Genomic DNA, 72,089 nt, shown 5'->3' on the forward strand with positions numbered 1-72,089 from the left:
TGTTTGTTGTCTTTACTGCTAGACATCCAAAAAATATGATACGGCTCGTGGATATTCTAAAAACTTGATAATTTGCTAGAGGACAACGATACCATTATTTTATTATTTCCGAAACAAATGGAGAGAGAAACAGCATTAAAAAGAAAAGTTAGCCCCTCCTCCTACATGGAACTCTGGAAGTTGATCAGAACCTACCCATCGTGTCCGTGCATGAGAAAATTTACATTTGAAATGAGGCTATTTCTCAGCAAATCGAAGAGAAATTATTACAGAACAGAGCATTCTGTAATCTAAGGACATTGCTTCTCATTTGGGTTTTTCCAATGATCAGTGACTTTCTCATATACTTGGATTATCAAAGTCGAAGAATTGCATGATGTTAATTTTTTTAGATAATGGAAATGGGTTACATCTCCAGCCTCTGCCCGTAGGCACACATCCAAAAAGTCCAGAAGTGAATAGAAAAGAGGTTAAAAAAGGCGAGATGGGACAACCCCCAACTTCTGCCGATAATATGATCTACTAAAATCATGTTTTTTAAAATCATGTAGATTCTATCATGAAATTCTGTAAGTACTACGCCATGCAAACTGGAATAAAAGTTCCTTGGCTACCAATTCCAAGCGTGTAGCACCATTGCGCATAGTATCCTGTTGTTCCTGTAAAAGCATCATACATCAAGAGTGGAGCCAATTGAAACACATGAAGATAACCTGCATGATGTTAGGCATTTTTTTATGATTAAAAACATATCATTACGGCAACGCCAAATTGACCAACATAGAGCACTAGCTCCAAATAAAATCATTTTTTTTGTGGGTCTAGGCACTCCCCTTAGCTAGTTACCAAAAATATCTTTTGCATTGTGGGGAGGGGGAATATTGAAGGCAAAGAAGACACATCGCCAAGCAAAACGTGCAACATGACAGTCAAAGAAAATATGTTGGATGGTCTCTTGTGTATTACAAAAACAACATTGCTTGTTTCCCCTCCATTTTCTCTTTATGAGGTTATCTTTCGCCAAGATTACTTTTTTTGAAGAAACCACATAAATACTTTGATTTTTAGTGGTACCTTTACCTCCCATAAGATCCTCTTGTGGATTCTTACATTGGAATTGATGATCGCATTATACATGGATTTGACCGAAAAATTGCCATTTTTATGTAGCGACCAAATAAAGCAATCCTTTTCATTTGACAAGGTTATGTTAGCTAGTCGAGAAATCAAATCATTCCACTCAACTAACTTTGGTCCTATAATTGATCGTCGGAATGAAACATTCAACGGTGTTGTGCTCATAACCTCTGCCAAAGTAGAATGTCTGTTTCGAACCACATTGTACAGAGAAGGATATTGATATTTGAGTGGTTGCAAGCCCAACCATGTGTCTTTCCAAAATCTTATTTCCATCCCATTACCAGGTTTAAAAGATCCATACTGAAAAATTTGATCTTTTACTTTCATTAGGCCAGCCCAAAATTAGGATGTTCCTGGTTTGTGTGACATGTGGGAGAGGGGTTTACCTTTTAAGTACTTGTTGCGCAAAAGGTCTTGCCATAGGCCATCACCATTAAGAAGCTTGAATAGCCATTTGCTCAACAAACATCTATTCATGATATCAAGATTTAGGACACCCAGTCCACCTTGATCTTTTGGCCGGCATATATAATCCCATTTTGTTAACCTATATTTCTTTTACTGGCTATCACTGCTCCAGAAAAAGCTCGATCGGCAGTAATCCAGTCTCTGAAGTACACCTCGAGGTATTGCACGATGTTAATGAACATCAAGTTTTTGTCCTGAAGCACCGTAAGCTTCCTAAATCAACATCTTATTCTCACCTCTTCTGAATTAGCTACATGGGACCCTGCCTAATTATGCATGAATGCATTCATATGCTTCATTAGGAGTTTAGGACTATACATTGGTCTATGTATATGTCGATGTGTCCATTTCGTCAAAAGAAAAGAGATCCCAATACATTGATCATGATGTTTGGAAAGCTGGAGCTAATTAAGCAATGCATGTGACACTAGAATTCCCCATACTTTCCATGCCTAAACTCAAACCAAAATCAACATGAATTTATCGAACTTTCAATACATATAGGAAGTTAAGCGATTAATCCAATAAAAACTTCACACTCTCTTGTTATATATACTAGAACTTTAGGCGCGCTTCGCGGCGCCCTACCCGTTTGTTATTGGTAAAAAGTATCACAAGTCAGGATATGTATGCACTTATATTGGTAAATGTTGAGTACGAAAGGACTTCATTCTAGCACAGGCTGTGATATAACTTGAATTCCGATGTTACATGATGATTTGAAATAGACCCTGAATACTGTCAGATAAAAAATACCTAATAAGTTCAGAAACCACAATTATTTATAATACCCAAAAGAGCAAGAAAAGGTATAATAATGTATTGAAAAACAGTTTAATCATTCATCCTCTTTTAAAAGAGGTTAATTCAGTTCCATTACGGGGCATGAATCACAACTAAGTTGTAATGTAAAGGACTATGTTTGCAATCACTTAAGAAAATAAATATTCTTCAATCGCACATGGAGACTCAGAATTTGTATGCACCAGGTTTCTGGTTTTCATTGCCCGTAAAATTAAGTTCCTAGCAATCCTGGAAGGTGAGTAGACACTTTACTGGTGTGCACGCGCGCATGTTTAATGTGACATGGAGATTATTACAGGCAGCACACTGTGGAAATGGCAGAGTTAGGTATAATGGTAAATCACTTTTTACCCCTTTTCACTGGAAATAATGGTGTTCACTCATGAGGGAGAGGCACCCTCAAATTTCCTTACTAAACAGTTATAGGTGTAAAGAATGTTCCTACTTCCTGTCCTGCTACCAAATAGATAGCCCAGTTCTTTCGTGAACTCTGAAAAGACAATGAAATGCTTTTGCACTTGCACATAGTGGAAAAATTGGTAAACAAAAAAAAGACTGCCAGCCCTGGTTTCTTCCTCTTATCCCTTATATTAATTTAAAAGGAAAAGATTGACATCATGTTCACAAATTTCCAAAGATTTGGGTATAAAATGATACATCTTAAACTGCAATGCAACTGCTTAGCATAGTATAACATGAGAAAGCACAGCCACAAGGTTGCTTGATAGTTAAAAATCTACTTCACATATTAGGAAGAAACATGCCCCTACAGTTTTGACATACCTTAGCATCATATATGGTGGCAACTAATCCTTTTTACATGAATAAGAAAAAGGAGTCATCGGATTTGACATTTATAATAGGATTGCACTTATTACTCTCTAAAAAGGTCTGACTTATCTGCGTGCATAACAATACCTTTCGAAAAAATACATCATATCAGATGAAGAGCTATAGAAATACAATGCACAATTAAGCTGAAAGGAGCATATAGAACAAAAACACATTAACAATGTACAGCACCTACTAAACCTATTTGATTACATCAATCCACTGAATTATCAGCTAAAATCCACTTCTAGATGCTCCCTCAATCATACCAGCTTACAAAGAACATTTTTCGGACTAATCTCTGCTTCAATATCTGGTATTTGGTACATAGGCCCAAGAAAAAAAAAATCAGAGAGAATTTTCCATGTTCTGATTTGTGATTCTAACTTATGCAGTTATTAAACATAATCCAAACAAAAAGAGAATATTTTCTATGTTCTATAATTTGAGTCTTAATTCAGATTAGATTGACCTGAAATCTAAAGATGTCATGAATCTTCAGATTTTGCATTTGATTCTGTGACATTATATCAAACAGCTAGATGACACCTTAAAAAACACAATGAAGCAAAACCATCAACCATCCAAACCCTGTCCTGACTCCTGACCATCTCCTTAAAATATGTAATGGAGCAGAGCGAACCACAGTGGTTTCATGAAAATAATCAGTTGACACTTTCAGCATGCTGTCAGCTGGTTATAACACACCTACTGGGAGCAGTTATGCCAGAGCTGTTGCCTCGGCTGAAAACCATTGGAGTGAACATCTAAGCTTTGGTTGTTGGAACTATATACAAACACAACCAAAGAAAAAGATATGCAGTACAAATCAGAAATACTGTAGCATTCCTGATTAAAAAAAAAGGTAGACTATCATTTGTAAGGGAATAATGGTGTATGAAAAAGCAAAGCTAGCGAGGGAACTGGAGGCAGGAAATGGAAGATACATGCCAAGCATACATAAGTGAGTGTAGAAAGGAACGGGTTGTGGCTTAACTCACCAAAAGTGACCATGAGAAGCAAACTACAAATGGACCCTGGGCAAGGCGACAACACATGGTTCCAATATCACCAGATCTGGAATCGTTAAACAGTGGTGGTGCCGCACGGCCGACAGAGCATCAAGCTAACCAGCACCCACAGTATTGACAAACTTGAGCACCTTCTATGGCAGCAACCAATCCTTTTTATACAGATAAGACAAAATCAATTATCATATTTGATATTCATATTTATAATTAGATTGCATTTTTTCTCTTTTTTGAAAAAAGATTCCACTTATCTATTGACCAACACTTCAAAGTATCACCTAGAGTAGAAGGCAAACTGAAGAGAAAAACATAGATTTTAACAATCTTTCACCTTCTTGTACATAGAAACACAACTGTAATGTACATTAATCTGCTTTTTCATTAGCCGATGAGGACGGTAATTTTAACAGAGCTAGGAAGATGCAAAATAAATGGCTCAGCAAAAAAGAGTAAGTTGTGTCTCCTAGGCAAGAAGTTTTTTGGATTTAAATCAACAGCAACTATGAAATTGTAAGTCCCTTAAATATAATTGCATGAAAGCACATAAACCATTTCTTGCATACTTAATTAAACTCCTACTCTTAAACCCAATCCAGTCTAGAGCATACATTTTCATTTAATAAAGTTTTCCCGAATAAGTAACTTGAGTTATGTCACAAATAATGTTTTCACTATTTTCAAGTCAGGGTTATGTTTGCCAGGCAAAGTCAATAGGGACCCCCAACATCCAAAGCAACATTATACCAGCTCGGAAAAAAATCTGAGCATGTCAGGTTTTATTGGCTGATGTGCACTGAGTAACATAAGAAAACTTAATTCACCATCATTTCACATAATAAACATCTACTGAATATGCCAGTATTTTACACGGCAAATATAAGAATGCTAGAAAAAGAAAAATAATTTGATTCACCATGCAACTTTCTCCGCTTGAACTTTTACAGCCATGGTTACTCAAGCTGTCGATCCACCCCCAAGAAGGGTCATCATGCTGGAACAAAAGTAGTCCATGCATAACAATAACTTTTCAGAGAATAAATCATTTCATAGGATGAACCATAGAAACACAAAGCACATTCAACCTAAAAAGAGCAGGTGTGTAGGTGCTCGACGGCATGGCACACAATGACGCAACCTCAAACTGGCCTAAATTATAAAGTGGTTATGAACATTCAGATTTTGCATTTGATTCTGTAGAGAACTACAACAAATAGATAGATGGCACCTAAAAATCGGATTTAAATATGCAAATATAACCAGCTTATTCACTACTTAGAATCCCATGTTATAGCTGAATCTAATAGTTACAGAGGTTCGCAGGCAGTGATCAAGAAATATATGGGGGTATCAATTTTAATTAAAAAACATTTGCAGTTCTACAGGAAAAGATTTGCCATCTATATATGTACCAAGATTTCAAGTTCTACCAAGAAAAATGCAGAGTCCCTAAGCAGCGCATGTAGGTGTATGAATCTTGGTAGATATTTGCACGGGCCATACCATTAATCTCTGACCTCCAACCATTATATATATATAGATATATAGATGGCAAGCGGCTAAGATTGTGGCAATAAGTCAAAAGCAGCTCATGACCATGGACAAGCAAGAATAGAGGAAAGGTTTGCACTCATCTGAGAAAAAACATGGCTGGCAGGTGGTAGACACAGAACGGGAAGCAGATCAGTCATGCATAGATCCAACATGAAGGGGATTTCTTCTTCTTTTTTTCCCTTGCACACATCAGAACGACTTCCCCAATGGGTCAAGGGGTGAGGCAACAGATTGACCTCCTTACTATCGAACTCCATCACCGTGCCGCGGATCTAGTGCCACGCCGTCCGCTCCCTCTGCTTGCTGGGAGGAGAGCGGTGGGGGAGTGCCAGGAGATGGGGGAGAACAGGGGAGAGCTCGAGGGGGAGGCTGTCGTCGGCGAAACTCCATCACCGCACCCAAATCCAATCCTGCACCATCGAGTCCCCCAGTCCCCTTGCTCCACTGGGAGGAGAGTGATGGAGGGAGCACCAGGAGAAGGGGAGGATAGGGGAGAGCGCGAGGAGCAAGTTGTCGTTGGCGAGGAGAAGCCGGGGAGGGAAGGCAAGGCGGCGGCGGCGCAAGAGCGGGGAAAGGAAGAGAAGGGGTGGGTGAACAGTGGTGGCTAGGGTTTGAGGGGAATGGAGGGGATAGGGATGTTCTGTTTTGCAGAAAACACCCTTACTTTCCTTTTTTCAGAGCGCGGTCCTATATTTGGAATTTCGTCTCCTTCACGTAGGATATACCAAGACATTGAGGGCTTTTACAAAAGAATACAAAATACAGAAACATACAGTGAGGGACTTAAGAATGATTATCAAGTTAATCAAGGACTTTTTTGCAAGATTGCCAGCTCCAGCGCCCAGCGTGGACATCACGGGAAGCGAACACGCCAGCCGAAAAACCGCAGAATCGCTGTGGTGCGAGCATTCTATGGTCCTCTTTAATATCTCCGATATACTGCACTCTTGTATATTCCCACTGGAAAGAGCTGAAATTTATATGGCTAATATTTATGAGAAATTTTCTTCTATTCTGCTGTTTCTATATGTACAAAAGTACTATGATTTTATTATATTAATTAAGTATTTTAGCACAAACAGCGTCTTGGAGTGCAGATCCATATCAATTTATGCGATTATATTGTAAACTGACATAACATTTCTTATTAAAAAGACACAACCTCATAACATCACCATACTGTTTAAGACTTGAGTCTAAAAGCATGTAACTTCACTTAATTGCATCAACCGGTTTTCCCAGGGGTTGGAGAGCTGCTCCCCATGCTCGAAATATATTTGCATGCTAGCAATTTACAGAATATGAAATAAGATATGACCAGGTCAGAAATCAACCTAAGCAAGCACAAGACGCCACTAGCACATAGGGGTGAAAACGGTACGGAAACTTTCCGGATTCCGGACTTATTTCCAAAACGGAATCTGTTGGTTGGAATTTTTTCGGAAATGGAAACGAATTCGGAAATATTTTCTCAGAAACAGAATCGAAAATGATAAGGGCAGTTTTGTCGGAACGTGGAATCAGTCGGAAACTTTCTGGAAATTTTCTCGGAATACCCTGGATTTTTTTTAGCACTGAATAGTGAATACCATGGTGTTTGGCTTTTTTATTTAAAAAAAAATATTTGTTATGCAAATCTACCACGGTGTTTGGCTTTTATTTTTTTAAAAAAAATATTTGTTATGCAAATTTGAAGTTACATAAGAATATATTTTTTCTGCATTGGGATTTATCAACAACATTACTCTCTTAAATATAGATAATTTATTCCATAGATTTGTGTTTTGTGATGTACTGTTGAGACTTAACAATTGGACTTATATGATTGTGTTTTATAATAAATTGTTGACCGTTGAGACTTGAGAATTGAATTTATCAGTTTGATGGGTTTTTGTATTCTAATAAATTTTCGTTACCGTATTCGCGCCGGTTCGTTTTCACTCTGTTTTCGGTTTCGATAATATTCGATTCCGTTTTTGTATCCAGCGTTTCCGATTCCGAAAAAAAATTGAAACGAAAACGATAAAGATGGTTTCCGTACCGTTTTCACCCCTACTAGCACACATGTTGCACAATGGAACCAACTCCTAAATCCAATAAAGCGGCGGTTGGGTTCCTAATATACTTGAGGGCAACACCTTGGTCTCCATGTGCAGGAAACTTTTTTTCATGAAATGGTTTTCCCAATCCGATGTTATAAAACTGTAAGAGCGAATAAATAGTAATATATTGCCGCCTTGATATAGTTTCTATCCTTGAAGCCCAAACATATATATCATTGGTAGCACTATGCTTTTGTAGGGTTGCATTTCATGGTATCCTCTGAAAGAAATAAATGAGACAACTATAATTGAGTAGTTAATACAAATATATGTATGCAGTTATTTCATATTGCTACTATCTATAGAGCATAACGGAGTAATAATAATTTACGTTAATCAATTTAAGCTAATGCACAACAAGAAAAAAAAAGTTTCCAATTGTACAGCATTCACTATTTTACGGGGTGTACGACATTGCATCCTGTTGAGCCTAATGTTCAACTCACAAAGACTAGGGTGACAAGGTATCATGGGTAATCAAAAGTTATCAAGGTAGGATATAATGAAAATTAGGTTACGCTACCCATCATTAGTTCGTAAATAAAATAATGCATGTATTCAAAACAAAACAATTGATAAAAATGGGATCAATATGTTCAAAGAGTGCACTTGCGTTGATCCCAGTCTTGCACGACATCTTCTGAAACAAACTGCTCTTCTGCTCCAATGTCTATACGATCGCAAACGAAAAACAAATAAACAAAAGAAAAATCTAACTAAAGAACATAAAATGAAACAACAAATTAAACCAGGACGTAGAGCTCGATTTTAGAGGACTTAAGGTGGAAGAATGGATTGAATCAGAGTTCGAATGGAAAATTTATAGCCTTCAGAAGTTTGAATTCAGAGAAAATCTGAGGGTAAAAGAAAAAAGTAATATTCCGGGAATATTCTTTGGATACTTAATTTCGGGGATTGAATTTTTTCTGACAAGAAAATATGTGTGGGGCCCACTGACAGTGTTATGGAGTATGGTGGACTCGGTGTATGTGGACTCAGCTGATGCGTATGGACATGAGGTGATACAGGGCAATGATGTGGCGCTGACAGGGATGGATCTAGGGTTAAATAGATCCAATGGTTGAGATTGAATCAAGGGTTTGGATGGCTGTGATTATTTGGGGATTTTTTGTCGCGGGACCCACAGATCAGCTACACAACGGAGGAGGAAGAGCAGCCATGGCTCCATGGGCACGCTCCGGCACAACGGCATTGACAACATCGTTCTGTGGCGACGGCGCACCGAGGCACTGGCTAGCTGCGGTGTCGGTAGGAGGAGGCAGAGGCGAAGTCGGTGGCACGGCGACAGTGGAAATAGCAGGAAAAAAGGGGAGGAAAAGGGGCGACGACCGGCGGTATCTATAGAGGGAGAGGTTAGTGTTAGGGCGATGCATAACACCAATTTAAGGAAGGACGACACCGGTTCTCCTTGCGCGGCTTGTGGAAGTTCAGCGGCGGCTATGCCTCAGCGTAGGGCGTGGGCTGAGTCGGTCCCCATCGACGGCAGCGTGGGCCAGCGACGCGGATGAAAGGAGAGGCCAGGCTGAGGGTGACTCGTGGGCTCCGGGATTGGCTTCCTGGGCCTGTGTAACGCCCTGAAAATCGCTCTAAGTTTAAATTGTGCTTTAATGCATTTCTAGAAATTTAAAAAGCCTAAAAGAGCCTCCAACAATTAAAATTCACCAAGATTTATGTCAAGTTGGCTAGTGGGTATTTTTAATAAGTTCCCCATGCTTCAAAATGTGTAACCAATTTTTACTTGAATTTTCAGAGCATCCTAAATAATTTTAAGGCAACAAAAACAATTAAAGGAATTTTATAAAAAGGAAAAGCTAAAAGAAAACCCCTTCCTCCTCTTGGGCTGCTTCCAGCCCATCTCTCCCTCTCTTGGCCCAGCCCAAGGTGAACTTATTCCCCCCTCCCCCTCCCTCTCCTTGGGCCAGCCCAGCTCATTCCTTCTCCCTCGGACTAAGTCCATCATTCCTCCTTCGCGCGCCCAGTCAGAGACAGGTGTGCTCCCTCTCGATGACAGGTGGGTCCCACCCGTCATCCCTAACCTCCAGCCATCCTCTCTCTCTCCGGCCGAATTCCTACCGACGGCAACCTCAGATTCGCCTCCTCCACTCGCCGTTTCATCAAATTAATTGAGGGGAATTAATTTCCACCTCATCCTGTCCAATTCCCCCATAATTTCACACTCGATCCCGCATTATTTGCGGTGGATTTTGATGGTGTTCATCAATGGTGAGCTCCACCATGGCCGGCGTCGATCTCCCTCCCCGGCACCCTTATCCCTCCCCTCTGGCCTATAAAAGGGACCCTCGACTCCCTCCTCCCTCCCCACACACCGCCGCTCTGTCCCTCCTCTCTTCGCGGCCGCCGCGCCGCTCTCTTCTTGTGCCGCCGCCGTCACAGCTCCGGTCGCCCCTCGCCGGTGGTCCGGACCTCGTCGGAGCCCGGCGTCGCCACCATCCGCTTCTTCGCTTCCTCCTCTTCCCCGTCCACCCCTCCGTCGAGCACGAGGACCGCGGGAACGACGACGACGCCGACAACCCGAAGTTCCTCGTCGTTTCTCCCTCGCCGCCAGCAACACCGTCGACCTCTCGCCGCCGTGTCTGCTCGGTGAGAACCGTCACCTCCTCCTCTTTTCGTTTTTCCCTTTCCTGTAGTCCGTCGCACCGCCGCCGCGCCGTTGGCCGTCGCCGGCGAGCCGCCTGGCTCGGTTGCTGTCGTGCCTGTGCGTCGGTGTGCCGTGAGCCGCCCTCGGTGTGCTCGGCTCACGGTGGATCGAGCGGCTGGCAAGTGGGACCCGCTCGTGGACCGGTCCGCGTGCGCTCTCTCTCAATAATTCAAGTTTTCCTTTAGAAAAATAATTCACAAAATTGTAAATTTCCATTTAAATAACAACTAAACTTCAAATGGCCATATCTTGACCGTTTGAACTCAGAATCGACCCGTTCAAATCTCTAGTTTCCCCTTAAAAATGAGTAGAACCCATTTATGTGCTTTGTCGCTTCTGTTCATGTGGTTTTTATTAGCCTTTTTATATTTCTTCGTGTTGGTCGTGTAGATCCCGCTGTTCCGGAAGATCAGCTCTTCATCGCCGTTGACGCCGAAGACTTTGTGAGCGAAGGCAAGTCATATCTACCTTGAACATGTTGAATCCCATATTGTGAAAATTATGTGGTTTTACTTATATTGCATTGCTTTATAGATTATACCGTTCATTATTAATATTGTTTTATTAGTTATTCCTATGCTCTTTGTTATGGCCATGATGTTGATTTGATATCCATGATCATTGTGAACCCTAGTAAAATTATAACTTGACTAGTCTAGTATCCTACATGATGGACTAACTAGTTGTTTTAGGTAAATGCTTAGTCATGCTTAGTTCCAACCTACTCCCTCCGTTTCACAATGTATGTCTTTCTAGCATTGCCCACATACATATAGATGTTAATGAATCTACACACATACATATGTCTAAATTCATTAACATCTAAATAAACGTGGGCAATGCTAGAAAGTCTTACATTGTGAAACGGAGGAAGTAGAACTTTTGGATAAACTAGACTATGGTGGTTAACAACTAAAACTGGATTAGTTATGGACTATTGACTGGTTTGTCAATAGATGGGTGATAAAATGCTTTGTACAACTAAAACATATTTTTGGGCTGGGCTTGGGGTGCAAGCAGGTTATTTTGGTAGTCACACCCCGGCTAATATAAGGACCGGTCTTCGGGCCTCTGTTGCAAGGCATCTTCGTGCAACCACAAGTCTAGTGGGTAAGGCCTGACTAGAAGTTTAGATCTTCTCAAAACAAAGACCATTGGTTGGAAGCGTGTGGGGCCTGGATTAAGGCCAATTTTCACTCGGTGCAAGGGGGGACCTGTCTCGTCCTGGGGGATCCGGCATCCTTTACCTTGTCGGGGACCGGCGGGCGGCGAAACCTCAGCGGGTTCTCCTGTTTTGGGTAGACCTAGATGGATAGTCTTGTCACGACCTCTATTCGAGTACTGTGATAGTACCCGGTGCGTGGTAACGTGTGTTGAGGTTGTGTCTTGTGGGTAAAGTTGTACACCTCTGATCAGAGTTAAAAATTATTCGAATAGCCGCGCCCTCGGTTATGGGCAAGCTGAGCAATGTACCCAAAGTTAGTTTTGTTTTATAAAACCTTGGGAGGGTGAAATCATGATGGTGTAGTCATGTGGAGATTAGCCTGGGTTAAGACAGGTTCGCAGGCTCATGCGACCTTGATGATATGAAAATATTGGCTTAGAACAGGATCGTGTTTTAGAATGAGCTTTAACCTGATTAAAATGTTTAAACTATGGCTTTATGCAAAATAAACCCTATTAGGCCATTTCCTTGTTTACCCTATGCATTATTGTTGCATTTCCGGTGTGACTTGCTGAGTACGGTGGTGGTACTCAGTCTTGCTCACAAAAATAATCCAGAGGATGGACCTGAGGAAGATGAAGGCTTGGATCTCTAGTTCGCTCCGCCATCAAGTGCCTGTTCTGTAGTCTTCCGCTGTTTTATTTGTTTATCTTTGAGTGTGAGGGCCTAAGTCGCCCATGTAATAAAGTACTTGCTTTACATTTCCGCAAGTGTGGCTTGTAATAATCAACAATGTCTATGTGTACCTCGCCTTCTGGGACGAGGATTAATGCACTGAGCGTTTGGAAATGGTGTATATTTCCGGGCGTGACAAGTTGGTATCAGAGCCACCTTGACCGTAGGATGAGCAAGTGGTCTAAGCCTTAGGATGATATTTTTTTTTTAGAAAATAGTTCTTTAATTGTGGAAACTTTTTTTATTCTATCTTCACCCTCTCTTGCTTTGCAAAATTGTTTACTAATTCTTTGTTCTGTTTTTTTGAAAAATAGATGACCAGCCTTGGCCCCTACAATGGCGTCTCACTTAAGGGGTTAGTTCTGCAGCTTCGCCACTTGATCGTTGAGCTGGGCTACACCGAAGAAGTCCAGTTTGTTGGTACCACTGTGCCAGACGAAGGAGAAAAAGAGTTGGCATCCCCCCGATGGTCAGTCAAGGCCACCTTGCTCTCCACCAACCCTAGCTTGGAATCATTGGAGCTAACGGGAGGGACTGACACCTTCATCGACGCATGCCAAGAAGTGGTGCTTCTGGGCATTGGCAGGCTGCTTCAACGACACTGGACACGTCTGCAACACACTCCATTCCGCTATCATCCTACTCGCAGTTTGGCGGAGGACTATGCCACCTTCAGGGATGCCGAGCACGAGAACGACACCACGATCGATCACCTGGCCAAGATGGTGCAGGCGTATGATGATGCTCGTGTCGACTACTACAAGATGGCGAAGAGAGGTTTTATTCAAGCTTCTAGTAGGATTCTACGGCTAAGGAGGAAGAACCTGTGTGTGAAGTTGGAGATGGCTAGCCTGAAGCGGGAATTGCGTAACCTCGAGCTCGGACATGGTCAGGTTGGAGAAGGAAGCTCTGTTGTGGGGTCTAAGCGTTGCCGTGTTGGACCGTCCTTGAAGATCACGACACGCAAGCGAGATGGCCTTCCTCCGATGGTGCACGATGCTCAAGCGTCAGCCAGGGTGATTGTCCAGAACTACTTGGAGCGAAGGGGATTGACTGTGGCTCTTGCCAATGAAGATGACTCCAACGACAACTCCTATGACGGTGATGATGAGTCAGAGCCGACAGTGGACGACAACGCAACAAAGGACGAGTAGACGCGTAGTCTTAGTACGCGTCTATTTTTATCATTTATCTTCTACTTGAGTTTGTTGCCTTGTGTGCTTTTTGGTATGGACTATATCGACCCGTTGTGATATAGCTGTACCTTTGTGGTGCTTAAGCAACTTGAACTCTATGTAACCAACATCACATCAATAAAATTTAAATAAGTTGGTTTAATAGCTCGTGTTCTTGTCCTAATATCTCCCTTCTTTCTTTTCCTCTCATCTTGGTTACTACAGATGGTAAACACAAGGAGTATTGCTACTAACAATGCTCGTGCTGGGAACTCAGCTCAGAATCAGAATCAGAACAAGAACCAGAACCAGAATCAGAACCAAGGCCACGCACCACCACCGCCACCTCCACCAATCCATGATCACCCCAACTTAGCACAAGTGCTCGCCAATCAAAACCATCTCATCGCAGCTTTGCTCCACCAAATGCAAAACCCGCAAGCACCTGCTGCTCAAGCTCCCATACACGCTCCACCACAATCAAAGCTGTCGGAATTTCTCCAAGTCCGGCCTCCCACTATTTCAAACACAACCAACCCCGTCGAAGCAAATGACTGGCTGCACGCGGTTAACAAGAAGTTGGACCTTATCTAGTGTACTGATGAGGAGAAAGTCGCTTTTGCCGCTCACCAACTGCATGGCACTGCTTCCGAGTGGTGGGACCACTTCCAGGCCACCCAACCAGCTGGACAAGTTATTACTTGGGCTCGTTTCTCTATTGCTTTTCGCAGAGCTCACGTACCTGCTGGAGTTTTAGCCCTGAGGAAGAAAGAATTCCGTGAACTCAAGCAAGATGGCAGGACCGTCACTGAATTTTTGCACGAGTTCAATAGGTTGGCCCGCTATGCTCCCGAGGACGTTCGCACCGATGAAGAGAAGCAAGAGAAATATCTTGAAGGGTTGAATGATGAATTGTCAATCCATCTCATCTCTGGTGACTACGAAGACTTCCAAAAACTAGTCGACAAGGCGATCCGCTTGGAGGACAAGCACCGAAGATGGAAAGCAAGAAGCGCAAGTTGGCTAATGCGAGTCAATTCGTGTTGTCTGATAGTGTGTAGGTAACTTATGGTCAGTCTTGGTTAATGGTGAGGATCGAGACTATGCTCAGGGAGGAGCAGATGTCCAGTGCGGTTGGGATACCATGTGAGAAAGCGACTAGAGTTAGGATTTTTGGAGGTCAACTTCGGTCAACGTGGGATCGGGACTAGACAAGGGAGCAGTTGAGGTGCAAACGGTCAGTGATAATGGGTGACGAAGTTGGATATGAGATGGCACATAGTGGATGGACACCGTGTGGGAGAGATCTTTGCAACGGGCTTCACGAGGTGTTTCTACATTAAGCGTTGGTGTTCGTGAAGGAAAACGGAAGGAAAACTGTTGAGGATTATATGGTTTCTACAGTGCTTGATGTACTGTAGCGATGGTACTGTATCATGCAGCATATGCATAGAGGATTATCTGCAGCTGCGGTATATGGAAGAGATATTTACAATTTGGAAATTGTAGATTGGTTTGGAAATTCAGCAATAGAGTCCTATTGGGAATATGAGTTGTATTTCTACTTTGAGTAGGAGGTTTTCGGTATAAATAGAGAGGAAGGCTATGCCTTGAGGGTAAGCCAAGTTTGAGAGATTAGATAGGGTTTCGTGAAAACTTGCGAGGGGTGCTGTGGCTGCACTTTATAAACAATACTTGAGCAATAAAGATCATATTTAATCATCAAGGCATCGACGATCTATTCTAGTTTCGTAAGTTTTGCGTTTATGTTTGATTTTGGCATTAACTTGTGATTGTTCGTTTTGCTACGATTTTGTTCAATTTAGTCCATCGAAAACCTTTCTAATACTTCATTGATCAGATCTGGAAAGTTTCATTCGTTGGTTCGTGCTTGATTCGAATTTGCTTAAGTTTTATGTTTAGTTCAGATTTGCTGAAATTCCGAGACAGCTGACTTTCGAGGGTGTTTTCTCTTAAACCGTTTTTTAGTTTACATATCCCTCCGGTGGAGTTGTTTCTTGGTTTGTCTAGTTTATTTTGTCAACTTTTCAACTTGATCCAACGGTTGGCATAAGAGAAATTGACATTTGACATTAAGAGACCGGCCATGCCTCGGTTGGACCGACCCTAACAGGTCAGATAGACCGCCAGATCTATCAAGATTAGATTATTTGACTTCCACTGACTTAATCGTTCATCCCCCTCTTGTAGCCTTGGTTACTTGTGTTCTCTTCTACACATTAATGGTTAGAGATGCTTACATTATGTTGATACACAACTTATTTCGTGTCAGATAAGCATCGATACCAATATTAACCGGACATTATCTGGATGTTCTTATAATAACTAAAAAAAGTATGGCTGCTAAAATCGTATTATGATGATTGTAAATTGTATTGCAAGTTTGTGTTAAATAAAACATGCAAAATGAAAATAGCATGGACTCTTTATTTGTCATTTTCCAAAAATTAATATTTGTTGAATTCAAAGTTAATACTATGATGCTGTAATTATCGTCAATTTTTAATTTAGTGTTGTATTAATTTAATTTGGAAAGTAGAATTTAGCAAGTTATGATCCAGGGCTTCCTTCAATCTCCTTTTTAGGGCAGTTAGTCTCGTATACTGAGAATCGATGTATATTAGGCAAAAACATTGGGTTTATGGTTTTCATTTTTTTATTGCTTATGAAGTTTGTCAGGTCAACAATCTTCTGTCCTTCAGCGTTGGGAGTTTCTATTTTCTCCAACGGTTTCTTCAAGCTATTTTGGACTTAATTACACTTGGAACAACATCCTACAAATGCAAGCAAAGTTGATCTGGTTAGGTATAAAAGTCATCTTCTGTCCAAGAACTGAAGGAAATGATCGCGGCACGGAAATTCCCAAATGTAATTCTTGTGTAAATTGCAAGCCAACTTTATATGTGCTTCTGTGCTTCCTGAAATCCACTAACAGATTTGAGATAAAATTTTACGAACTAGTCGAGGTTTTCATGCAATCTTCGCTGTAAAATAGAGTTATACTAGTATTCTTCTTATATGTTTGAGGCAAACCAATTTACTGCAATATAGTGAGAAAATATGGACCCATCGAACATAGCGGTGTTAATCTTTCTTGTTTTTCTCCAATTGATGTTGTGGAGGTGGTAGAATAGTCTAAATTGACACAATCTAAATTATGCACGATCAATGATGTAAATTCTTTTTTCCATCGGAATATTGTACTGTTTCTCTAGTTCTTTTAGCTGAGTATTGTGGCTTTACTAAAATTTAATTATATAATTGATGACCTGCAATAAATATGTGGAGATTTTGGACCAAAGGGGCTTTAATAGGAGCCTCAAATTACGTAGCTAGCTTCACTGTTCTCTCCACTCAACTGCAATAAATGGATAAACATTCCAACAAAAGTAGAGTTGATAAAAATACGGTTTGCGAGTAATCTAGTGTTCTCTTTCTTAACAAGATAACTATGTATGCTTTTTAACAGATGCAAGCTGGGATGGTGAGCGAGCATGAAGGCGGCTCCCTTGTTTACAAGTTTATTAGTGAAGGGGGAAATCATCCATTCTGTGGCGGATATGGCCCATCCGATGGCAGCTATCGTCAATCCTTGGAACTCTTTGAATGTAGCGAAAATCATTTCTGTAGCTGTAAATTGAATTCCTTTTGCGCATATGAAAGAGGATTAACTCAAACATATATGATGAACTGGGGATGAACATATCTTTGGTGTGAACTCATTATCATCTAGCGAGTAATATCTATTAGCTATTGCTAGCTCATGCCTGCAAGGAAATTTCTAAAGACGGACACGATTAAAGGTTGAAGATATGCTCGCCAGCTACACATTAACCGGGCATTTTTTTTCAGGAAAGCATTAACTTACATTTATTCATTTGATATTTTTGGATTTGCAAAATAATTCCTTTCCACATCATGGCGATTGTTGCAAATATGATCTCCCACTATAAACCCACCATATTCCCCTTTCCTTGATTTCACATCAATCTAACCATCTCTCCTCAATCTACAGGTGCATTCTAGCTAGAAAGTAGTGAACTGCGAAGGCCATGGCTTGCAAGAAGGTGAAGCTTCAGCGGATCGTCATTGATGTGAAGCAGCGGGTGACATTCATGAAGAGTCTCAAGGGCTTGACGAAGAAGGTTAGTGAGTTCGCAACACTATTCCTCATGGTGTACGGTGAGGTTGAGGTGCAAGCAACGAAGGTTTGGCCGTCGGTGTGGGAGGCGACCAGAGTTCTCGAGCACTTCAAGGCCATGCCGCATCTGGTTAGATCCAAGAAGATGACAGACCTAGAGGGCATCCTCAACGAGCAGGTCGACAAGCTCAAAGAGCAGTTGCACAAGGTGGGACGTGATGCTGATGAAAGCGAGACCAAGCTACTCCTCATTGAAGCCATCAATGGCCACCGCCCGAGCCTCGAGGGTCTCACCATCGAGCAAATTACCAGCCTCGGATGGATGGCAAATGCACACCTCAAGATTGTCAACGACCGCCTCAAGAAGCTCCGTGAGGAAGGCCTCATACCTGCATCCGTGTCATTGTCGAGCACGGAAGTACCAATCCAGAGGGAGGGATTGCTGGTGGATGTTGCAAGGGGCATTGGCTCAATGGGGTACAATCGGTTCGGAGGTAGCAGCGGAAGCGGCACTGCTAGATCCAATGGTGACATGGCTTAGCCTTTCAACAGTGTTGCAGGATTCTCACAGGCCAATCAGGAATTTTCATTTGCCACCCAAGTAATGCGAGACTCATTATCACTTGCCTGCCTGGACAACATGGCAAAGGTGGACTTTTTCTGAGATAATATTTTGCCAGAGAAAGCATGGTCAACTATCGATTTTGGAGGGTGTCAATCACTCCTTTATTTACATCCCAATATATCATTCCTTTCTATTTTGTATCCCATCATCCCATTTCCCTTTTTAATAATAATTTCGCTTTTCCCTTTTTTAGATCCCTACAAGCTAGTCTTGGTTCATGTATTTGTTGCATCTGATTACCAGCTTAATGCTTATAAACGATGAAATTCCTATCTAGAAAATGAGCAACTAGAAAAACAAGATCTGAGTGGATAAATTAAAAAAAAGATCTATGTTCAACACAAGAAAAATCTTAAGTGCGAGGAAAATGATTTTTTTGTCGATTCAGCCTACAATACCATATGAAATAGTTGAAACATGAAACTTAGTAAAACTTTAATTTTCCCACAGGATCTTATGCCAGAAGATGAATCTTTTCCCGTGATATTTGTTGTCCTAACGAGGCAGACACGTTTTTCCTATCTTTTTTTGCATCGTGCTGGTTTTAGGTGACCAACCACATGTAAGCTATATTTGGAATGCAACCACCCATAACAGACATGATTAAAGCATTTATGTGGTGCAAGTGCCTCATATTGCCGATACATTTTTGTGTTTTTAATGAAAGAACATACAGTTTGTTGGGACAAAATATTATCTCAGCGAACATGGCAAGTGCTCCCTCCATGGGAGACAAGGAGAGAGCTCAACCTTGATCGAAGACCTGTAGGGACGAGGCGGGAGCTTGAGGAAGGAAAATGTGGTAGTGTGGAGCGGTTGAGAATGGGTTTGCCCCACCTTTTGCCCATTTGGGGGTTTAGGCTTTTTTTGAGGTGCTTTGCAGCCATATAGTTTTGGGGAATTTTAGTCATTGCACATGTACATTTGGTGTCATGTTACACAATTTATATAATTCTAAAAATATTACCTAGGAATGAAATAATCCCCAACACACTTAATCCTTGAATTCCATGCTGCTTGGGCCATATTATATTGATTCCTTCCAATTAGCATTCTCCATTGTCTTCTCTGTTTTTATTTTTTAAAAAATAGATCTCATATACCGGGCAAAGTTTTTTATTTTCCGGATGTACCATGGATAGTCAATATGCCTTGGTTACTTGTGTTCTATCCTACACATTAATGGTTGGAGATGCTTACATTATGTTGATTCACAACTTATTTTGTGTCAGCTAAGTACCCATACCAATATTAACTGGACATTATCTTGATGATCTTATAATAACTAAAAAAAGTATGGCTGCTAAAATCGTATTATGATGATCGTAAATTGTATTTCAAGTTTGTGTTAAATAAAACATGCAAAATAAAAATAGCATGGACCCTTTAATTGTCATTTACCAAAAATTAATATTTGTAGAATTCAAAGTTAATACTATGATGCCGTAATTATCGTCAATTTTTAATTTAGTGTTGTATTAATTTAATTTGGAAAGTAGAATTTAGCAAGTTATGATCCAGGGCTTTCTTCAATATCCTTTTTAGGGCAGTTAGTCTCGTATACTGAGGGCAACCGACGACATGATTGCCCTGTAGCTTGCTCAATCATCTAAGTGAAAATGGTATCTATATGAAAATTCTTGGAAACATTAACCCACGTAACAAGTTCGAAATAGCGGACTTTTTCTGCATCCGACACAAACATGTTGTGCGAGAGTTATCTTTCCAGATCCACAGATACCATGGATGCCAATTCATAATAACATTTATGAACAGCGGGACTTGGGTTGTCATCGTCATTGATCACATTTTTTCTCTGCCGACGTTTCATACTTCATCGGATTACCTAGCGTGGTGGATCTGCAATGGAATCGATATATATAGGGCAAAAGCATCGGGTCTATGGTTGTCATTTTTTTATTGCTTATCAAGTTTGGCAGGTCAACAATCTTCTGTGCTTCAGCGTTGGGAGTTTCTATTTTCTCCAACTGTTTCTTCAAGCTATTTTTGGACTTAATTATACTTGGAACAACATCCTACAAATGCATGCAAAGTTGATCTGGTTAGGTATAAAAGTCACCTTCTGTCCAAGAACTGAAGGAAATGATCGCGGCACGGAAACTCCCAAATGTAATTCTTGTGCAATTTGCAAGCCAACTTTATATGTGCTTATGTGCTTCCCAAAATCCATGAACAGATACAAGATAAAATTTTACGAACTAGCCGAGGTTTTCATGCAATCTTCACTGTAAAATAGAGTTATACTAGTATACTTCTTTTATGGTTGGGGCAGACCAATCAATATAGTGAGAAAATCTGTACCCATCGAACATAGCGGTGTTAATCTTTCTTGTTTTTCTCCAATTGATGTTATGGATGTGGTAGAATAGTCTAAATTGACACAATCTAAATTCTGCACGATCAAAGATGTAAATTCTTTTTTCCCTCGGAATATTGTACTGTTTCTCTAGTTCTTTTGGCTGAGCATTGTGGCTTTACTAAATTTTAATAATATAATTGATGACCTGCAATAAATATCTCGAGATAATTTTGGACCAAAGGGGCTTTAATAGGAGCCTAATATTACATTGCTAGCTTCAATGTTCTCTCCACTCAACTGCATAGATGGATAAACAATCCAATAAATGTAGAGTTGATAAAAATATGGTTTCCGAGTAATCTAGTGTTCTCTTTCTTAACAAGATAGCCATGTGTGCTTTTTAACAGATGCAAGCTGTGATGGCGAGCGGAGCATGAAGGCGGCTCCCTTGTTCACAAGTTTATGAGTGATGGGGGAAATCATCCATTCTGTGGATATGGCCCATCCGATGGCAGCTATCGTGACAGGATCAATCCTTGGAACTCTTTGAATGTAGCAAAAATCGTTTCTGTAGTTGTAAATTGAATTCCAATTGCACATATCAAAGAGGATTAACTCAAACATATATGATGAACTGGGCATGAATGTATATTTGGTGTGAACTCATTATCATCTAGCGAGTAATATCTATTGGCTATTGACAGGCACGATTAAAGGTTGACAGATATGCTTGCCAGCTACACATTAACCGAGCATTTTTGTCAGGAAAGCATTAACTTGCATTGATTCATTTGATATTTTTGGATTTGCGAAATAATTTCTTTCCACAACATGGCGATTGTTGCAATCCGATCTCCCACTATAAATCCACCATATTCCCCTTTCCTTGATTTCACATCAATCTAACCATCTCTCCTCAATCTACAGGTGCATTCTTGCTAGAAAGTAGTGAACTGCGTAGGCCATGGCTCGCAAGAAGGTGAAGCTTCAGGGGATCGTCATTGATGTGAAGCAGCGGGTGACATTCATGAAGAGTCTCAAGGGCTTGACGAAGAAGGTTAGTGAGTTCGCAACACTATTCCTCATGGTGTACGGTGAGGTTGAGGTGCAAGCAACGAAGGTTTGGCCGTCGGTGTGGGAGGCGACCAGAGTTCTCGAGCACTTCAAGGCCATGCCGCATCTGGTCAGATACAAGAAGATGACAGACCTAGAGGACATCCTCAACGAGCAGGTCAACAAGCTCAAAGAGCAGTTGCACAAGGTGGGACGTGATGCTGATGAAAGCGAGACCAAGCTACTCCTCATTGAAGCCATCAATGGCCACCGCCCGAGCCTCGAGGGTCTCACCATCGAGCAAATTACCAGCCTCGGATGGATGGCAAATGCACACCTCAAGATTGTCAACGACCGCCTCAAGAAGCTCCGTGAGGAAGGCCTCATACCTGCATCCGTGTCATTGTCGAGCACGGAAGTACCAATCCAGAGGGAGGGATGGCTGGTGGATGTTGCAAGGGGCATTGGCTCAATAGGGTACAATCGGTTCGGAGGTAGCAGTGGAAGCGGCACTGCTGGATCCAATGGTGACATGGCTTAGCCTTTCAACAGTGTTACAGGATTCTCACAGGCCAATCAGGAATTTTCATTTGCCACCCAAGTAATGCGAGACTCATTATCACTTGATTGCCTGGACAACATGGCAAAGGTGGACTTTTTCTGAGATAATATTTTGCCAGAGAAAGCATGGTCAACTATCGATTTTGGAGGGTGTCAATCACTCCTTTATTTACATCCCAATATATCATTCCTTTCTATTTTGTATCCCATCATCCCATTTCCCTTTTTAATAATAATTTCGCTTTTCCCTTTTTTAGATCCCTACAAGCTAGTCTTGGTTCATGTATTTGTTGCATCTGATTACCAGCTTAATGCTTATAAACGATGAAATTCCTATCTAGAAAATGAGCTACTAGAAAAACAAGATCTGAGTGGATAAATTAAAAAAAGATCTATGTTCAACACAAGAAAAATCTTAAGTGCGAGGAAAATGATTTTTTTGTCGATTCAGCCTACAATACCATATGAAATAGTTGAAATATGAAACTTAGTAAAACTTTAATTTTCCCACAGGATCTTATGCCAGAAGATGAATCTTTTCCCATGATATTTGTTGTCCTAACGAGGCAGACACGTTTTTCCTATCTTTTTTTGCATCGTGCTGGTTTTAGGTGACCAACCACATGTAAGCTATATTTGGAATGCAACCACCCATAACAGACCTGATTAAAGCATTTATGTGGTGCAAGTGCTTCATATTGCCGATACATTTTTGTGTTTTTAATGAAAGAACATACAGTTTGTTGGGACAAAATATTATCTTAGCGAACATGGGACAAAATATTATCTTAACAAGGAGAGAGCTCAACCTTGAAGACCTGTAGGGAGGAGGCGGGAGCTTGAGGAAGGAAGAGGATGAGAATGGGTCCGCACCACCTTTTGCCTACTTGGGAGTTTAGGCTATGAATTTTCCATTAGTTGACCGTTAAATTCTTATGAGAAAAGCCCATTTTGCCCTTTGCTTTGAAGAAGCATATAAATTAATAGAGTGTATTATCGGAGGGTAAAAATTTGTTAAATGGGACTATTATATTTATGAGTTAGTTATGCACCATATTATTTGCGATAAATATACATTTAGAGATGACATAAAAAATAATACTTAATTATTACTTATTGAAAGTTGTTTATGTTGCATATAAATATATTTGTCTTATACAACAATCTATCTATTGTATTACTATCAAAACACATATAGTTGGATTCCAGCTATATTCGGTTAAGGAAATTAATCGATTAAAGGAAGCTTATCCACTAGTGACCGTGTTCAAGGAGGATGCGCCATGGCAAGTTATCTACTAATTAGGAATAGTTTGTCAGTTTCCTTTTATCTTTAGGAAAGTATGTTTAGTGTCCTATAAGGACTTTATGTTTTCCTTTCATCTTTAGGAAAGTCTCTTTCTTATCCTACAAGGACTAGTATCTACCCATGGGTATAAATATGTACACCCGGGGTCATTGTAATATCTCCACGATCAATACAATTCGGTGGATCGCCACCTTTTACCTTTTCTACTTTATTTTATTTATCACGGTGGAACTTGACACCTGACGCGGGGCTACATCGCTATTCGATCTCCGGCGAAGGGGTAAGTCCAATGTTCTACCGGCCTAGTCAATTGTATTGGCTACATTGGTGTCGTTCAAGGCTGCATCAGTACATTTGACTTCTTGGATTTCTATGGGATGTTGATATATTTGCTTGGCTATTTATCATATGTCTTAGTTAATCTAGTCTTAGTTTCTCAATTTAGCTCTATCGGTTGTCTCTCGCTTTAGGGTTTCTGCCGGTATCGGCTAAATTATTTTACTAGATTAGATTAGCTAAGGCTTCTACCACCCGAAAAATCAGTCAACGGCTTGATTATCTAGATATTGTGTTTCTTTTCAAACTTAGTGCTGCATCAGTTAAGTTTGATCTACTAAGTCATGTTTAGAACCATAATCTCTAGCCTGCTTTTGGACTGCCAATAAGGGTTTCATCAGGGTTTCAGCCGATGAGGTATCTAGATGTTGCATCGGTTTACAAGGATTGCATATAAGTTGGATTTAGACGATGATAACAAAGATTTCACTGTTTAATCTAATCTTCTGGATTTTATGACATCGGATCTCCAACCGATGTATTCTTCAACCTTCGGATCAGTGCTTATTCTATCATATCAATGTTAGCCGATTGGTTTCTACTGGATTATATTATTGTTATTTATTATTATCAGCCGATTGTCTCAAGTATCAGAATCTAAATTGGATATATAACCGATAGCTCCAAACCCTATCACTATCGGCTGGTATCGGCATCGACTGGAACTACTCCATCGGCTCGTCAGCCGATAGGCTCATTGACCTGCTATTTGTATATCTTGTTAGTTTCAGGATAAACCTGACTGACACGCCTGTATTTCACCAACCTTTGGACCTGCACTGGAGCTAAGCAGATCTCCCAGACCGTTATGTTCGTCGACTTAGTTTGCGCCAGCACAGACCCGGCACCACTGGCCGAGTGCGGATTTTTCGTCAACAATATGCTACATAAAAAAACATTCAATAACTAATAAATAAATATTAAATTTTTATATCAAATCTAAAACTAAATTTGTCGCAGTTAATATGGTGCATAACAAACTCATAAATATAATAGTCTCATCCAACAAATTTCTACATCCAACAATGTACTCCATTAATTTATTATGTTTCTCGTAGCAAAGGGAAAAATGGACTTTTTCATAATAATTTAGCAGTCAACTAGAGAAAAGGGCGTGGAAGCGATCCAAACTAAAATTCAGGGGTATGTAAGAGAATGAGCAAAATTCAGAAGCAAATAAGAGATTAGGTGAACTTTTATGGGTACATAGGAAATTTTCTCTATGAGTAATGTCCTCGTCATATCATTTTTTACCAGGAGTTTGTAAGAGAGGCCCCACAGCCCTTAGCATCATCATATATCCATGGCTACATAATTAATCCAATAAAAGTTTTTATTTTGGTACAAGAGTTTGTCCATGTTCCTAGGGAACTTCTGACGAGAAGGACACTAAGTTGTGCCACATCAGCACTAGGATGGCCAGATTAGCATTCCCTTTTTTTCTCTCCCCGCCAAGAACAACGCGCCTTGAAAATCAAATTCACTGCTCAGTAGTTTTTGGGCCCATCTAATCTACATCTTCCCCTTCTTCTTCCATGGTTGGCCAGTGCTTGCCCTCTCCTAACTACCAAGCATCAACCAGGCTCGAGCTCTGTACACCAGCTACAAGTGAGCGTTCTGTTGACGTAGAATCGTGCTGCCGCCACACACGTTATGTGCAACCCATGGCGCGGCACCCAGAGACGCGCCGTTATAGGGCGCGGATAGATGTCGCCGAACGAGCACTCGGAGAGACCCCGTCGGGGTGAACACACGCCGGTTTGTCCTAGACTCAACAGGCCAGCTAGGATGTCCGGTTTAAGGAGAATATACTTGGGATAGGTAGCAAGAAAAAGTGAGATAGAAAATATAGATGGTTTGGTTATTAAATTGATTTTAACGATTGATTGGTTTTGTTTCAATCCGCCTTAGCTCACTTATATCTATAGGAGGGTTGAAATTGCTTCCCAGGTTCTTTCTCACGTTCAATTAGCTGTAGAAACCAATTAGAACTCTCAAATATCAAGCCTTAGCAAGAAAACCCAAGAACTGATAAATCAAACTTGTAGTCGGACTCTACCAGTCTAACCGATCACATGCTGCCGGTCAGACCGGCCCCTGCTATCGGTCCGACCGGCCTCGTATGACAAGTCTAGGTTCTTTTTAAATTTAGCAAAAGTTTTCAATTTTATATTCTAGAGCCAAATTTGAGTATTAACACGTCCAAGTGCTGCAAATCCAGCTATAGCTGCAGTCGGTGCCGCAACGCCCCTTTCTCCACTCAATCATTTGTCCAGATCCATGTTACTTGGTTCTTTAGTTCATCCGGTCCACTCTCTTTCTTTTCTTAGCTTGTGTCCCAAGGGCAAGCTCCGGCAGCTAGCGAACAGCAAATGGTCGCATCCCCTACACCTCCAATGTACACGCCACAGCCAGCAGGTTGCCTGGTAATTTTGATGCCGAACAACACATGGTTGTACATATTTGAACTTAGCTCGTACTGTTCTTTAGCCAAACAATTTCATGCTAATTTCAAATTCTTTCATTTGTGCTCATTCACGAATTTATCTTGACTCATAATTGCTATTTGGGTCTGATTTTGAAGGGAAATCGGCAGGAAGCATCCGAGAACAACTCACTGCGCACTTCCTCCATTTTTGCAGCAAGCTAGTACTATTCAGTGGTTTTAGTCCTCAAGAAATTGGGCTATTTGTTTTTTCAATTTTGTTTCGTTCTTGTCATAGGCTCTCCGGACCTTCCATTATAATTGAGAGATGAAATGAATAATTCAAGTCATCAAACAAGCATAATAAAATATCCGACGCCTCGAGAGAGGAATATTGGAGACATTGCTGAGCCTTTAACCTGCCAGTCAACTTCAGCCTGAGATACGCCCGTCAAACCACTCGAAGGCAGTGACCAGATGTGTTACACATTCAGGAGACTTAACAAAAATGGCTAAAGATCTATAACATCTCAAATATTCTTAACTCATACTCATGTGAATCTAGTTCACAGGATGTGCACTAGATTCACACTTTCATCTCAAGCATGATTATACATAGCAAACACAAATAAGATGAAAGCGATTATAAACTACATCTACTTTAGTTACATTGGCCGACCGGCCAAATAAATATATAGAACAGCGGAAGCTTGTCTACCCAATCCACAAGCACACCGACTAGGGGTTTACCCCATTAAGTTCAAGTACTAGAAGAAGCAGTCGATTACCCGCATCACTCAAAGACTAAGTCTAAAACCTGCAAGCAAAAGATTAATTCAATAGCAAGAGTCAGTACATTATTAGGGCAAGCACCAAGACAAGCCTAACACCCTACTTGCAAGGCATATAATCAAGGAAGACATAATATGGTTCTTTTTAGCATAAAGCAAGTTTTATTTGCATAAAACATTTCCAAATCAGGTTTACTTTCAAATAAATTTCAACAAGCTAGTACTTGTCATATTGGGCATCAAAATAGGCATTAATCATGTATAAATATGCACCTCATTGCCTTCCATGGCAGCAAGGAGCAAGGAGATCATTCTCAAATCTCTTTAAATTGATTTAAAGGTAAATTTCAGCATTTAGGAGAATAAACACAAGTCTATACTCAATAGATATCCACACGCCGCTCATGACCGCGAGCACAACGAATCGATTAGTTTTAACTCTGCAGAGTTTGTACACTTTACCCACATGATGCGAAATAATAATCATGCAAGAGCATGGCACGCGATACATAAGTACCCGATTTATTACCCGCAACAAAGCTTTTCCAAAATTCATGATTTAGCCTTACACCAGCACGATACGTGTTACTCCATCCTAAGCCATACACGTTATATGACCTAGAACCGTTAAGTGGCGGGCTCACGCCTTAAACTTAACGCCGTGGTGGCGGACACAACGGGAACCCACCCACGTGGCACAATACCGTTGTATTGGACAGACTTAGTGACCTAAACTACCACGTCGGGGTAAATAGGAAGTTCCTCTGAGTTATCCGAATTCATACGCACCGGTCTACCAGAATGTAAGGCTAAACCATAAATAATTTACTAAGCTTGAGCTATCCCATACTAGCACATGTGGTTGTACTGTATACGAAATGAACTGACATTGAGTGAAGTCCTTAGGTCGGTTTGGGTGCACTCTCCCCCTATCGGTACACAACTAATCACCATATGTGCACCAGTTGAGGCCCAAACCTAAAATCCATGTTTTCCATCATTTTATTTATGAAAATCACAAGTATTAAAGTTCTGTCCAGATTATTTCAAAATCAATTTTTCATATTTGTAATGAACCCATAATGACAAGGAAGACCATTCTAAGCATGGCTAAGCATTATAATAACCTAGTGACTCCAAAATTCATATATAACGTGGTATAGTCATATTGTTCCTAAGGATAGGAATGATGGATATGGATATATGTGGGGTTAAGGTGATAATGTAAATAATAGGAGTTTGTCTAACAAGTTTAACACAATTTTAATTTGTTAATGTACAATCGACATGCAGGATTTGCAAACATTTTCAATAACCTCCAAAACATAGGTTCAAACATTTTCAATAACCTCCAAAACATAGGTTCAAAGTGATCAAAGAGAGGGAGGTGGGACTTGCCTTGAATCAGGAAAATGTCAGCACCTAAATCACTTCTTCACCGTTTAAGCAATCATCTAAACAAAGTACACGTTATGCAATTAAACACCGAAATATGCGAAAAATCCAAAATGCTCTAAAATGGATGATTTGTGCACAGTGAATAGGTACTGGTCTAAAATGAATTTAGGTGAAAGAATTTATATTTTATCTCATTTCATTTGAGAATTATGAATTTTAGAAGTTTCGTCGGTATAGTGTAGGATTTACTTAGGTACTATTGTGAAATGCTGTTGTAAGGTGATTCTTGTTAAGTTTATGTTTGCTGGGGTGAAGATATGTGTTTTCTAAGACCAACACATTTGGTTTCATAATTTTTAGAGTTAATATGAATTCTTTATGTATTTTACAAGTTATAACGTGTTATAGGTGTATAGTGTTCTATAGGTTCATAGCTTTAGAGGTTTAGGTCCAGAACTTGCCTCATCTAGCTAGTGATGTATAAAATGAGTATTTTAGTTAACTAATCTAACCTTAGTTCATAGGCTTATGGTCTTTATTACCATGGTTCATATTTTATAAACTAGGGGAGCTCTAGTCCATGCTAGCAATTTATTATATCAACCTAAAAATTATTATATGAGCTAAGTGCCTTAAGTTTTGGTGGATGGGGATGGAACTATGCATTATGCATTCACTGGTCTAACAGGTTTTATTTGTGTTTCATTATAGCTAGAGTGTATTTCTATATACATTTATATATATACATATTGCTCAATCGATAGCTATAACCTGTACAGAAGGTTCCATATTTTATTTTACTATGTTGAAGCCCACTGTTTGCTGGTTCTATAGATATTTGGTTCACTTCATTTAGACTAAAGATGAATTTTCTACAAATTTTACAATTTAAGGTTGCTCTATGATGGTTATTACTTACATAAGAATTTAGAGGCTTTTATCATACAGTAAGTATATAACTTTATTTTATAACTTGGAAGTATATGTTTTGGTGATTCTACAGAACTTGGGTTTACTCAAAAAGGATCTAAGATGAATTTTATATAAACTTCTAAAGTTCATCTTATGCAAAACTAGTTATTTTAAAGATAATAGTTTTAGAGGCATTTGATGTAAAGTGTTTATATGTTTTATTTTACTTTATTTTTAGAGAACATGTTGGTGGATCTGTAGAAACTAAGTTTGCTCTAAAATGAGTTGAAATGAATTTTGTATGCATTTTATAAATTTGTGCATGCTTTATGTGTGATTTAACTTGGATAAATTTTAGAGGCTAAATTTGTACTGTGAGTGCAAGTTTTTATTCCATAACATCAAAGTTCACAATTTGGTGAGTTCACAGAAATTTGAATCATCTTAAAATGAGCTATATTTAATTTTATATGGATTTTACAGGTTTTAGGTACTTTTCTTTTATAATTTCAGATTTTTGTTTCCAAGGGGTCCACTGTCAGTGAGAGATCAATATACAAAAAGATCCCTGCGGTTTCTAAGAATCAACCCGCAGACCTAGGCTCATATGTCAGTGAGTTGAAAAGTTGCACATTAAACCTTATAGTTGTTTAAATTCTCGAAACAAGGTCCCTGACTTCTTTTCTCACGCACAGAGGCAGAACAGCCATGGCTGAGCTCGATCTCGAGCTCACCGGCGACAAACGATGGCTCGTTTGGGGGTGCGACCAAAAGACAAAATGAAGATCATGATATTGCGATTCCATTCCTCTACTTTTCTTGGTCAGTGGACATCGGAGTAACGCCGGCGGCGAGTCCGAAAGGAGGATGTTTTCGGGTGGTGATGCATGTGCTTCTACAATCATGTATTGGTTAATTGGGTGCATGCATGTATGTTCTATAGGCTGAAGGGTGCTCACCGAGATGCTAGACATGGCTGGGGTAGCTAGGTTGATGACGGCGGCTCATGTAACGGCTCGGCGGCGGCAAGAACCTCCGGGTGAACGGCGATGGCTCAATCAGCTCCAAGAACTATCATGTATGTGTGTCCATGAGGTTAGTGAGGCCCCAGGGATGGTGTATACGCGAAGAATCGGACAATGGCTCACCGGAGGAGGCGGAATCGACAATGGCGACGGCGACCGGAGGTGAAGAAGACGGTGGACGATCTCCACACTCGTAGCACCATCCTTCGAGATTCTTGAGGGGAAATGGAGAGGAGGTCGAGGCGAAGACGCTGGCGCGACAGCTTGGTCCGGCTTGGTCCAGATAAGCGGGAACGGCGATGATGTCGCTGCGGCGGTGCACAGAGCGCGCTCTAGAGCGACCATGACATGGCGGCGTTCCCGCTGCTGTAGAAGATGAAATGGAATGGGATCAAAACCAAAGTTGTTCGGCATGGCGATATGAGAATGGAACGAGTATGAGTTAGAGATGGAGAGGGCTCGACGACGGTTGGCAATGTCCCTCTTCTTGGCGGCCGGCGACGAAAGAGAGGTAGAGAGGGAGAGCTGGAGCTTCCTCCCTCGGTTGGATCGGCACTGGGATGGTGGGTGAAGAGTGGCGACACAGCTGGGTGGAGGTGAAGCCTCGGTTCGGCGCTGCCACGTCGAGGCCACGCGTCGTACACAGCCGGCGCCAATCTCTCTCTCTCTCTCTCGGCTGTCTATGGTCGGCTGGAAGATTTGCACAGGGTGAGGATGAGCCAGAGTGGCTGCCAAGTGGGTCCAGGTCGTGGCAAACTAAGCTAGGGTGAGAGGGTTGGGCAGAAACGTGGGTGAACAAAAGATTTGAATGATTTTCAGGATTATTTCTCTCTCCCACTTTAGTAATTCAATTATTTAATTTGTGGGTAGGATAATTTAGTGTGGATTTTTCTGAAGGTAGATGAAGATACCTAGATTCCATTTTCTTTGGTTGCCTCAAAAATTATGGATAGATTACTCACAGAAATTAGAGGAATATGGGTTCTTTGGAAACTAGTTTGGATTTTTAGGAGACCTAAACAGAGAAGATAAATTCTAGAAAAATTATATTTAGTCATGATAATTAACCTAGTATTTTAATAAATTATTTCCCCTATACACTTCCATGCAGTTAAATGCACTTTTCAACAAGGTATGGTTTTAGCCAATTAGGAGTTATAATTAGTCTATTATTTGTCTGGTTTAACTTATTTATTTGAGGTATCAAATTTAGTTATTAAATTATACCGAAATTACTGTGTGTTGTATATGTTAATTAGAGCCTACATGAATTTTTCAATGATTTTATCTTGCACAGATTATTTTAAATAATTAGCAAGAATTATTTTCCTTTCCTAAATGTATGTAAATGTTTTTAAAACTTTTATATTTAGACTCTTCTTAACCTGAGGTGATGTTGATATGTTAGAATTTTAGTTTACCTTACACATGTAATAAGCTCCTTAACTATTTATGCATAAGTTTACTCTAGTATTTAATTAAGAGAATGCTTATAAAGGTAACTAAGGTGGAATATATCCTATATGAGTTAATTTATTTGTTCACTTCCAGGTTCATGACTAGTCTTCAGATGGATGACCAAATAGTTTTGTGGGGCTTGACATTGGCCTTGTTGATATATTTTAAGATGTATGGTTCCTATTTTAACTTCCTCTAGCTAGCACTAGGCCCTAATGGTTCAGTTGTTTATCTAGATCTTAGTTAATATTTATGAGACCTATTATGAAATGCAAATCGAAAATCCAAATGCAATCCAAATGCATATGAAGGACTCAAGTCAAACATGGCTATGAGAATATGCATGCTTACACATAAACTTATATTTTTGTCCTAGGTTAGAGATGCAAAGGTTTTAATTTGTTCTAAAATTTTATCATGCAAGAGTTATATCAACTTCACCTAGGTTTTAAAATGGAAATTTTTGGCTCTCAAAAATAGAAAAGTTAGCTTCCAACTATTTTGACAGAAAATTTTTAAGGTCTAGAGTTCGGGTATGTTACAGTTCTGTGGAATGATAGCCTCAATTAGGTAGCATATTTTGAAAGTGTGAGCGTGTTTGTAAGAAGAAATGTTAGCCCAGTTTAATTTCCAGCTTTGTTGCTGTACTACAAAAGCATGCAAATTGAAGATTCAGTTCAAGTTAAGTTTTTTCTGTTCATAATAAAAGTAACATTGTTGTTAATTAATCATTTTTTTCCTTGAACATTGAGGTAAATGAGGATAATACAACATGTATAAAAAATTAAAATAATAAAAGATTTCATTTTGTAGCTGAAAACCTAGGGGAATGTACTTTACACGTAGGATGAACATGCCACATGTACAACTATCTGTAGAATTTCGAACTCTAGGGAACAAATATCTTCCCCAAGGTATTCATGAAAAACTCCAAGGAAGTTTGTCTTTCCGGTAGAATTGACCCCTAGGGTGTCTTCCGTAGGGGTTAATCTAGGGGAACCTGTTCCCTAGAGTTATCTTGATAATCCTAGTGTATTTGGCCCTAGAGAAGATGTTCAATTCAACATGTATGAGGAATGTCCTCTTCATATCAATTTCTTTACCAGAACTTAGTAGGGGAAGCCCCACAGCACCCACCATCATATATCCATAGGTACACAATTAATCCAATAAAGTCTACTTGGGTAAACAATCCAATAAAAATAAAGTTGACTAAAGTGTAAATTGTGTTGGTGATACACAAACTTGTCGGATGGGTGTAGTATAGTGCACGAATTTAAAATGCTAGTTTTGAAGCACAAATTTGTCTACATGCTTAATCTTATTGATTTAAAATAGTAATATCAATCGCTTCTTGGTTCAACATTATGATAATGTTAGCCATACATTTGAACGATGTGCTTTTTGTTATGAAATATCAAATTAGTTAGAGGTGAAGAAATTGTCTTATTCAAACTATGATGGCCATATCACATCAAACATACCACAATTGTTGTACTACCTCGATCTCCGGGCCTAATCGACTTGCAGTTATGACAAATTTCTACAGTTTCTTGATGTATAAATTTACAACGAATTGCCACGCTGTCCATATTGTACTCACCCCAAATTGGTACCGGCCTAAATATAAATGTTCAGAAAAGAAACCTGCATCTAATATAAATTATGGGTACTGGTTACTAGCAAAAACTAGCACCAATACTTTATATGCCGGTTATTAAAAAAGTTGGCACCTATAGTTGATCCAGTCGTCAGTGGAGTACTTGTGAACACACCTATATGTACCAGTCTACTTAAAAAAACCGGCACCTATATATAATTAGGAAGTTGTAGGTACCGGTTCTTAGATTTGTTCCTAATTTATATGGTCGTACATGCATCCTTTGAAGGACTAATCGTAGGTTTATCACATAATGTCTCCATGCACAAGGAGGTACATATATGATGCACTTGGCTCGGTGAGGTCAAGATAATTGTGTTTTTTTATCGCTTTCATCAAAGAATCATAATTCTGACATATACAGATTTCTTATGGAATCTATATACTTCCATTGCAATTGTGATTGAGAGAAAAATTGATAGGGTGTATTATATGGGTTTATTGCTTTCGCTCATGGTATTATACTTGTGGCTACTGCGTTAGCAAAAACAATAAGATAAATTGCAAAGTAGTGTATTTTTTTAATGAACCGTGCGGTATAATATTAATGGTTGGAGATGCTTTGTGTATGTTGATACACAACTTATTTCATGCCTATATTATATAATTGGACATTATCTTGACGCTCTTATTATAACTCAAAATGGTATGGCTGTTAAAAGCGTATTACGATGATCGTAAATTGTATTGCCAGTTTGTGTTAAATAAAACATGCAAGACGAAAATAGCATGGACTCTTTAATTTTCATTTTCCAAAAATTAATAATTGTAGAATTCAAAGTTAATACTACAATGATGTAACTATCATCGATTTTTAATTTAGTGTATTAATTTAATTTTGAAAGTAGAATTTAGCAAGTTATGATTGATTTAGACTCTACTCTCAATTAGTCTAAGCTGGTATAATTCAACATTTTTATGTACTAAAAATTACAATAATAATATCCCGTGCGACTAGTTCCTCTAATAGGGGATCATCAAATCTTTAAGCGTCATGAGGCACTCCATGTTACCTGGCAAGGTGACCTAGGTCAAGTGAGGTGAATAAATAACTCATCAGAAAGGCAGGTCCCCAATTGGCTGCATCCACATATCTCAAAAGTCTTGTCATATATATAGCTGTCCTCCTACTGTTATGCCTGCTAGAGGTGATCTCTTCAACTTTTTGGCAGTTTCAGCCCCAATCATCTCTAATACTCCTTGATCTTGTTCACCTATCTCTGCACCATCAAGTGAGTAATACACTTGATGACTTGGATGTCACAACACCCAAAGCTAATAATATTGCATCTCTGGTTGGACTAGTTGCTAGGATCTTGCTGCCAGTCTTATCAACCTTCAATGGAGAAAGGGGTCCTCCACGATTATAGTTTTGTACAAGAGGAAACGTTTTTCATCCAAGGCTTCCTTCAGACTCCTTTTTAGAGCAGTTAGACTCTTAAACCGAGGGTAACTGACGACATGATTGCCCTGTAGCTTGCTCAATCATCTAAGTGAAAATGGTATCTATATGAAAGTTCTAGAAAACATGAATCCACATAACAAGTTCCAAATAGCGGACTTTTTCTTCATTTGACACAAACATGTTGTGCGAGAGTTATCTTTTCCTACCCACGGATACCATGGATGCCAATTGCAGAATAATATTTTATGAACACCAGGACTTGGGTTGTCATTATCATTGAACACATTTTTTTCTCTGTCGGTGTTCCACATCTCGTCTGATTACCTAGCGTGGTGGATCTGCAGTGGCATTATTGGGCGCATATATGGCAAAAACATCTGGTCTATGGTTGTCATTTTTGTTATTGCTTATCAAATTTGGCTGGTCAAATAATTGATTGCCCTGTAGCTTGCTCAATCATCTAAGTGAAACTTGTATCTATATGAAAATTCTTGGAAACAAGAACCCACATAACAAGTTCGAAATAGCGGACTTTTTCTGCATCCGACACAAAAATGTTGTGCGAGAGTTATCTTACTAGATCCACGGATACCATGGATGCCAGTTCATAATAACACCAGGACTTGGGTTGTCATCGTCATTGAGCACATTTTTTCTCTACCGACATTCCATATTTCATCCGATTACCTAGCGTGGTGGATCTGCAACGGAATGGATGTATATATGGCAAAACATTTGGTCTATGGTTGTCATTTTTTTTCTTGCTTATCAAGTTTGGCAGGTCAACAATCTTATGCGCTTCAGCGTTGGTAGTTTCTATTTTCTCCAACGGTTTCTTCAAGCTATTTTTGGACATAATTACACTTGGAACAACATCCTACAAATGCAAGCAAAGTTGATCTGGTTAGATAAAAAGTCAACTTCTGTCCAAGAACTGAAGGAAATGATTACGGCATGGAAACTGCCAAATGTAATTCTTGTGCAAATTGCAAGCCAACTTCATATGTGCTTTTGTGTTTCCTGAAAACCATGAACAGATATAAGATAAAATTTTACGAACTAGCCGAGGTCTTCACGCTATCTTCGCTGTAAAATAGAGTTATACTAGTATATTTCTTACACGGTTGAGGCAGACCAATTTACTGCAGTATAGTGAGAAAATCTGGACCCATCGAACATAGCGGTGTTAATCTTTCTTGTTTTTCTCCAATTGATGTTGTGGAGGTGGTAGAATAGTCTAAATTGATACAATCTAAATTCTACATGATCAAAGATGTAAATTCTTTTTTCCCTTGGAATATAGTACTGTTTTGCTAGTTCTTTTTGCTGAGCATTGTGGCTTTACTAAATTTTAATAATATAATTGATGACTTGCAACAAATATGTTGAGATTTTAGACCAATGGGGCTTTAATAGGAGCCTCAAATTACATAGCTAGCTTCACTGTTCTCTCCACTCAACTGCAATAAATGGATAAATAATCCAATAATAGTAGAGTTGATAAAAATACGGTTTGCGAGTTATCTAGTGTTCTCTTTCTTAACAAGATAACTATGTATGCTTTTTAACAGATGCAAGCTGGGACAGCGAGCGAGCATGAAGGCGGCTCCCTTGTTCACAAGTTTATGAGTGATGGGGGAAATCATCCATTCTGTGGCAGATATGGCCCATCCGATGGCAGCTATCGTGACAGGATCAATCCTTGGAACTCTTTGAATGTAGCGAAAATCATTTCTGTAGTTGTAAATTGAATTCCTATTGCGCATATGAAAGAGGATTAACTCAAACATATATGATGAACTGGGGATGAACGTATCTTTGGTGTGAACTCATTATCATCTAGCGAGTAATATCTATTGGCTATTGCTAGCTCATGCCTGCAAGGAAGTTTCTAAAGACGGACACGATTAAAGGTTGAAGATATGCTCGCCAGCTACACATTAACCGATCATTTTTTTCAGGAAAGCATTAACTTACATTGATTCATTTGATATTTTTGGATTTGCAAAATAATTTCTTTCCACATCATGGCGATTGTTGCAATATGATCTCCCACTATAAATCCACCATATTCCCCTTTCTTTGATTTCACATCAATCTAACCATCTCTCATCAATTTACAGGTGCATTCTTGCTAGAAAGTGGTGAACTGCAAAGGCCATGGCTCGCAAGAAGATGAAGCTTCTGCGGATCGTCATTGATGTGAAGCGGCGGGTGACATTTAGGAAGCATCTGAAGGGCTTGATGAAGAAGGTTAGTGAGTTCGCAACACTGTTCCTCATGGTGTACGGTGAGGTTGAGGTGCAAGCAACGAAGGTTTGGCCGTCGGTGTGGGAGGCGACCAGAGTTCTCGAGCACTTCAAGGCCATGCCGCAGCTGGGCAGATACAAGAAGATGATAGACCTAGAGGGCATCCTCAACAAGCAGATCGACAAGCTCAAGGAGAAGTTGCACAAGCTGGGACGCGAAGCTGATGAAAGCGAGACCAAGCTACTCCTCATTGAAGCCATCAATGGCCGCCACCCAAGCCTCGATGGTCTCACCATCGAGCAGATTATCAGCCTCGGAAGGATGGCAAATTCACGCCTCAAGATTGTCAACGACCGCCTCAAGAAGCTCCGTGAGCAAGGCCTCATACCTGCATCTGTCTCATTGTCGAGCACGGAGGTACCAATCCAGAGGGAGGGATGGCTGATGGATGTTGCAAGGGGCACTGGCTCAATGGGGTACAATCAGTTCGAAGGTAGCAGTGTAAGCGGCACTGCTGGATCCAATGGTGACATGGCTTAGCCTTTCAACAGTGTTGCAGCATTCTCATAGGCCAATTAGGAATTTTCAGTCCCACCCAAGTAATGCGAGACTCATTATCATTTGCCTACTTGGCCAACATGGCAAAGGTGGACTTTTTCTTAGATGATATTTTGCCAGAGAAACCATGGTCAACTATCAATTTTGGAGGGTGTCGCTCCTTTATTTACATTCCAATATATCATTGCTTTCTATTTTGTATCCCATCATCCGATTTCCTTTTTTAATCATATTATCCCTTTTCCCTTTTCTAGATCCCTACAAACTAGTCTTGGTTCATGTATTTGTTGCATCTGATTACCAGCTTAATGCTAATAAACAATGAAATTCCTATCTAGAAAATGAGCTACTAGAAAAACAATATATGAGTGGATAAATTAAAAAAGATCTATGTTCAACACAAGAAAAATCTTAAATGCAAGGAAAATTATTTTTTTTGTCAATTCAGCATGCTGTACCATATGAAATATTTGAAGCAAGAAACTTATTTAATTGTCCCATAGGTTCTCATGCCAAAAGATGAATCTTTTCCCACAATATTTGTTGACCTAATGAGGCAGACACGTTTTTCCTATCTTTCTTTGCATCGTGCTGGTTTTAAGTGACCAATCACATGTGCGCTATATTTGGAATGCAACCACCCATAACGGACCTAATTAAAGCATTTATGTGGTACAAGTGCTACATATTGCTGATACATTTTGTGTTTATTATGAAAGAACATACAGTTTGTTGGGACAAAATATTTTCTCAGCGAACATGGCAAGTGTCCCTCCATGGGAGAGAAGGAGAGAGCTCAACCTTGAAGACCTATAGGGAGGAGGCGGGAGCTTGAGGAAGGAAACGGTGGTAGTGTGGAGAGGATGAGAATGGGTTTGCCCCACCTTTTGCCCATTTGGGGGTTTAGGCTTTTTTCGAGGTGGTTTGCAGTGATAGGGTTTTGGGTCATTTTTGTCATTGCACATGTTCATTTGGTGTCATGTTACACAATTTATATAATTCTAATAATAATACCTAAGAATGAAAGAATCCCCCAAGACACTTAATCCTTGAATTCCATGCAGCTTGGGCTACATTATATTGATTCCTTCCGATTAACATTCTCCTTTGTCTGCTCTGTTTTTTTTTTTTTGAAAAAAATAGATCTCATATACCAGGCAAAGTTTTTTATTTTCCGGATGTACCATGGATAGTCAATATGCCTTTGCTTTTTTTTTTTCTGAAATCCCATAGATTTGAACCATCATCCTTGGCCATGGTGTTGTGCTTCCCTCTTTACTATAATAGCTTCCAGGCAGTAACTAAACCACCCATCTCCATTTCAAGACATTCGGTTGAGTGTTGTCATCTTGTGCATATACTGCAATACCACCAACATAAAAGTTTATGTTGTATTTCACATAGAATGCAAATTATTATTAATTGAAATAATATTAATTCTAAGAAACATTTCCACTTCTATTTGATTTTTCTTGAATGTCATTAGCACCATGTATGAAGAATGTCCTTATCATATCATTTTTATAACAGAACTTGGTTCGGGAGGACCCACAGCCCCCATCATCATCAAATATCCATGGCTACGCAATTAATCCAATTATAGTTTTTACCAGAACTTGGTACAGGAGTTTGTCCATGTTCCTAGGGAACTTCTGACGAGGAGGATACAAAGGAGTGCCACATCAGCATCAGCGTGGCCAGATTAGCTTTCCTTTTTTTTTTTTCTCTCCCTGCCAAGAATTCCTTGCCTTGCAAATATAAATTCACTGCTCAGTAGTTTTTGGACCCATTTTGTCTACGTCCTCCCCTTCTTCTTCCATGGGTGGCCAGTGCTTGCCCTCTCGTAACTACCAAGCATTAGCCAAGCTCGAGCTCCATACACCAGCTACCAACGAGTATTTAATTGACGTAGAATCGTGTTGCTACACATGTTATGTGCAACCTGCGGCGTGGCGCCTAGAGGCGCACTGCTATAGGGAGCGGGTAGATACTGCTGAACAAACACTTGGGAGGGATCCCTTCAAAGTGAACACACACCGGTTTGTCCTAGACTCGGCATGCCGGCTAGGACGTCGTCTAACACCATAGAGATGAAAGACGACAAACAATTGGATGGTTTGAGGAGAATAGACTTGGCATAGGTAAACAAAAGGAGAGAGATATAGGATATAGAGGGTTGGGATATTAAATTGATTTTGATGATTGATTGGTTGTTGTTTCAATCGGTCTTTGCTCCCTTATATTTATAGGAGTGGTGGACTTGCTTTCCCGTATATATTTCATATCCAATTAGAAATCTAAAATCTCATGTCTTAGCAAGAAGCCCCAAGAACCAATAAATCGAACTTGGAATCGGACTCTGCTAGTCTGACTGACCACATGCCGCCGATCAGATCAGCCCGATAGCTGTGGTCAGATCGGCCTAGGGTGGGTTCTTTTTAAATTTAACTATAGTTTTCTATTTCATACTTTAAGAGCTAAATGTGCGTATTAACATGTCCAAGTGCTGCAAATCCAGCGATAGCTTCCGGAGTGGCCGCCGAGCTGTAGACGATGGAGCTACCGTCGGTGCCACAACACCTTTTTCTCCACATAATCATGTGTCCATTGTCCAGATCCATGTTTCTCGTTTCATTAGTTCTTCCCCACTCTCTTTCTTTTCTTAGCTTGTGTCCCAAGTGCAAGCTCCGGCAGCTGGCGAACAGCAAATGGTCGCATCCCCTACACCTCCAATGTATGCGCCGCAGCATGCATGTTGTCTGGTAATTTTGATGCAGAACAAACACATGGTTGTATATATGACAGATCCAGGTAACTGTTAATTGAACTTAGCTCGTAATGTTCTTTTAGTCAAACAATTGCATTCTAATTTCAATTTCTTTCATTTGTGCTCATTCACGAATATATCTTGATTCATAAATGCTATTTGGGTCTGATTTTGAAGGGAAATCGGCAGGAAGCATCGGAGAACAAAACCTTACTGCACTCCCCCCATTGTTGCAGCAAGCTAGTACTTTTCAGTGGTTACATTACTCAAGAAATTGTGCTATTTTTTTCCAATTTTTGTTTCGTTCTGTGGAATGATAGCCTCAATTTGGTAGCATATTTTGGCCCTAGAGTTATCTTGATGATCCGTGGTGTATTTGGCCCTAGAAAGTCTGTTGAATTCACCGTGTATATATGAGGAATGTCCTCTTAATATCAATTTTTTTACCGGAACTTAGTAGGGGAAGCCCCAAACCTCCCACCATAATCATATATCCATGGGCACACAATTAATCCAATAAAGTCTACTTGGGTAAACAATCCAATAAAAGTAAAGTTGATTCAAGGGTAAATTGCACTGGTGATACACAAACTTGTTAGATGGGTGCAATATAGTGCACGAATTTAAAACACTTGTTTTGAAGCACAAATTTGACTACATGCTTAATCTTATTGATTTAGGTGCCAACTAGGATATTACATAAGTATATATATATATCATAAAGATGCTATTTAGACATACATGTGTTCAATGAAAACATGAGAAAAAAAAATCGAAGAAATGCCATTAACAAGCATCGAGTTCTATGCAATACCATCGTATAAGTAATTTTATCTCAGAAGTGCCATTGCTATTAGGGTTCCGTTAGTAGCCTTTCATTAAGTGATACAAGATGAACTGTGCATTTGATGGGGTGGGTTGGATAGAACCCTAACGGTAATGGCATTTATGTGATAAGTCGTTCGCACGATAGCATTTTATGGAACTCACATTTATCGATGATATTTATTAGAATTTGGCGTTTGTTAATGGCATTTTTTAGATTTTTTTTTTCTTCAAAAGATATAAATGAAGCAATACTGATTGTACAGAAAGAAATTAAAAACCAAGCTATGATGAAGCAAAGTAGAGACCATGTTTGTAAATATAGCATGTCCTATGTGTACTCACTACACATGTCTCATACTGATCAACACAAACTGTGTAAAATTAACCTTGCCATTATCGTCCAAGCTCATATGAATTAAACAAATTCGTGCAGCAAAAAGACACGATTACATAAACATAGATTGGTGCTGGTTGGAACCCTGCGTAGGTGCCGGATTTCCTAACCGGCACCTAGAAGGCAGCATAGATAAGAGAACCTTTGAGGTCCCAAGAATCAAGGGAAAAAAACAGCTCAAGCTGTTCCCCTTCATCCCGATTCCATGGAACATTTAATTCATAGAATTAGTAGGCATCCAAGAACTCAAAAATATCAACACTAACACAAAAAATTCACCACCGTCGACGGGCAGGGGAGGGCACCGCCGCCGCGGAGCCACCACTAGGACAATAGAGAGAGAGAAGCGCACGCAGGAGAGAGAGAGGGAGGGGGGAGCGTGAAAGAATGAGGAAACCGGAGAGTCCGAGTCCTCCTCTAGGCCTTATCCGTTTGAGACTACCGGTCGGCTCAGCTCGGTTTTTACGGGTGCCAGTTTTTTAAAATCAATTTTCAGATACAAATGCGTCAAACACCTGACTATAATAAACGGTTTTTATAGATAGATTCTTAAGTTGATTGTCCAATAATTATAGATAGATTCTTAAGTTGATTGTCCAATAAAATGAGACAGTTGTCGTAATTAAGTTCACCTTCTCTTAGAAATTGATTTTCACAAGTGGAGTACACCCAGTGGCATCCAGCTTGCACCTGATCTACAGGGTCGCAGTGTCTAGTTCGCGCTCGGCTAGCTGCCACAGTATCTGGTGTGTCATGTGTGGGTCGTATCAGAGACAAGACCAACGCCATCTTCTTGGGCTTCTGGGCTGCGCGGCCCATTCAGCGAGCTGGGCCACCATTGCAGCCATGTCATCGAACCATCCGGCCCACGAACAGCCCGGGAGCACTGCTCCGACGTCCTCGTCGTCGTCGTCGTCGTCGTCCCCATCCCGGCGGGAGCACGACGGCGACGTCGCCGACCAGCCGGCGTGGCACGTCATCACCACGCCTCCGACGAGACCGTCCGGGCTTCTGACGCAGCAATTCTGTCGTGGTTTGTCCAACTCCGGGAACGTTGGCGGCCAGACTGTCGTCAGCGGGAACACCCTCACCGGCGGCTGGCGGTCACCGCCGCCGCCGCCGCCATCGTCGGCGTCGGCGAGTTTCCTCTCGTAGACCTTCTTCACCGTCCTCCACTGCAGGTGCACGTAGATCACGACGCCGACGTTCTCCAAGTCCAGCAGCGCGAACTCGGCGTTGTCGCCGACGGCGATCACCGCGACACGGCCGGTCCACCAGCCGTCGGGAAGCCACTCGATCCGCTCGCACGCCTCGCGCACGCAGAACGTGTCGGCCAGCCGCCACCCAACTCCGGCCGCGCCGCCGTCGTCCTCCGTGGTCGTCGTTTTCCGGTGCCAGACGCTGAGCCGCGTCCCGTCGCCGTGGACGAGGCAGAGCCGGCCGCGAGCGACGTCGTCGTCGTCGGCGGCGGCGGCGGCGTGTGACCATGCCATCCTGAAGTTGGCGGAGGACCTCGCCGCGTCCGGGAGCTCGACGACGGTGAAGCGCGTGGTGCCCAGACGCAAACCTAGCGTGTAGCCGGAGGTCGTCACGACGTAGACATCGCCGTTGATCGGCGGCAGAACGGTGTCCACGGCGTCGTCGCACGACGGCGCCGGGAGCTCCGTCTCCGCGGTGGTTGGCGCTCCCCACGCTCCGCCGGAGTCAAGAACGTGCACTCGCGCGGTCACTCTCCGCTCGACCAGCAACACGTACACCAGCGTGATACCATGGTCGCCGCCGCCGCCGCCGCCGTCCTCGGGCAGGAACACGCGTTCGACGACGTGCTTCCCGGCGCCGCGGCCTGGCGGCGGCGGCAGCGGAGGGAGGAGTTGCACGGATTCACGCGGGTGGGGCGGCCGGAGCACGGTGTAGCGGTACGGCGTGTTGATGCCGAGCCGCCGCGGCGCTCTGTCGGGGGACTCGACGAGGACACGGCCGTCGCGGCAGTCGGCGATGGACGGACGGTGGTAGCCGGCGAGGTGGCCGAACGCGCCGAAGAACCGGTGCCGCGTCCGGTGCGCGGCGGCAGCGGCGACGCCCGGATGCTGCGGGAGTGCCTTGAACTGCGGCCGCCGCCCAGCGTCGCCGCCGCCGCCGTCGTCGACGCAGAAGCCGAGGAGGCGCGGCGGGTGGATGACACGGAAGCGGCGGAGGAAGAGCTCGCCGGAGGCGACGCGGAGCCAGTGCTTGCAGACGATCGCGACGGCGACGAGGTGGTCGTGGGACTCGAGGCGGAGGAGGATCTCGCCGAGGAGGTCCTCGTCGGAGAGCACGGCGCTCGCCGGCGACGACGGCGGTGCGAGCTGCGGCGGCCAGCTTTCACTCTCTTCTTCTCCTTCCATATTTCTTGGGAGTTTCAGGCTTTCTTTGCATGCATGGATGAGTATTTCAGTGCACACTGCCAATACATATATATACCACCCTCAGCATGAGTAGCATGTGAAATAATTCACATTTGAATGGTTCTTTTCCGGTATAAACATTTCCAAATTGTTGTCCTACTCAAATGAAACATGTACAAAACCTTATATATTAAGGCATGAATTAATGGTTGTATCAGGATAATCCATGGTTTTGAACGGATTTTTGCTTTGGATAAAGCCACTTTGTCAGTGTATCTATTAGCAAGGAATTGGAATGGTGCCATGTGAATCTATGTTGTTTTCTAGCTGTACATGGATGCATATGCTTTAATATGGCCTCTTCTAGAGTGCCAAACTGGTGCCATGGATATTATGTATGTAAAGACTGTACGATGTCGATATGCAGCATGTTGACCGAGAATATTGTATTAGCAAAAGACTGATATATACACTACTTGCTAGTAGTATGAAGTCCGGTTAGTTGTCCATGTACTTTTTATTAGTTTACTAACACAAATTAGCATATTTGCCACGTTGGCTGATCATCCCTGACATTCTCGACGGTTGGCATATGCACCAATGATGCTACTGAAATTCTGTCCGGACTACCGGCTGACGCGTGCAACGACCTAGTCAAATGATGTAATCAGTACAGTAGCAACGCAAGACGACCTACTGCAAGCAGCGGTAGCTAGCTGGTGACTGCCTAATCATGTGAGGAAGGGCTTTTAGGATTGTTAGATTGATTTCATTTCAAACTATACTATTTTTTTTAGTAAAATTGCTAAATACATACATCTATTTAGTTTTTTTTACCAAAACTCTGGTAAAAACATAAAAAATCTTGTCAATCTCGTCCAAACTTTGATAAGGTTATTTTGGCTACAATCTGAACATGACATTTATAACCTTCAATGAAATGAAAACCCATGAAAACATGAATTAAAAAATTACAAATTCTGAAAAAAGCGTAGATTTTAGGTGAAAAGTACAGGCTGTCACTTTAGTTCCTTCTAAAATTGAATTTGATTTTAGGCTTAAGATTGGATGGAAATATATTTCATGGCTATACAGTGGCGGATCTAGAAAATTGATTCGTTGGTGTCATAACGTGTCTATCGGTGTCATAGTATACTAATTATGGTTAGATCATGGTGTTATAACTTATGGATAAGCAGTTTTGCTATACGTTTTGTCGAAAGTCGTCGGTGTCACCTGACACCGGCCCTATTACTATAGCTCCGCCCCTGTGGCTATACCAAACTCTAGTGTATTTTTTCATTAATTTATATATAAACCTTTTAAATATGATTTTCACAAATTTTTACTTACTCGACGGTGTTTACCACATATATTTCCCCCCTTTTATACATTTATACGATTCTTTGCTTGCTGGAGAACTTGATTTTCCAAACCATTGGGGATTAATTAGTGAATCACTTTACTTATTTCAACCGTCCTCAAAACAAGAGTTCCACGGGTTCAGAAACCTCTGGTTGTCCGAAATTCCCCACTGCTGCCACCCGTATCATTTAAGGTGTCATTTTATCAAAGGTAGTCACCCTAGCAACAGATAATGCCAATACTTTATCATCATGAACACATAAGAAAGTTCAGGCAACCGTTCGTATCCACGTGCTTAGTAGTACATATACCAGCCTTGATGTATGTTTATGATTAGCAGCTTGCCCAAGCTGACTTGCATGAACAACTAGATAGTTTCGTATCACCTTTCTTCATAGTCAAATGACTCATGCTTACCTGCTGCGCCTCGCGGTATGAGCTACGTACGTAGATGTAGGTGGCGAGACGCTTTGCACAATGCTCCTGAACTCATCTCAAATCTGTTCTTTGGATCTCCAAAGCTCGCAGTAATGCCCTGCTTACTTGCATATTTGTTCCCTGTTGCCTACCAAACCTAAAAATAAACAAACAATCGGTTTGCATGTAGTTCTGACAAATGGGAAACTGGATGTGACCCATTCAACAGTATTTCTTACACAGCAATGCGATCCTTTTCTATTCGATCCTTTTCTATTCAAACCAAAGGATATTGGTTTGATCTGAACTTTCTTTTGTACAAGCTGGATACAACGATTGGCAAGGCCGTGTATCAGATGGTATTGGCTGGTTGAACCGATCACCACTTGGTTCCCTTTTGTAGCCAAGAGTTGGTACATACACAACATATAGATGTATACCCATGTACTCACATAGTATATATATATATATTATGGCTGGCAGGATTTCTTTTGTTTTTATGATGGACCTGTTGGATTCATTCTGTGGCTGAGACTTCTCAAGTCGTACATTTGTGACAACGAGCAGATGAAAATTGATGATAATAAATAATTATTTTTTTAGCAAAGGGCAAAATCCCTCCATTTCCATTAAGAGAAATGACAGGGATTACAAGATAAAGAACACAGGGAGTACGTTCTTGCACTCCAAGTTCATAGTATAACAAAAGACATCTTGCCGCAAAACACATCTAAAGAGTGGCAGTTAACAAAAAATAAAAATAAAAAACATCCATCGGCTACTTCCAGGAAGAAAAGGCGCCATTCCATTTTCAGTTGCCAGGGGAGTCTTCTGATACTTGCTCGCCATCCATATTGTGACTTGAACATCTCACTTGTGACTTGCTTTAGCGGCTGGATTCCCCACCGTAGTCGTTCTTGTTTTTCCACCGGTTTCTGCAAAACAGCCTAGTCATTCATCCATGAGCGAGCCCTATATAAGATGTCAGTAGGATCCTGTGGTAGAATCTGTTCAAAGCACACCTTGTTTCTTGCTTTCCAAGTGGACCACAGAACTGCTGCCACCGCCACTAGCAATAGTTGTTTTGTAACTTTATCACAATTCTGAGTCCAAGCACCCAAGGTGTGTTGTACATTCTTCATAGGTTTCAGATCAAAAGCACAGGACACCACATTCCAAGTAAATCTTGTCATGGGCCAATCAAAGAACAAATGTTGTATTGCCTCTTTTTTGTCACAAAACTGACAAGTTTCATTTCCTTTTCTCCACCCTCTTTTCTTCAGGTAATTTTTAGTTAGCACGCTGTTCCTTATCAGTAACCACAAAAAAATCCTGATTGTTAGAGGTACTTTGATGTGCCAGATTTTTTTATGTATCTCCCCTATCATTGAACTTGCCTCCTGCATTTTCATAGCTGTGTAGAAAGATTTGATACTAAAAACTCCATTTTTGGTCAAGCCCCAAATTATTTCATCCTTTATATTGTCATAATATTTTTTTTATGTTATTCCAGTCCAACAACTTGTTACCTGACAAAATTCTCCTGAAAGTTATGCTCCCCCATCCTTCCTCATCCTTTTCGTTTTACCTGGCCAGTGTTATCTGCTGTGTGTGTCTGTGATTCTATATAAGTGTGGACATTTTTGTGACAAAGGTTCCCCCCCCCCCCTCCTCCCCCCAACAAATACAACTGTCTTCCCAAAATAATATGTTTGCCCCATTTACTGGCTTTTTCCAGCAATAGGTAGACATCTATGAGCCCATGAGCCCAGGTTCATGATAGTACAGATTCCACCACTGCCACATAAAGACATATAAGATGGGTCATCTGTAATAGCTCATAAAGGAGCCCATGAATATGTAGATGCAGGGAATGACCCATAAATATGAGGTACTCCCTCCGTTTCACAAGCTAATTCATTTTAACATTTCTTACATTCATATTGATGTTAATGAATTTAGACATACATCAATATGAATGTGGGAAATGCTAGAATGACTTATATTATGAAACGGAGGAAGTAATATGCAACATGTCATAGCAATCGTATGAACCGTACACAGGTCATATATAACAAGATGCAATACGCCATTTGACTTATGAAAAGGTACGTAGCTTAGTGATTGTATTGACCTAAGTAGTACCCAAGGTTCTGAGTTCAAATCTCCGTATGATTGAATTTTAGATTGGCTTATTTGCGGGGCTAAGTTCCTAATTTAAATGGCCGCATATATCCGGTTGGATGTAGAAGCTAGGTAAAAAATACCCTTCTCTAAACAAAATCTCTTTGCCTTTTTAGGTTGGCATACGTGAGATGCCTCGACTTCCTCAATATTCTACATCTTCCTCCTATTTGTTCCGATGTATCCCATGTTTATTCACCCTTCAATGCTCGATCTCTCTGGTCTCTAAGGTATTTGAGGATGTCCTACTTGACCTGTCGAATCTAGAATTAACCGATGAACGTTCACCCTGATAGAGTGATGGGTCCCTCCTAGTTCATCGTTCAGTGAGATCTTGCCTTGTTATGGCGTGTCTCCGAGTGCCGCCACTAGTCACATATAACATAATCAAGGTGTGGTAATACAATTTGGTGCCAACACGGCAACATGGTAAAGGCCATTTCTGCATTTGAGGATGTTCTACTTAACCTGTCGAATCTAGAATTAACCGATGAACGTTCACCCTGATGGAGTGATGGGTCCCTCCTAGGTCATCGTTCAGTGAGATCTTGTCTTGTTACGGCGTGTCTCCGAGTGCCGCCACTGGTCACATATAACATAATCAAGGTGTGGTAATACAATTTGGTGCCAACATAGCAACATGGTAAAGGCCATTTCTCGAGCTACCAGTGACAGTTGCATCGTGTCCAATGGTACTGAACGGTTGTAACTGGCATCACTTCAGTTTTCTCTCTTACACAGTTTGATGCATTTCTTAAGAGAAAATCATCAGATGATGTATTGTTTCGGGTGAATAGCTAATATGGTCCCTGAAGTTTCGTTGCGGGCTTAGTTTAGTCCTTGAGGTTTTAAATCGTCCAAACAAGTCCTCCAAATTAATCATTTGGGCTAATATAGTCTTTGGACCCACAAAAAATACCACGTAAACATGCCAAAGTCGTCTCGCATGCAGCGGTATGAATAAAATGATCATTCTACCCTTATATACCATATAGAAAAGAAAATACAAAAAAAAAGACCAACCCAGGCTCAACATTGTTGTGAAGGGTGGCCGACAAAGGAATTTATGCGATCAGTGCTTGGCTGCAGCAATCGTAAGTGACAATTCTAAAACGATCATACATGTGTGAAACATTTGTTTTCTTTTTATACGGTATATAAGGGTATATTGACCCAAAGTATTAATTTGGAGGACTTATTTGAACGATTTGAAATCTCAAGAACTAAACTGAGCCCGAAGTGAAACTTCAGGGACCATATTAGCTATTCACCCTTTAAATTTCCACTCGATCCAGTAAAAGTTCCACGATGCGTTTTCAATTTCAGCAAATATCACGGCAACGACAAGAAAATTCAAAAATATTTCAATCCATTTTGAAATTTCAAACGTCTTTTTTTTTCTGAAATATTGGGTTGCTAGGAAATAATGGAAGTGCAGACAAACAAGGTATTGAAAATATTGCAAGCAGAAAACTCATCGCCGCATATGGGCAATGGAGCAAAGGCAATTCAAGATTGCAGGAAACGTTGGTGTCTAATCCTAAATACACACGCACACGATTTCATGGAAACTCAGAGCGCAGGAACACAAACAACAAGTTTGGTGCTGCCCTAACTTCTGCAGCTTTTGGGTTTTCTCTTCTCATTATATAGCAGAAATAAACACGCAGATTCTACACACACGGGCATGATCGATCCTACCTCCAACAATGCCAACCTACGTGGACTGAACACGTCTTAGAGTATACGATGCAAAAACGAAAGAATCGCAGAGGATATAACAAAGTCCGCTACTAATTAAGAGATAAAATGCACATGCACTTCACAACAGAAATATGCTAACAGGAAACATATTCGACTTGACATTGAAAGTGTGATCTATGAAGAATGACACAAATGTTCGACGCTGATAGCATCCTCTTCAGATACGTAGATTCACATGTGTTCTGTATACATCAATTAGGACATCAGCTCCTTCTACACTTCACACAAGAACATATGCTGACTCTGTACTTGAAAGCTACGGAGTAATTGACAGATAATCACCATCTTTTGCCAGTACCTATGCAAATGTGCCCATCTAGGACTACAAATATTACCCTAGTATGCATTATCTGCTATGTAGGGCTAGATCTCCTGAGACATCCCAATCCAAAACTATAAGGTTAGACAACTTTGATACATGTATACTTCACAGTAGGATGTACTGATGAAACAAACACCTCAAGTGCAAGAACCGTGGAAGCCACACATTTGATCACATTTAATAGGCATGGTTGTACACAACATTGTGGTTCGATTTTGAATATGGTTGCATTAAAACATGTCCATCCCATACATCCAGCAGGTTGTTTGTTTGTTTGCCTTTTTTTTTCTTTGCTTCAGTCTATCCTAGGTAGAATTTTTCTTTCAACTTTTCACCTCAACTGTTATTCGTACGTTGTAGATAGGTATTGAACTCAAACTGAATATCAGCTATTCATGGTGTTAATTTGAAATTGAGTTTCAAGGACACAAACTATATGAAGCAATTTGCTCCTAATTACAGTTGGAAACAAGGAAAAACAGAGGAAACAGAGGAGTGTCTTTTTTTTTTTATGTGTGCACTTTGTTATGCAGAGATCGGGAGTGTTCTCAGATTTTCGAGTTCAATAAAACTTCCATCTTCTATTATATACTAAAAGTCCATTAAACTTTCTACAAACGCTCTCAAGCCGCCACGTGGCGCTCCTACAAACGCTCCTAGATCGGCACGTGGCGCTTTAACATCCAACCATCGGTTTTCATTTAATCTGGTGGACCCATTATTTTTAACCACTAGATCTTTATTTTAAGAAAAAAACAAATCAATCTATCTAAAAAAATCCCACGTTACTCGGCCGTGTCCCCTGGACCTGTACGTCCTTATGTCCGATGTACGTACATATCCCCTCTATGTCCTTTTCTTTTTTCCTTCTTATATACTTAGATTAGATGAAAAACTAAAAAGTTAATGTTAACCATATGTTTTAAGTTGTAAAAATATATGTTATTTTAAGTTTTATTCTAAATAGCGCATCTCATTGAAACATCCATAAAAAAATATTAATAATTAACATTATAGACTATATGATTGTATATCACAATTAAATTGGACTTATAATTAAAAAACAATTTAAATTTTGAGTAGCATTTTAAAAATTTACTCACTCCCTATCGTGTAATACTGATATATCCAAATGACATTATTAAATTTATCAAGAATGTATTTTCATATATTCCATGTTTCTGTATTCATATATTTTTTTTGGAAAATTAACAACCATATATATATTTTTACACCATGTGGATGCCCTTTTATCTCTTAAGCTTCATTCGGTCTATCTCATTGGATGAGCTTATCTAGGACACGCGAAACAAAGCATGCCATCAGCGTAAGATTAATTAAGTATCAAATATTGCATATCCCGTGCTTATCTAACAAAAAATATATAGAAAAATGGTTCTATACACCCAGGAGTACATGCTGTATATATATAAGGGTCATCCTATATATAAAAAACAAAATCTAGCAACTTATTTATACATAACCCATGGATTTATTATTTTCAACCATTATTTTATATCTATATCTACGCAAGAGATGTCATAAAGGAAAAAAAAAAGAAGAATGTGTACAAGATCAGCTCCATCGAGTAGTTTTTTCTTTCTTTCTTTGTGGCTCTGAGATTTTCCTCAAATTGTGCATATGTGTAGCAACCACCCTTGGCGAGTTTGTCAAAGAATTCACGCGGCCGCAGCACCGCTTCACGCCATCTCGCTAAATTTTTTAAAAGTATTTTTTTACTAATGATGTATAAGGCAATCACGTTTCCTTAAAAAAAGCAATCACGAGCGCATATATAAACGTGTGCTCACCCATCATATAAATACACATACACACACCTGCCCTAAGAGAAAAAATATTTGTCTCCAAAAAAAGGAAAAAATATGTGCTTAGTATTTGCTAGAAAAAACATATACACATATCATCGAAAATGCCGCATAGAACCACATTATATCTTTTTAATTATGTCATTCTCATCTATATAATGTTAATAATTAGGACAAATAATTTTGACAATATAGATTATTCCATCCTATATTACCCATGAACATACATATCTAAATCAGATGTATAATAAAAGAAAAAACAAAACAAAAAATATATTAGCTTATGTGTTTGCGAAAGATGGTGAGAGATCAGATTATATATAACCAGGACAATTCGTACCATTCTTATTGTTTAAGGGTGTAATTCAGACTTTTTCCTTAAAAGTCTTCCACATAAGGATTTATAATAAAAAATTAATCAACACTAAACTTCCTACAAACGCTCCTAAGCCTCCACGTGGCATCCTATAAATGCTCCTAAGCCACCACGTGGCACTCTAATAAATTAGAGAAATTCTTAAAATGACACAACATATAACTGTTGATTTTTATTAAATTTTATGGACCATTATTTGTAACCATTAGATTTATTAGAAAAAAACATATCCTTATCTGTAGGCCCACCTCGGCCTGTTGTTGGCAATTGCATGTACATACGTACTTGCGTCTGCTCAATCCCCCCCTAATTCTTTCACCCCTTTTATCACCTATTTTTTCTCCTATTTTCATTCTTTTAGAAAAGCAAAAATTGTATGCCAAACAATTAAGCAAATGCAGCATCTAAATTATAATGCTAATATTTGATTTGCTTATGTCTTTAGATATTTTACATTTTAAAACTCATGTCCTCTTTAATTCACCTGTAAAGAGAGAAATGTCACATTAATTGGGGCTACATTTTCTGACTTTTGCGTGTCATTTAAGCAATTTTAAAACTATAAAAATTAATGATATATATTTTTGTCATCGTATATAACTTGATAATAGTTAAATTATATCTAATAAAAGTAAAATGAACAGAACTATGAGTAATATTAAAAAAATAGCCCCACCCCAACATTGTAACACAGTAAAAAGTGCGCATCTTATAAATGCTTCTAAGATATTATGTCGTTCTCTTAAATCGGAGAAAATACGCTCTTAAGATATTACGTCGTTCTCTTAAATAAGAGAAAATCGTAAAAATTCTGACAAGAAAACAAAATATTCGACCATCAGCTTCGACTTGAACATCTGACACATAATTTTAGTTTGTTAGATTAATCATTTAGAAAAAGAACATCCGAAATCTCCCTTCCTCCCTGCTCGCGTACAGCGTACGCCATTCTTTTCTCTCTATTTTTTATCTCCTTATCAACTGAAATTAAAATTATCTATATGTAAAAAAAGACACAAATGGACCTCCATCTATTACTTATATCCTGTCAGGCTTCTAACGACTTTCTACTAACTTAATTAATTTCTCTTAACATGCCTATGAAGGCTATGTACCTATACAAATTGATCTTGATACTTTTAAAACGATCTTATTAGGAGATAAATAAATATTCATAAGAAAGATGATCATAGCATCCCAATTACACATATGATCTATGAAGTCACTAATCATAATAGGTATTCATCTAGCAATATAGACAATAGGTTAAAAATAAATGTGTGGCCAGTTGAACATCATACCAATAAGCATGTGGGTTGCACCTAGGAATCTTAACAGTGAAATAACCTTGAGGCGGCTTTTACAATTGGAAATTGAGCAAATGTTGCTAGATTTAAAACCCACTGTAAATAGAAAAATTCAAACATTTTACGAGTTCTATTTGAATGAAAAAATATATAAAAAATAAAATACAATCAATCAAAAAATTGATATTATATAGTTCTTAAAAAGAGGCTATGTTAAGCTCCGATCATATACAACGTAAAAGAGGCTAGCTATTCCTATTTCCTACTAATGTTGATTAGTTAATGTCATGGATAAAAAAATATGCAAATTCTAAACACGTAACTCATGAGATATCTATCTATCTACCTATTATCTATCTATCTATTATTATATACTAAAAGTTCATTAAACCTTCTATAAACACTCCTAGGTCGCCATGTGGTATCCTACAAATGCTCTCAAGTCACCATATGTCACTCTAATAAAATAGAAAAAATCTAACCATCAATTTTTATTTAAATTGGTGAACCCATTAAATTTGATAGTTAGATTTATCTTCACGAGAAAACAAAATCTCCCTCCATCCACGTACGCCTCCACAATGTACGACTATCCATTTTTAGAGCAACGTACGTATGATCCATCCGTTTCCCTTTTTCCTTTTTTTAATATCCATAATAATAATAAGGATTAAAAAAATACGGGTCTAAAACGCCCATCAACCTACTAGCTAGCGTCTCCTAATAAGTACATTAAACATCATATAAATATTTCTAAACATATCGCACTCTAAAGTTAGAGAAAATATAAAAATACTAAAACATTTGACCATCTTTTTACATTATTTTAGGTTATTAGATATTTCTTTTTCTTACGGAAAAAAAATCCCAAACTTCCTCTACGCTCCCATATGGCGTTAAAACCCATTAACTATCCTTATAAATACTTCTAAACCACTATGTGACACTTCTAAATTAGAGAAAATCATAAAAATTTAAGAACAATACATTTAACCATTGGTTTCGACTTAAATTGATGGACATACCATTTAGATTGTTATTAGACTTTTTAAAAAAAAGCTACCAAACCTCCTTTCCTCCCGCCCCGCCTCTACAATGTTAAAGACTTAAAGTACATTAAACATCCTATAAATATTTCTAAGCCACTACATGTCTCTCTTAAGTTAAAAAAATCGTATAAAATTATGAAAAAGAACAAAACATCTGACCGTCGGTTTCGACTTAAAAACATCCAACACATTATTTTAGGTCATTATATCAATCATTTTTTAAGAAAAAGATCCCGCCCTCCTTTGTCTAGCTAGCTCTCCCACTGTCCCTTTTCTTCTCTTTCTTCTCTTACTAGCACTTCTTAAAATCTATATTCAACTTATGTTCTGTTTGAACTATTATATTTTTTAAATGAAATCAATACTTTAATATCCATATTGACTATATATAAATGCTATCATAAAAATTACATTCTGGATCCACATCCATCTTGAGGCCTCCATTAAATATAAAAAATAAAATTCGTCATTATAAATCAAAATATCGTATCTTAATTTTTAATAATACCGGTAGACCCATTACTTATATCCCATTAGACACCTAACAACTTTCTATGAACTTAATTAATTTATCTCAACATGTATATGGGGGCTATTTACCTATGCAATTTGATTTCGGTACTTTTATCAATAAATGATCTTTTAGGAGATAAAATTATATATATGATCTATGAATTCACTAAGAAATTCGAGAAAAATCTTTAAATGATATCTATTTTTATGTCATAATGTGTACCCCTCTAGTGTTAATTTTTCATAGACAACATTTTTAAACTATAAACGTGCTCGGTTGAAGATCATACTGATTGTACCAAACATGTGGGCTGCAGAAAGAAATCTTAGCAGTGAAACAACCATGAGGTTTCATTACCAATATATTAAGTCAATTTCATATAAGAATTAAGGACCATGTTCACTTATTCTTTTTGGTAAAACTTGCTATGCTACATGGTAAATTCCTAAGATTTAGCGTAGAATAATCTAGAAATGTGTAGTTATTATATGACCTCTATTTTAATATTCTTACTCAATTGAAGATATTTAGATCAAATCATTTCAAATATGCTTGATAGAGTGGAGTTTTCCAATTTTTTAAAAAAATGGACATGAAAAGGATTAAAAAATTTATGTAAAATTTTTAAATAATTGTTGGGTTCAAAACCCATTCTAAATAGAAATATTCAAATATTTTTGCAGGACTAATAGAATGAGAAATCTCATTCTAAAATTTCAAATAGAGTGTAACAATTTTTTGACTTTTTGGGAAAATGTTCGGGCTAAGATATCCCCGTGGGGATTTGAAATACCCTAAATTTTCTCATAGGAACTGCATATATTATTTCGACATAATATTTTCTCATAAATTGAAAATTATACGGTTTCGAGTAATTTTAGTTTAGAACAAAATCATAACTAATTTTAAAAGCACATTAAATAAGTTCAATTATAATTTAGATATAATATTTTAATACTAGGTCACCCATACATGGACATTCATAATAAAATTTCACACATATTAAATTAGGTGCACGTTCATGTGCACGGGTTACCTTTCTAGTTTCTTCTAATAATACCAAATAATTCATTTTTTTAGAAAAAAAACAATAGCAATGTATACGTCGATAATTTAATATGAGCGAATGGGTTATTCGATAAAAATGACACACTTGTCTGATAGAAGAGCAATCCATGGTGAAAGACAAAAAAGATAAATAAAATCTGATAGCTAGGCAGTTCTCTGGCTTACTTGTGGGCTTTTTCATTTTGTACAGAATTGAAACACTACTTTCCAATGAAAAGTTGTTTATTTGCATGAGTAGTTGTATTCTTTAAATAACTTCCAAGCAGCCATATAAAAGTTACAATGCTTGCACATCAGATAGAGGTCGAGTCATCCTAAGAGCAGGTAAAGCAGGATAGGCTAGCCGCTGATGATATTGCCACATCAGTTCTAAGGTGGTGTTTGGATCCAGAGACTAAACTTTAGTCCGTGTCATATCGGATGAATTTGGAGTATTAAACATAACCTACTTGTAAAACTAATTACATAAATACGATGTAATTCGCGTGACAAATTTTTTAAGCCTAATTAATCCTTAATTAGTGTAGTTTCCTGTAGCATCACATAGGCTAATCATGGATTAATTAGGCTCAATAGATTCGTCTCGCGAATTAGTCCAGAGTTATAGAATGGGTTTTATTAATAGTCTACGTTTAATATTTATAATTAGTGTCCAAACATCCGATGTGATAGGGACTAAAAAGTTTTAGTCACATCTAAATAGGGTCTAAGGATGGCTGGAGAGGAAAGAGAGTCTTAGCCGCAGACTTCAAAGAGACATTCTCCACGCATGTAAACTAGAAAACTAATTAGCATATGATTGATTAAGAATTAATCATTATAAACTCGATAAATTGGTTTATATATTTTTTTAAACATCTTCTATATAAAATGATTTCGAAAAAAACACCATTTAACAATTTGAAATATGTGTTAATGGAAAGCGAGTAAGTTGAAGTTTAGCTGCTAATCTGCTGAAATGAAGTTTAGCTGCTGCTGCTGTCCCCACATGGTTGTAACGCCCCCACGGATATAGCCTGACTAGGTGGGACAGAAGCAAACTTACCAGATTAAAGATTTACTCTTTTTTTTGGATGTACACATAGTTGGACAGCTAGCTATCATACGCATCAGCTATTAGAGATTTAGAGCTATCTCTTGCTGACATGTGGGACTACCTTTTTTACAGATATCAGCTGGTGATATTATTAAATTTGTTATGTTATGGCCCTATTGGATAACCCCACGAAAGTGGCAGCTGCCGAGTACAAATATTGAGTCTAGCATAGTTTAAACTAGGCGAGTAGGAAACAAAGAGCTAAACTCTCCTCAGTTCCAAGCGCAGCCAAATCACCTCGTCAATTATTCTCGTACTGAATGACAAGTCTGCACTGTGCTGATTGCAAAAAACTTAGAAGGAATTCGGAGAGTTGAAGCCAACGCAGTTCCTGGTGCCTCCAAAACCCAAACTAAAGGCTTTCAGGAGATTAAATTTGAAATGTGAACCATTGCAAGTTCAACTCTTTCCCTGTCTCTCCAAACACTGCTTGAGACGACCAGAAATGAAGAGGTATACTAGCTAGTATTTATAGTGGGGTTTGGCCTTATAAAATAATGGCCTGAATGTCAAGGAGGATATAATTTGGCCAGGAATGCTGCCAAATGCATGGGTTCTGTCTCAAGGCTTTACCAGAGAGGAGAAAGAACTCTAGTAGTACTTGACTTACATTACTCTTTGCCCTTTCGTGGATATATAAGACGTCGATCCACGTTGCTGCCACTGCTTGGCTGCATCCGTCAGCAGAAGACATATTGCAAAATTCTCAACTAATTTGTAATTAAGTGCCAGACTCAATGAATTCATTGAAGTTCATAAGAATCCTAAAAAAAAATCAATGTTACATTTTTTTCAATTTTCGAAAATACCAGAACAACAACAAAGATTTTCAAAAATACGTATTATAATTCACAAAATTCAGATATTCTTTTGAAACGATACATTTCCAAAAAAAAAAAACAATGAAGGGCAAAGCAAACAGCAAAACACCTTTGACGAAAACAGAAGTAAGAAAACAAATAACATGAACATGGCTGGTATTAATTGTTGACCAGAACATTTCTTGTTACAATTAATTGGATTTATTGCTTGCTTTCTACACAAACAATGCTTGCGAGTCTGTGCTTGCACGGAACAGACACAACACATGTACTACCTCCATGTCGTTTATAATAATATTTAAGTCAAACATTGAAAATATAAATCATGAATAACTCCCAAGTTGTTGAGTTTGAAAATGTAAAGATTATAGGAATAGATGTCTTGAAAAATACTTTTATAAAATTATACATATATCACTTTTCAATAAATATTTTTATAGTAACAAGAAGTTAAAATTATGTTTTGGAGACCGTGTCGCTGTCCAAAACGACTTCTACATAGGGAGTATCTGTATATAGTCTGAAACATGTACATTCTAGAACAACCATTTCTATCATTATCATATTGTCCAATTTTGAATTATTAATAATTAAACAGGTAATTAACCTTTTCTGGGTGCAAGAGAAAGAAATGATGAGAACTTAAGAGGGGCGTATCAACAATGGTGCAAGTGTCAAGTTCATAGAAGTTGCGTACGGAACGAAAACTCAAGCGGATGCATAGGCAATCTTCCGTATGTATCGACCACCTAACCGGAGATAACTGGTACAAACATCTAGAACGGAATATAAATATGAGACTGGTACAAAGCAGCTAATACGCAGCTAGGGTTAGAGCTCTTGATCAAGACCTCTCCTCCCAAAACCATAAAGTTATTACTTTTCTGGTACATGTGTAGATAGGATCGATGTAGTAAACAGTGGGAACCTTTTATATCTAGTGCCTTGCAGCATAGGGGCTAGCTACTCCCTCCATCCTAAAATATAAGTATTTTTAGCTATAAATCTAGATAACTGTGTGTCCAAATTTATAGTCAAAAGTTGTTATATATTGGGACAAAGGTAGTAGTATTTATGCTCAACCTTTACTTGGCATTTGCCAATTCATAGAAAGAATTAAACTTGTATAATATAATATAGTTCTTCAAATTAAGATAGAGTGGTATTGGGGCTTTGCTTAGACAGTATGTATGGTATGAAAGAGGCTAAGTTTCCATTATTAACAACGAAAGAAGAAATTTATTCCTAAACGTTTATGACATATTTAGCCCTTTAGAAATCAGACACATCTCATATTAAAGAAAAAACAATGAACACTACTTGTTCTTACGATAAGCTAATGTTCCTCTTCTTGGTCTCCCCCCTCCATTTCGTAGTGTTCTTCGTTGTGAACAATATAATAATAGTTGTTTTCACCCGTTAGTGATGGTGGTTTCTCTAGTAGCGTTGGCCGCATACGCATTGGCAGTATACAATGTAAACAAGTTATTATATGATCAATATAATCTACACAAAATAGTATTCAACAGAGATCGAAATATAGATGCTGTCAAGAATAGAAACAAAAAAGCCTCCAAATCCTTACTGATTAAAGAACTGTATTTTAACCAAGCATTTTTTTAGAACAGGCTTAATGTCTAATGAACTAATCAGCACTTAATGGGTTACAATTCTTGACTAACAAATACTACCTCCGTTTTTTAATAGATGACGCCGTTGACTTTTTCTCAAATGTTTGACCATTCGTCTTATTCAAAAAATTTACGTAATTATAATTTATTTTGTTATGAGTTGTTTTATCACTCATAGTACTTTAAGTGTGATTTATATCTTATACATTTACATAAAATTTTTGAATAAGACGAATGGTCAAATATATGAGAAAAAGTCAACGGCGTCATCTATTAAAAAACGGAGGGAGTAAGGTGTAACTGAAAGCCTGGTTGAGCACTCTTTGCTTGTGAGGTAGTCTTTACCTAAGCTATGTGCCACCTTGTTCGTAGACCGATAGACCCGAACAACTTTAACTTCCTGGAAAGCACTGCACTTGTTTATGATCACCTGGATAATTGACCCATACACCGACTTGTTATAATTGTGATCCCTCATCATATTAGCCACCTCTAGACAATCGATCATGATAATTAGTATAGAAAACTCAAAGATATAGTCGTATTGGCTTTGCTAGCTTAGAGAGCATGTACAATCTGAAAGAGGCTAAGTTTCTAATATTAACAATGCAAGTAGAAATTGATTCTTAAAAACTTATGAGATATTTAGCCCATCAGAGATAGACACATCTCATATCAAGAAAACAATAAACAATACTTGTTTTCATGATAAGCTAATGTTCCTCTAAAAGTTAATATGGTGGTTTCTAAGTGTTGGCCGCATTGGTAGCAAACGTTATAAACAAGTTATTATATTATCAATATAATATAGCCAAAAGAGTACTGAACAGACATCAAATCATACATGTTGTTGAGAATAGAAATAAAAAGTACATTCCAAAGCCTCCGATGCCTTACTAATTAAAGAACTGTATAATATATAACCAAGTTGAGATATTAACAAGTGGCATTTTCTGAAGGCCAAACTTTTGCACTGTTATAATAACAAACGATTCTTAATTTCATTGAAATACATACTAAAAGAAATCGAGGCCATGTATATATATAAATGCTCACAAACGGGATTCCCTTCATTCACGGTTCATGAACTTCTCTCTGACCCTTTTGAAGCATCTACCAAAGGTTTACTACGAACGATACGAAGTACGTACAGTAGTTTACCAAGGGATTTGCTTTAATTCTCTTCTAGCAGGATCACTTGTACACAGGATCACTCCTAGCAGTGCAGTGGTTGGCCTGTAGACGTGCGCATCTCAAACTAGTTTTCTTCCAGCAACAACCCGCGATGTTGTTGGGAATAGTCCAACATTGCTAATCTAGGGGGAGTTGAACCAACTTAAAAGTAAAAGTGGGGGAAGCCCTTCACCTCTTGAGCTAGCTTTTGGGGTGTAGCGAGGCTTTCTACCAGTTGGTTTTGGGCCAACAAAAGATAGTGTTGTTGTGGAGAAATTGTTTAGTGCAGTTCCCGACAAGTTTCTTCACATTGTTGGCACCATCGAGCAATGGGGTGATGTGTCGAAGATGTCCGTGGCGGAGGCAATCGGGCGCTTGAGGGCGTTCGAGGAATCCTTGAAGGGTCGGCGCCGCGAACCGGAGGTTGAGTATTTGTTGCTCACACGTGCACAATGGGAGAATCTCTATATCAAGGAGAAGAAAGGAGAAGACGGCAGCGACTCCAACAGTAGCGAGCGCAAGGTTGATAGGAAGAAGGTAAAGTGCTACAACTATGGCATACATGGTCATTATGCTAACGAATGTCGCAAACCGAAGAAAGAAGAAGCGCTGCTCGCTACCGCGGACGACGAGCCAACGCTCCTGTGAAGATTGTTTACTAGGTATTCCAAAATAAAGACAACAAGATTAGGGGGGCAATTGTTAGCACTAATCTTGTTGCATATGATTCTTTTATTGTTCGTCACCAAGTAATCACGTCTAACACATGACGTGATCACTCTAGACAAAACTAATTAACAATAAAAGAATCATATGCAACAAGATTAGTGCTAACAGATGTAGCACCAGAAATCCTGACACCTCCCAATCCAAAGCGATTAGTTTTATAGTGTTGCATAGATAAACGGTGTATATAATTCACTAATAATTCAGTATGCCTCAACAACATGTAGATGAAGTTCTTCCAACTGCTGTGCCATGTATATATATAACATGTAGATGAAGGCACATGCTAGTGTTTAAGAACTAGTATATATATGCATGATGCTCTGTATGCTACTATTATACAAATTTGCACATGCCTGCAGATTGCTGGTTTTTTATATTTTAGCCCTTTTCAAAAACTTATTCGGTAGATAGACCCATATAAAAGCTTATTACTGGAATATACCCTTTTCTGGATGCTAAGGTTCATGGCGCCTACGTCCAATGTCTCGGTGCCAATACCCTCGACACTGTAGCAGCCAATATGTGGAGGAGTCGACAACCAAGGACCAATTTGTAAAAGTAATTCTAAAAAGGGTTGAAATGTAAATATCTTTTCATACAAATAGGTCCTCAACACATGCTGGTGTCAAGGGCCTATTTGATAGAAAGCATTTACGTTTGACCTTTTTAAGAAATTAATTTACAATTATGTTATCTACGCCAGTCTCTTTAATAATGACCCCGTTACACCAGTGCCTAAGCTATAAACATGGGCAAGGGCTGTCAACGTTAGTATCGTTGGCTCTGAGACATTGAACCTTTGTGCCAATAACTTGGCTCTGAGAAAAAAAAAGGTTCATTCTTATAATATATTTGTAAATAAATGTTTAAAACTAACTAAAATGTAAAAATTTCAGCTGCAGATTGCATGTCTGTTTGTAGACTTAAGGTTGTAAAACACTGAACTTTTGGTAAACAGAATACGCACATGAGTCTAGACGACCGTCTCCTTTTTTGCTCATCACCAATGGTTGACTGATTTTGAAATGGAAAATTGGTTTAGATGTCAGAAAAACACAATGTACTACGCTGTACAAGCTATAAAAAACACTATATACAATGTTAATAATAGTATTCTCTGCACCATAAACCACTATAATAAAACAAATTTTACAGACACCCCCAATTCGATCACGGATGAGCGTAAAGAACATCCATTTGTAAAAAATATATTTGGATGGTGTTTAGTACAGATCCACTAACGCAAATCAATTTTCGCACGCGGATCTCTTAATAAGCTTACCCTCCTCTCCTTATCCCCTCAACTCCTCCGCTTCACATCCTCATCCTCTTTCCCATTTACTCCCTCTCCCTCTCTCTTCCAGTCTCATTTATTCACTTTCCTCTCTCTTACTCTCTCATGCGCTCCTCATCCCCTTTACTTCTCTCTCACTTGTAGGCCGGTAGAGGTGCATGAGGAGGTTGGTGCACTGCGGCGACGGTTAGTCTAGCGGCGCTCGAGGAGGCTAGCAGAGGAGGCTCGCGTTGACGCTGGTAACAGCATCACCTCCTCAGGAGCTGCCAGCCACCTCGCAGATCCGGCGATGCTGGCCTTCTCCCTCGCAGACCCGATGGCAACGGCCTTCTTCCATGCAAACCAGCACAGCCAGCCTTCTCCCTCGCAGATCTGGTGGCGGCGGCCTCAGGAGCGGTGGATCCACCGCCACTGGCCTCTCTTGTAGATCTGGCTATGACAATGATGGGTGGCCCTGGCCCTAGGAGGGGCGGATTCACATGCGTTAGCGTCAAGTGTGGCAGTGGCGTTGACGACGATGGCGGCAAGCTTAGCAGTGGTGGATCTAGTGGCCACAGCCCCGGGAAAGGCGGATTCGCCGTTGTTGGCCTTGGGTGCGGCCAGTGGCGGAGCCACGTTGAGTTTGGGTGGTGCACAGGAACCCCCTAAACTTACAATGTCTCACTTAAAAACACTAGAATATGCAGCTTTGCATCGAAATTTTTATAGATTTTCAATGGTTAGTGCACCACCCTTACTTTGATGTTAGCTCTGCCCGTGGGAGTGGCGGGGTCTCAACAAAGATGATAGTGGTAGCGGACTGCATAGACGATGGTGGCGGCAAGGGCGGATTTGAGCTAGGGTTTTGCCTATTTGAATTTTTATTTTTGTTGTGATTTTCGTTCTTGCAAACGGATGGCATAACTGACCTTATGTGAAAATTACCATCTGCATGGGGTTTTGCTACTCGTATGGGAAAATGTTGATTTTTACATTTTTATAGATAAACTCGGGGGGCAAGCGCTTGCATTGCCCGCTTGCAAAAATCCGTTGTAGCCTTTTGCAGAAATGTAGGCTGTAGCATCATTTGGTTTAGGCAAAGAAAGTACAAGGAATAGAACTCTATAACTTTTCCCAAGGATCCTCCATCTGAATTTCTTTCCCTGCTTGGGTACCCCAGGAGGCGCAGGCAGCCCTTTCAAAAAAATCAAAGAGGCCAAGCCGGCTCGGCAATCATGTGGACAGTGTTGCAGTTATGGTCTACCGTGATCGGCCATAACGTCGATAGAATTTGCAAAACTAAACTTGAACCAGTTCCTGGCACCTCCGATTCCCAAAACTCATCATCAACTGATGGCTGGTAGGAGATGAAAGTTGAGAGCTGAACCAATAGAAGTTGGAGCCTTCCACTGTTTCTATCCAAGATAACCGACTCAGAGTTGGAACAAACAGAGGTTGAGCAAGTATTTATATAGGCATCCATGTACGTATATAGCTTTGACATGTCTGTATAAGTTGATATCTTCTGCAACAATTTGGGATACATATAGTACGGTACGGTACAGCAACATCAGTATATATTAATTTATATGCAAACATAAATAAGAGTTGCGTACATCAATTTATATGCAAACATAGATATAAGTTGCGTATTACTGCTTATTGGGCATAGTGTAGGTCTGGCATGAAGTGAATTAAGTGATATATGGTGAGGTACGAAGTAAATTAAGTGGCACTTTATTCAGGGTGTTAGAATATACACCAACAGACCAAATTTGGTTTGCTGCAGACCGGGATACAGCTACCTTGTTTGAGGCTTAGAGCCTATTTATGAGGCCCAATTCAAGAGGAGAACTTGTGGGCCAATGGCCTTAATTTTCATGAAATTGATTTAACTAGCAATTTTGGAGAATAACCCCAAAAAAGATTGGGCTCCCTAGAGATTGAAAAACTATTCGCAGTTTCTGCTATTGATAATGCATTAATATTTCTTTCTTGATGTGTTTATAGCCTTTAATTCGTCAAAACTCCAGATCCCTTCTTTTCAGGACACGGTGACCATTGTGAAGCTCGTAGCGCTAAGAAATCATCTTGATACTAGCACATATCAGCTCACCACAGCTAGCTTCGCCCATTTCGAGCTGTGTCCACTTCGATACAGGGACATGGTTATTTGAATCTACCCTACGGGATCATCTCTAGATGATCACCCTAATAAGGTATTACTACTCTTTGATCAGTGCTTGCTGTTAACCTGTAAACATGCCCATCTCGAACTAACGAGTGCTACAGGAGAGCAAGAAATCGTATCACTACAACTCCTGAGTCCTCCCAAGCCAAAACCGTAAGGCTATGGATATATGCAGTGCAGGACACACCGGCCTAAAAAACTATATATAGAAGTTCATCTATCAGTTGTGTCTCCTAGCATGAATGGACAAAACAGCAGCTCTGATTGCTATTTTATGCTATAGCAACGACATTTGTTATGATCCTCCATGGGATGGTATATGTAAACAATAGTGTGTAGTAGTCATGCCAGCTTGTAATTTCCTCCTCCTGTCCACAAATACCAAATAATATTGTTTGTCTTTTATTGAGATATATAGTGAGGATATATGACCGTAATTTTAAATATTAAACGAGGAGTGGTTAGGGAGTGCAAGCGTGGTCGTTGAAATTAAGATTACGTAAAACTAAATTACAGATGGTTGCTGGGAGATCTATACTCTCTTTTATTTAAGTATACGACGTTGGTTAAAAATGGAGGGAGTAGTACTTTGGAAGTAACCACTGTAGTTTTGGTACAGCATTGTTCAAGTTGATTTCCGTTATGATATTTATTTTATATAGTCGGACCATATAAAAAAATATCTTCATAATTATGCTCAAAATATTAAAGAAAGTTTTCTACGAATTTTAAAATTTTCGCCATTCTAAAAGAAGGAAGGCAAAGAAACTTTTCCACATACAGACTTCTAAAAAACCGCATACACTTTTACAATGAACTAGGAAGATAGCCCGCACATTTGCGGGGGCATGCGCATTAGTATGTTTCAAAAATAGTTCTAACAAAACAAATTAAAATTAAAGTAACTTATTTTCAATTTTGAATTGAGTGTTCTTTATATCTCTCTTTCGTGAAGAAATCTCAACAAACTTTCATTGGTTTTTTTACCATCCTGCAAGCCCTCTCTTTAATTACTTCTCATATATGTGCAATTAGTTATGCATGTGAATCAATATAGATAGAAACAATATTTTAAAAAATATTTATTGTAGTACTTATAATTATTGGGTTCACCTATTTGAAGGAAAACGAATGGTTTGTTTTTTTATCATAATTTTTAGGATTTTTAATTTATTTGAGCGCTATATAGCATCTAGGAGTGTTTGTAGCACACCACGCATACGACAGGTTGAGAGTGTTTGTAGGGAGTTATTTGATTTTTACTATATAATAGATAGTTAATATAGCATTGCTTATTGTTTATGTACTGAGTTGCTAGCTAGAAAATTTGGATATAAAAGTGAGCCGGTGAGATAATAGGAGATAAAATGATGGGTCCACCATATTAAGTGAAAATCAATGATATGATGTTTTCCTTTTTTTTCTCAGAATTTTTTAGATTTCTCTAATTTATTAGAGGGCCACGTGACGGCTTAGTAGTGTTTGTAGGAGTTACGTGGCGGTTTAATAGCGTTTCTAGAAAGTTTAGAGTAATTTTATATATAATATGGTTTTTTTGGCTTTATCCTTTAGGAGTTACGTACGTTACGTTCGTACAAAGGTAACATGTAATTTTTTTTTGTTTTTTAGGTAGTACATACGAACATTGCTCTCCATCCATATGCATAGCATAGGAAGGATCTTTTTGGTTTTTTTTTCTGTTTACGAATAGTCATTGTACCTTCCTCTCCATCCATATTAGAAGGAATGATTTTAATAGATTTAATCTAATAGCCTGAAATATCAGGATCACTAATTTAAGTAAAAATCAAGAGCTAGATGTTTTGCTTTTTCTCAGAATTTGTAGGATTTTCTCTAATTTATTAGAGTGCCACGTAGCGGCTTGAGAGCGTTTTTAGGAAGCTAAGTGGCTGCTTGAGAGCTTTTGTAGGATGATTAATGGACTTTTAATATATAATATATTTTTTTAGAGAACCGCTTCACTAATTCCTAGATTAGAACAAGTTTAATATGTAAATTACATGAAAAACTGCTTGTACGTAGATTAATTTTGTATAATCCCTATCGAGAAGATCGAGATTTTTACTCGCGAAGGATTGATTGCCTTTGAAATGGAAAAAACATCCGGTTTGGACGATACACAATGTTTTACTATGTGCTGCCACATGGTAGGATTCCCAGCACCATAAACAGCTTAATTAGTAGTAAAGCCTGGAGCAGCATTTGCTCTAGGCAAGTATGTAAACCATGAATGGAACTCCATCCTTTCCAAGAGGCCAAAGCGGCTTAACTGGCAATCATGTGGACACTGTTGCTCTTATGATCTACCGCGATCGCGCTCCACCTAGATAGAGTTTGCGAAACTAAACTCGCAGCTGTTCCTGGTGCCTCCCATTCCTAGAACTCGTCATCAAGTGAAGGCTTGTATTGGAGATGAATTAAATTTGAGAGCTGACCCAATAGTACGTAGTTGGAGTCTTCCACTGTTTCTCTCCACATATATGGCCTAGACTTCGAACAAACAGAGGTTTTTGTGCTAGTATTTATACAGAGCTTTGCTTTCTACTGTCCATGTCAAAACAAGTTCACTATTCTACACTTATGCTGTATATAGCACGTCACGTGTCTGCACAAGTTGATCTTTTCTGCAACAAGATAGCTGGTACGGCACAGTACAACAACATAAGTACATTAGTTTATATGCAAAGGTAAATAGATGTTGTGCATTGCTTATTGGACTTAGTGTATGACAGGCACGGAGTAAATTAAGTGGTATATGTTCAGGCACAAAGTAAAATTAAGTGGTACATTATTCTGGTGTTCGATAGTGTCAAATAGACACAATACAATTTCCGATGCTTCCCACCCAAAACATGACTTGCTGAGGTGAGAATATATAATGAAGGGCTTCTGGACATATAGACTATGAGCGTGATCCGGCCATCCATTGCTCCCTAAGTTAATTATATGGTCTGAGCTGGTATAGAAGCACATGCAAGAGCATGTACTGCAGGTGAAAACTACTGTAAGAAACATCAAATTGCAACCTAATTAACTATGCTATCACCTGCAGCACAAGCCAAAATAAACGACTGTACATGATTTCAGAGTGTATGTTCGAGTTCATCACGTGTAAAAATGAATGTCAAGACATCATGAAAGTAAGATTGAGATTTTTACGAAGGCAACGAAACTGTGTGAAGGCACCTCACACAGGTTGATTATTTGTCAACGAGATGGTAGAGAATTTGTTGCGCGTGTCGACCTTAAGGTGACATGAGATGGCGTAGAATTTCTCAATGAGCTTGGCTGGCTTTCGGTCAGGGAAAAAAGCAGGAAATTCATCAATTATATCCAAGATTATGTGAAGGGTTTTACAAGGATTTGCAATTTCCCCGATCAAGTGTCGGGGAGTTCACCCCATAGGGTGTCGGAGGTGGGGACATGGTTATAGACCCACGTGGTTAGGAGATATGGTAACCACTTAAAATATACTCCAATTACAAGTATCACTCGGTGGAGGCAATTACACATCAATATATAAACTAATCCTAGTCCGCAGCCCCACAGCAATATGTCGACGCACACACGATATGACAGCCGGTGCTCATCGATGCTGCATGTACTGCTCCTCCTTGTCGGCGTATCCTTGTCAGCCCCAATAGCCACGACGCTGCATGTTGCATTGCCCCACTAGCTATGCCGATGAAGCTGGAATCCCTTACCATAGTTGGCCTCGGAGAACTTGCTCGGGTGACGGAGTCCAAGAAGCGCAAGAGCTGGAGACTGGTTCAGCCCCGTTCTTCACACAGGGGCCTGGACCGGGTTAACACGCAAGATAGCAGGAGTGAGCAGTTTCGTTCCTGTCCGCACTGCACCCTTGCAAACCCTAGATTTTACAAACATTGTTTTTTTCTTGGTGTATGTGGAGCTAGGACAAATACTGCACAACAAGCGTACTAGTATTCCTAAAGCTTCCCACTCCTGAATGGCGGTGAGAAATCTAAGGTGACTACAGTGCATGATATGGCCTCTTGTCTTGGGAGCTTCACATTTTCTTTTTGCGTGCTGCAGCAAAAACTGAAACAGGACTGCCTTTTTATAGTGATCATGTATGCATGAGGTATATAATTATACTGTAAGTAAAGCAGGGCTGCCTTTTTTTTATAGTTATGTATATCTCATCTTTTTATTTATAACTAATTATTATAAGTAAAACATCTTATTAATGACAAAAAATAATTTAATAGAAAATAATTTGCATGTAAAACTTTTATATGTGTGTCCTTTAGTAATTTTTTTAAAAAAATATGGGAAAACAAACTACAACGATGAAAACCTGAAATCAACTCCAAAATTATGTTTCAAAACTCGAATTATCACTTATCCTTATAAGCTGAAGGCTAAGTGAAGAAAACCTGAAATCAACTCTAAAAATTATGTTTTAAAACTCGAATTTTCAGTTATCCTTATAAGCTGAAGGTTACACGTTGCGAGCCGCATATGAAAACTACACTGTACAGATTTCACTGTTGCAACTTTAAGCTACGACACAAGATAAAATAAAACCATTGTGGCTACACATATGCAAGGACTTGCCGTTAGTAAAGTCTTGAAGGGAAAACCCTTATGTGGGAGCTGATGATCTTTGGTATGAATGGCAACGAAAACTGATGCCCACAATGTTCACAATCATATGCTCCGTATGCCGGAATGTTTGTTAGTTGAAATACAAATTTGTTCATTGTTATAAGGAGATGTGTCACATTCATCATACGAGCAATCCTATAAAATAAATCATTTCCATAACTAATATTTAGCATATATTCCTCCAAAATACAGACCAGGCATAATCATTAGCCTTTCCAAAACTTGTTTTCTCGCTTTTCACTAGAAGTCTAGAAACTTTTATACACCAAAATGTCTACGAATAGAATTCTGTGCAATAAATTTGGACTTGTAAACAAACCTTCAATGCTCCACACATGCCATGCGTACAAGAAAAACGGGTGATGCAAGTCTTTCAGTTATCAAAAAACCAAACTATCCAGGATGCAACAGTTGATACATTGTTATAATGAATCATAATGAACGGACTAACTCACAGGCCCTTGGAGAGTAGAACACAGCTCGTTCTACAGAAAACTATCCTACATACAAGAATCGTAAAGAAGCAAACATCATAAGTTGTGATTCACAGTCACAGCATGCACAGACGAACAGATTAGCTAAGAGTTGGCTTGCTTTTTTTTTTCAGGGTAAGAGTTAGCTTGCTAACTCAGGGCCTGTTTAGATCCATTTGAAATGGCAAATGGCAAATGGCAAAAGTTTTGGTGGCAAAAGTTTTGGTATTGAAAAAGTACTAGTTGGTGTTTAGATGCATCCTAAACTTTTGCCATTCTAGCACTAAAGTGAGAGAGAGAAAGAGAGAGGGAGTGGTCCCAAAGCACTTTTTGGCACAATTTGCTACTATGGACTAGCAAATGTCAAATGCCAAATTGCCAAATTTTGCTACTAGTGTTTAGATCCAAAATGGCAAAAAGTGCTTCAGAATGACAAAACTTTTGCCATTTTGGAGGATCTAAACAGGGCCTCAGACTACATTGTAAACAATCGTAACAACTAACGCTACCCTAATCGCCCATGTTATAGTCTCCACCAGCTAAACCAGCAAAATCGCTTGTGTCCCATAGCGGAATAAACTATTCGGTATCTCTAAGATTCCCAATGTCTCCCAATCCTGAACAGAATCTAGTGCAATTATCTATAAGTATCACGAAGTATTTCTTTCCCCATTCATTTTGCACATATCGAAATGAATAAGTTCTAGCGTTGCCAAATTTCTTGCCTCAAATGTGTTGTGAGCCTTGCGACATTGTTTCGTTTGAACACAAGCATGACACTTAAAACCTTTGATGAAAGTGAATTTCGACATAAAACTTATGTCAGCTAAGCGCATCGTACAACCAAAATTCACCACTCTCTCATCCCAAAGACCCGAAATGGCATGGCTATCCTCCTGTCTTAATTTCAGCCCCGAGGTGTTGCGGTTTGGCTAAACCTATAACAACATTTTGAAACTAAACTCATTGCAGTTCCTAGTGCCTCAAATTCCCGAAATTCTTGAAATTACATATAGCGTAATCAACGATAGTTGAGGTCATATTTTATCTCCATATGCTGATCGACTCAGAGAAACCAAAATGTAGGGGTAATTCTACTACAAAGATTTGTATTTATAGCAGTTTGCTATACTCGGGAGTAGTTTCGACATATCTCAAGTTCAGTTATAGCTCTCTACTACATAAATGGGGTCTTTTGTCTGGCCACTCCCCCTCTCATTTTCCATACGTGAAAACCTCTCCCAACTTATAAAAACCGTCCAACTAAAAAAACAATTTCCCAAAAAAAAAATCTACGACTGTATAGAGTAAACCAAATAACCTACTTCGCCCAAATCTTTCGCATCCACGAAACTACAGAATTAAAAAAAAAGAAAAAAATAAATCCTTCCCGTCTATAAAAATACTGTTGCAATACACGGGTCAATAACTATTTAAAAATAAAAATATAAGTTATTTAGTGCTAATTGGGATTAAACGGTAAGGTAACAAAATCAAACCCTTGTACCACATTACTTTACACTGGGAAGCAACACCTCGGAATCCATTTGGGGAGCC

The 72,089-nt window shown here is 39.3% G+C and overlaps 5 protein-coding genes and 2 long non-coding RNA genes across 7 annotated transcripts; 4 read left to right on the top strand and 3 right to left on the bottom strand.

Annotated features, from left to right (window-relative positions):
* Positions 1-360: 360 nt before the first annotated feature.
* LOC107280512 (uncharacterized) lies at positions 361-6,433 on the bottom strand. The gene is made up of 3 exons (XR_010740590.1): positions 5,188-6,433; positions 1,527-4,426; positions 361-659 (listed from the first exon to the last, which is right to left on the bottom strand). It is a non-coding gene; the product is annotated as an uncharacterized lncRNA (long non-coding RNA).
* A 3,610-nt stretch (positions 6,434-10,043) lies between these two features.
* Positions 10,044-13,845, top strand: LOC107280693 (uncharacterized). Its single transcript, XM_026025249.2, has 3 exons — positions 10,044-10,549; positions 10,998-11,060; positions 12,822-13,845. Exon 3 carries the CDS (start codon positions 12,822-12,824, stop codon positions 13,659-13,661), a length of 840 nt encoding a protein of 279 aa, XP_025881034.2. The 5' UTR covers positions 10,044-10,549; positions 10,998-11,060; the 3' UTR covers positions 13,662-13,845.
* Positions 13,846-17,693: 3,848 nt separating this feature from the next.
* LOC107280622 (agamous-like MADS-box protein AGL80) lies at positions 17,694-18,664 on the top strand. Its single transcript, XM_015779296.3, has one exon. The coding sequence runs from the start codon at positions 17,756-17,758 to the stop codon at positions 18,383-18,385; it is 630 nt and encodes a 209-aa protein (XP_015634782.1). The 5' UTR covers positions 17,694-17,755; the 3' UTR covers positions 18,386-18,664.
* A 3,065-nt stretch (positions 18,665-21,729) lies between these two features.
* LOC107277959 (agamous-like MADS-box protein AGL80) lies at positions 21,730-22,654 on the top strand. The gene has a single exon (XM_015779297.3). The coding sequence runs from the start codon at positions 21,754-21,756 to the stop codon at positions 22,381-22,383; it is 630 nt and encodes a 209-aa protein (XP_015634783.1). The 5' UTR covers positions 21,730-21,753; the 3' UTR covers positions 22,384-22,654.
* A 4,318-nt stretch (positions 22,655-26,972) lies between these two features.
* LOC136356408 (uncharacterized) lies at positions 26,973-28,724 on the bottom strand. The gene is made up of 2 exons (XR_010741193.1): positions 28,663-28,724; positions 26,973-27,290 (listed from the first exon to the last, which is right to left on the bottom strand). It is a non-coding gene; the product is annotated as an uncharacterized lncRNA (long non-coding RNA).
* An 8,558-nt stretch (positions 28,725-37,282) lies between these two features.
* Positions 37,283-37,912, top strand: LOC107275526 (agamous-like MADS-box protein AGL80). The gene has a single exon (XM_015779298.3). It carries the CDS (start codon positions 37,283-37,285, stop codon positions 37,910-37,912), a length of 630 nt encoding a protein of 209 aa, XP_015634784.1.
* A 4,774-nt stretch (positions 37,913-42,686) lies between these two features.
* On the bottom strand, positions 42,687-44,303 carry LOC9272194 (uncharacterized). Its single transcript, XM_066309453.1, has one exon. It carries the CDS (start codon positions 44,301-44,303, stop codon positions 42,687-42,689), a length of 1,617 nt encoding a protein of 538 aa, XP_066165550.1.
* Between the last annotated feature and the right edge of the window lie 27,786 nt (positions 44,304-72,089).

This window comes from Oryza sativa, chromosome 4 (assembly GCF_034140825.1).
Source record: "Oryza sativa Japonica Group chromosome 4, ASM3414082v1".
Classification (NCBI taxonomy): domain Eukaryota; kingdom Viridiplantae; phylum Streptophyta; class Magnoliopsida; order Poales; family Poaceae; genus Oryza; species Oryza sativa.

Excerpts from the sequence above, each read along its gene's own strand:
- LOC107280622 (XM_015779296.3), top strand. The coding sequence starts at position 17,756 with ATGGCTTGCAAGAAGGTGAAGCTTCAGCGGATCGTCATTGATGTGAAG.
- LOC9272194 (XM_066309453.1), bottom strand. The coding sequence starts at position 44,303 with ATGGAAGGAGAAGAAGAGAGTGAAAGCTGGCCGCCGCAGCTCGCACCG.
- LOC107277959 (XM_015779297.3), top strand. The coding sequence starts at position 21,754 with ATGGCTCGCAAGAAGGTGAAGCTTCAGGGGATCGTCATTGATGTGAAG.
- LOC107280693 (XM_026025249.2), top strand. The coding sequence starts at position 12,822 with ATGACCAGCCTTGGCCCCTACAATGGCGTCTCACTTAAGGGGTTAGTT.
- LOC107275526 (XM_015779298.3), top strand. The coding sequence starts at position 37,283 with ATGGCTCGCAAGAAGATGAAGCTTCTGCGGATCGTCATTGATGTGAAG.